Source organism: Lethenteron reissneri, chromosome 34 (genome assembly GCF_015708825.2).
Source record: "Lethenteron reissneri isolate LAM-NWPU_2019-01 chromosome 34, ASM1570882v1, whole genome shotgun sequence".
Lineage (NCBI taxonomy): Eukaryota > Metazoa > Chordata > Hyperoartia > Petromyzontiformes > Petromyzontidae > Lethenteron > Lethenteron reissneri.
Window position 1 is genome coordinate 2,081,625 of NC_083812.1, and position 72,089 is coordinate 2,153,713.

At 51.1% G+C, this 72,089-nt stretch overlaps 2 protein-coding genes across 2 annotated transcripts in view; both read right to left on the bottom strand.

Moving 5' to 3' along the window:
- Window positions 1–4,659: 4,659 nt before the first annotated feature.
- LOC133350475 (dorsal root ganglia homeobox protein-like) lies at window positions 4,660–39,443 on the bottom strand. The gene is made up of 7 exons (XM_061564813.1): window positions 39,303–39,443; window positions 34,060–34,146; window positions 21,444–21,538; window positions 20,501–20,602; window positions 8,933–9,123; window positions 8,258–8,382; window positions 4,660–6,687 (listed from the first exon to the last, which is right to left on the bottom strand). The coding sequence occupies exons 2-7, from the start codon at window positions 34,115–34,117 to the stop codon at window positions 5,912–5,914; spliced, it is 1,347 nt and encodes a 448-aa protein (XP_061420797.1). The 5' UTR covers window positions 34,118–34,146; window positions 39,303–39,443; the 3' UTR covers window positions 4,660–5,911.
- A 10,034-nt stretch (window positions 39,444–49,477) lies between these two features.
- LOC133350527 (DNA excision repair protein ERCC-6-like) overlaps window positions 49,478–72,089 on the bottom strand; it is a 24,597-nt gene continuing 1,985 nt past the window's right edge. The window contains 24 exon segments of the mRNA XM_061564900.1: window positions 49,478–51,871; window positions 52,055–52,360; window positions 53,087–53,159; window positions 53,369–53,543; window positions 53,919–54,117; window positions 54,119–54,762; window positions 55,569–55,714; window positions 56,272–56,366; window positions 57,730–57,849; window positions 58,320–58,430; window positions 58,767–59,045; window positions 59,303–59,398; window positions 59,722–59,838; window positions 60,555–60,731; window positions 61,121–61,291; window positions 63,755–63,893; window positions 64,371–64,529; window positions 65,128–65,265; window positions 65,867–66,010; window positions 66,380–66,560; window positions 67,096–67,632; window positions 68,395–68,506; window positions 68,938–69,064; window positions 69,230–70,141. Coding sequence (XP_061420884.1) covers window positions 51,629–51,871; window positions 52,055–52,360; window positions 53,087–53,159; window positions 53,369–53,543; window positions 53,919–54,117; window positions 54,119–54,762; window positions 55,569–55,714; window positions 56,272–56,366; window positions 57,730–57,849; window positions 58,320–58,430; window positions 58,767–59,045; window positions 59,303–59,398; window positions 59,722–59,838; window positions 60,555–60,731; window positions 61,121–61,291; window positions 63,755–63,893; window positions 64,371–64,529; window positions 65,128–65,265; window positions 65,867–66,010; window positions 66,380–66,560; window positions 67,096–67,632; window positions 68,395–68,506; window positions 68,938–69,064; window positions 69,230–70,137 — 5,397 coding nt within the window. The 5' untranslated portion in view covers window positions 70,138–70,141 and the 3' untranslated portion in view covers window positions 49,478–51,628.

The window sequence follows — 72,089 nt, forward strand, 5'->3', positions numbered from 1 at the left end:
GCTCGTGACGCCGCACACGACACAAGCGGCGCGCATCAACGCTGCGTGAAGACGCGTACGCGTCAAGCGAGTGTCGCACGTGGCGTTGAATTCGTCAACGCAATGCACAATCGAGCGCTAACACGAGGCAGCAATGCGCCATCCACATCGGTATTTGTCTGTAGTTGTCTAAATAAATCACTTGAGTCGCGGCCCTTCGTCAATCTACTGCTGGATGGAGGAACGCCCCCTCCACATCGTAGGGAGTTTCACCAGAACCTCTTCACGCTGGTCAGTGCGAGTTGGTGAAGTGTGCGCCACTGTTCCATCCACGCAGATAACATTCGCCCGGTCGATAATAAGCTCGAGGCAACATCTCATTCGTCGATAAATGGGCGACGAGTAACTTTTGTCACCGTGGCTGCACACGCCGGGAAGGCGAGTCGAGTCAAAGATGCAATGAATGGGGAACGAGAAAGGATCGGGAAAGGGAAAGAGGAGACTTTTTGACTTTTTAACAACTTTTATTGCCGCCAGCAGCAAAATCACTGGAGGCGATTTCAATATGAAATACACAAAGTCACCAGCAAACAAATGAAAATAAACGCTACAATACAAAAGAAAAGTCACGTGGTTGTGGTGTCATCGCGCACGCCACGGTGACGAGCGAGCGTTTCAGAAGGTGAACACGAGGGTGCCGTCCACGCTGGTAAAGAGGGCTTTTACGGCTCCCCAGCGTTCGAAGAAGACGTGCACATCACCAACATGATGAGAGAAGAGGAGAGAGGGGAGTGGGGAATGAAAGGAGGAAACGAGATGGGAAAGGAACGGAGGAAAGGAAGAAGAGGTTCAGTAAAGATGAGGACGAGGGAGGAAGAGGCTTGACACGAGCCTCGACGTTGCTGGGCGGAGCAGCGTCTGTTTTCACATGGGGCGGGGCGAAGCGAGATACTCAGAGTGGGTGTGGTCCCACAGCCAAGTCACGTGATTTACGAGATCCTTGAGGCTGATTTAGATAGCTGTAGGCAGCATTTGTAGCTGACAAGTAACATTTTAGGACCTGAAAAGTCTGTATTTGTTTCGTAACTTACAGATGCACAGCATTAACTGGCAGCGTGGTGCAGTGGTAACACTCGTGCCTCGCATCAAGAATCCCCTGGGATCGATTACCGACTCGAGCGCCTTAATGCGTCGACTTTGTTTGTCCTCATCATGTCCTGAGTGGGTTTCCTCTGGCTTCTCCGGTTTTCCTCCCGTGGTTTAAACAAAACCGTGCAACGTGACATCCCCCGATGCTGATACAAGTTCATTGAAAATGACTCCATTGGGATTTCACAGCGGCAACATTGGCCGCCGACTGTGAACACGTGGCAGGACCCTCCTGAAAATAAAAACATAGCGACGAGTCTTAAGACGCATTGAAGCTTTCCTCGGTAAACAGACGGAAAAAATAAACGATTAAATGCATTCCCCGTGCCGTGTAGGCTTTGCGCGAGCTAATTATTCGGCTCATGAACACATTCAACAAATACGGTTACTTCTTCAATATCACAACACTAACGACAAACTTCTTAATGCTTACCCCGTCGTGTCTGATTAGTCGGCGTGCAATGATTAACGTACTGTAATCATCGATCAATATTGATTCTTTTGGCTCGTGATGCGATTCCGTTCACGTAAGTGATATGCAAACGACTCCCTAATGCCAGACGCGTGCTGATGGCGAGGGACAGAGCGAGTCCCGTCTCCTGCACGTGCTATAGAAACAAACCAAACTCAGGAGACACACTACTAATGAGAATGCATGAACGAAACAAAAACAATCCATCGATTATTTTTATTAGCAACGAGACAATGCATGGAATTGCCGGGGGAGATGAGTGAAGGTATTGACATGGCAGCTTCTACGTGTTCATCTCTGTGGCTTCGTGGCAACGCGCGCTCACGGAGATGAACACGGAGATGAACACGCGAGATGAACACACGAGTTCGCAATTTAATTACAGACAGCAGTGATTAGCGCGCTAATGGGTACGGGTTTACTTTCTGCTGTGTTGCGCCACCGCGCCGTTCTTACCTCGGCCACAACGAAGCCACCAACTTAACACGAATCCACCGCGATTCGCCTCCAGTTTCCGGCGGTGGAGGAAGCGTTGGGTGGGGTCCTTGCGTGTGTGGGATGAGTAGTCTGTGGTGTTGTGTGGCATGTGTATGCCGTATTTTTCTGTGTTAAATACTGTCTCTCTCTCTCTGGCTGTCTCTGGGTGACTCTATGTGCGCAACGTGGAGTGACGAATCAGTGGTTTTGCGCACTGCGCTCTCAACTCGACCACAAGCCCGCGTCCCGGTCAACAGCGATCACCATGTGCAACATATCACACGCACCTCGTGTCGACAGACTCGGCCTCACGCGAGCTCCACGCGTTGCGTGTGCTCGTCGCGGATGTTGACCGTGAGCGGGAATCGAACTCGGGTCACCGAGGTTCGTAGCGCAACGCGCTAACCACGACACTTCCGCCCCCCCCCCTCTTCTCCACACATTTCAATTAGCCAAACACGAGGCAGGGCTGAATATACAGTCAGTTATACGTTTTATTTAAAGTCTCGCGTATACTTTAATACAAGGGTACGACGTCAACAATCGCAGTGGAATCTCCGTGAAGCAACGCCACGGTTAACTGAGCCACCACGTGATTGTGGGCGCCACGGTGGCTAGGAGATGTTAAATACCTCGCCTGGTGTGCAGGAGGTCGTGGGTTCGATCCCGACCCTGACGCCTGCTGCTGTATATTTGGAGTTTGCGTGTCTCTCTCTCTCTCATCATAACCACGGTGGCTAGGAGATATTAACTACCTCGCCTGGTATGCAGGAGTTCGTGGGTTCGATCCCGACCCTGACGCCTGCTGCTGTATATTTGGAGTTTGCGTGTGTCTCTCTCTCTCATCATAACCACGGTGGCTAGAAGATGTTAACTACCTCGCCTCGTATGCAGGAGGTCGTGGGTTCGATCCCGACCCTGACGCCTGCTGCTGTATATTTGGAGTTTGCGTGTCTCTCTCTCTCATCATAACCACGGTGGCTAGGAGATGTTAACTACCTCGCCTGGTATGCAGGAGGTCGTAGGTTCGATCCCGACCCTGACGCCTGCTGCTGCATATTTAGAGTTTGCGTGTCTCTCTCTCCCTCATCATAACCACGGTGGCTAGGAGATGTTAACTACCTCGCCTGGTATGCAGAAGATCATGGGTTCGATCCCGACCCTGACGCCTGCTGCTACTGCTGTATATTTGGAGTTTGCGTGCGTCTCTCTCCCCGTGGTCGCGTGGATTTTTCTCCGGGTCTTCCGATGTTCCCCTCCACATTTAGAATTGAACATCATGCGTTTAGAGTATTTGGCCGCGATACATTTCCACATGACGATAAGCCACTTCGTTGAGCTATCATTTGTGGCCAGGTCGCTTCTGAAAAAAGAAGAGCTATATAGTTCAGTGGGCCTTACCTGGCCAAAATAAAACAGTCAAATAGCTTAAGTTGTATCAGTTGCTGGCAACGATTACCAACAACCAACGTGGGTCCCGCACATCGCGTGCCGATTCAAGTGACAGAGAAACCCAACGCATTCGTCAAATAACACCGCCGTAACAAAATACTGGGTGCTTCAAAAAAATGTTAACACTGACATGGGACTATCGATTTTAGCGGAAAAAGAACGGATACTACACTGTAACATGATAACAAATGTGATGTTAGTAGCTTCCAAAAGTCTCCACTTTTTCGCCATCGTTGTCAAAGCGTGTCTGGAACCTTCTCGAGTCCGTCTCCAGAGCCCGGAAGCACATTTCTTGTGGCGTTGTTGCTAATTCTCAGAAGTGTTAAACACATTCGAAGCACCAGTATATTAGGCGACGTTTTGAGCCATGGTCCTTGGTCATAGCACATACACGAATGGCCCCTTCTTTGTATTACCTGCCGTATTTTGCTATGAAGAGGGGCCGTGGCATGAAACGTCGCCTATTATACACCCCTTTCTCCCCATTGAAGGCAACCCGTGTGATCGAATGTGTCGAGTTGATTGTAATGTTCTTCTCGGTGCACCACTGCTAAAGCAGCAGCAGCAGCATCGCCGCCAAATCGTTTGAGTCCAGTAAAGCGCAGAGGGGTCTCGTGCACGTCAGAAGCAGCAGGTTGCAAACAAATAACAACACCAACAACAACAAAAACAACCTTGCCTGCTCTATCCGGCGCAACTCCTCCAATCCGCGACAGAAATATCCAGGCAGACCCTCGCTTAGCGGAAACCCCTCGTAGAATGCCCGTGTCGTTATTAGCGCTCACTGAACGCATCTTGAGCGCTAAGCGAGGTCTAGCCTGTGCGTTCTTGTCTGCTGCAGCCAGAATCGATTTGCTACATTCCCCCCCCCTCCGACCCCTGTCACCCCCGATTATCTGCGACCTTCTCGCGGATTAGAGGGAGCCACACTTAAATTTCGATTTAAAGCTTTCGTGACTGCAGGGATTCATCTTCTTGGTTCTTTCGGTAAAGTCACGTAGAAGGGAAGCAATAAAATAATAAAAAATAAAATATAATAAAATATAATTCTCACCACTGTATTTTATTATGTTTTATTTGTATTTGTATTTTATTATTATTATTGTATTATTATTATTATTTATTTCCCTTTTACGTGGCTTTACCGAAAGAACCAAGAAGATGGAGCCACACTTGTTAGTGGCGGCACATCAATCCTATTATCCGCGATCAAGATGCGCGAGTTGACATCTCCGCGGGATAGAGATCGCTCTTTTGGTGGACATTTGAATACACGACCTCGACAATCGTCGTGCGGGTTGGAGAGTGCAACGCGTTCGGTGGCGGTAGCGTCGTGCTTACATTTGCTTTGGACGCGTATTTTCCAAACATTTGGAGACCACCGTGACCCTCTTATGAACTGCGTTGCGAATTAATTCACGACGGGGCAAAAAAACAAACAGTTACCCTCTTCAGGATCAATAAACAACAGCACCCAGATATTCTGATCAAAAAAATAAACGACGGTGGAGACATACTCTTTTGTTCTTTCGGGAGTCACGTAGGTATAAAATAAAACTAGATTAAATCACGACGTTTCGATCGCAACACAAGCAATCATCATCAGGTGGGAAAACCCACAGCAAGACATTTTTTTTCTAAAGTGGAATTTAAATTATTGTATTTTATACCTACGTGACTTTACCCAAATAACCAAAGAGTATGGATCCCTGCAGTCACGAAAACTTCAAATCTAGTGGAGACATATTTCGTCACGCCAATCACCTGCACAACAAAATCCCAAACGCGAAGGAGATTGATGATTATAATGGGCGGCATCGATGCTCGCCGCAGCCACCAGCTGCTACGAAGGGATCTTTGTTGTGGACGCGATCCTGGTGGAACGCGACGGGTCCCGTAAGACGTTGATCGACGCCTGCAGTGGGTTGTGGAGTTAAGGGGGGCGGGCGATCAGGGCAGCCGTCCAGAGCGCAAAGCTGTGGAGGGGGTGACGGGCACTGACATTGTCCGTGGGGGTGCCAACAAATACATCTCAGACGGTGAGTGAGAGATAAGACATTGCGGAGAGACAAACGCAGAGAGACAGATATACGGAGACAGATAGACAGACAGACAGGCACAAGCAACACAGATTGGTGTGGAATAGTACAATCGTAGAGACTCGTAGAGAGACAGACAGAGCGATAGAGAAAGACACACCAGGGAAATATACAGAGACAGACAGTGAAACGTAGAGAGACGCACGTGGACACGGGGAACATAACGACACAGAGACAGCGATCATCAGCCCCCCCCGGTCAGATGTGTCCAGAGTTGGGCAAATATTATTTTTTATTTCAATTTTTTTTAATGCACTCTCAATGAACGAGGCTTGGTGTGCGATCACAGTTCATGGTCGCTACCGCTGCTGCTGCTGCTGCTGTCTCTGGCTTGCAAGCTCCTTGCGTTCTCACCAGGAGCCGGACGGTCAGAGGAGGCCACTGCCGTCACCAGCGTCGGAGTGCAGTTTGGATCCATCAATCCCGCAATGCCGCTGCCGATGCTGCCAGACGCCAGCTCCTGGTGGATGCTCGATGGGGCCATTGGGTGCAAGATGCTGCGGAGAGCTGGCGGCTTCAGAGGCTGTCGCAATAGCAGGGCAGTTTGCTGCATGTGCTGCTGCATCTGCTGCTGCATGTGCTGCTGCATCTGCGCGCTACCTTCACCGCTGCCCACGTGATTACGCGTGGAGGACAGGTGAACTCCAGAATCTACGAGTCCCGGTGGCGACGACGATGATGATGATGTTGTTGTTGCTGATGATGATGACGATAATGACACTGCTGCTGCTACTGCTGCTGATGCTGCGGACGTGGCAGGAGGTGCGTGCCGAGGAGGAGGAGGGAGACCAAACGAAGGGCCCAGGTTCAGGTTTAAGTTGAGCCCGAGGCTCTGTGCGCGGAGCATCGACACGTGCGCTCCGGCCGAGTGAGCGGGGTCAGCCGAGGGCATCAGGCGGGCAGTGTGCTGCAGAAGGGCAGCCGCGTGCTCCCGGGCGCGCAGGCGAAGGGCAGCGACGCTGGCGTTGCGCTGCGGGGCCGGGCAGCCGTAGGGCAGCATCGGGGGCAGCGGTCCGGCCAAAGGGTCGGCCACGCAGCACGGGCAGAAGACACCGCCTCCTGCTCGCGAGCGCGGGGAGAAGCATGGCGAGAGGAGGAGTTGCTGCTGTAAAATGGGTCACGCGCGCGGACGCGGTCGCATCTCCGCTGGGTTAACGCGCCCGGTCGCATTGGATCTGTGGTGCTAAGCAAAGCCTGGTCAGTGGGGTATTTGCATGGGTGGAGTGGTGACCCTCTCCTTTAGCAGCCTGCACTGACCGGCGTGGTAAAGTATGGTCACAACTGCACCCCCCCCCCCATCCCCTCCAGCCTCTACCGGTGATCAACCTGGCTTGGGGAGTCGTTAGTCCATTGACGGATTGAGAATGGTTGGAATGGAGTATTGGATGTGAGATTGCTTGGGGGTGCCAGGTGTTGTAAGTATGGGATGCAACTGGGCCAGGTAAACGGGCAGTTAAAGTCAGCAATGGATTCTTGAATCTATCTGTGCAGATATTCGAGTGTCCATGCAGCCAACGTGTCGCACTGCCATCTCCTGGTCACCTCGCAGTCCAGCAAGTTTTGAATGTTCAACAAACGTCTGCGTGACCCACCAACCCTTCACTCAAAGTGCAGGGTCACAGGCGCGCGCTTTGTGTTACCGGTGTGGTGTGTGGCATTGTGAAGTTGTCAGTCCTCTGTTGTCAGGTGGTGCATGCGTGACTGCCTTGTGTCTCCACGTGCCTGAACCGTTTGTCTCAACTGGGTGATCGAATGGTTTATTGACTGAAAAAAAAGGACCGACTGACCAAGTGACTGTTAGATTGACTCGCCTGTTGATTGATCGTCCCACCGACCAATTGAATGCTTCATTAATATACCGACGTGTCCATTGTCGAGAAAATCTACCGACTGTTGAGCTGACTCTGTGGTTGATTGGACATCCTTTCATCAGACTGACCGACTGTCCAGACAACGGATCCAATAACTGCCCGAGTATGAAGCAGACTGATTTTTTTTATTAACGACCGACTGACTGACCGACTGACCGACTATTTAATCGACTGACTAAATCGATTTCCTGATTGACTTTAATTCACCTTATAGTTCACCGACTTATTGAATAACCGACTGACTGGGCAACTGGTTAACTGACCGGGAAAATCCCCGTAATTGACCGATTGACCAAGTATTTGAGCGACCACTTGACCGACCGACTTTGACTGGCCAAGTGGATTTGTCCGACTATTTACGCATCTCTGTTGACCGATCCACTGTCAGCCTTCTGTATACCTCGCCTGGTATACAGAAGGTCGTGGCTTTTATCCCGTCGCCCACACCTGCTGTATATCTGGAGTTTGCCTGCCCCTCTCTCCCGAGGTCGCGTGGGTTTTTTCTCCGGGTCCTCCGATTGTCCCCTCCACATTTAGTATCAACATCACGCGTTTAGAGCATTTGGCCGCCGCTCTAACATTTCCACGTGACAAGCCACTCGGTTGAGCTATCGTTGGCGATGGCCAGGTCGCTTCTGAAAAAGAGCTGCGCAGCTCAAAGCCCCTTAACCCGGTGATCTAAAACGCGTCGACATGTGTTGGTAGTTTATAGCGGCGACTGGTCGACTGAGCGATGGTCAAATGGCGAGAGCTCGCACCTTTGCCGGGCGGGGGGCCGGGCTGAGCGAGGGCGCGCGCGTACGACGCCGTGCTCAGCGCCAGCATCGCCGGGAAGCACGCGGGCGGCGGGAACGGAGACGGCCCCACGCTCACTCGACCCCCGCTGCAGTGGGGATGGAGGGGAGGGGGCAGGGAGGCAGGGGGGCAGGGGAGCGGGGTCGAACCGTGAGTAACAAGGTCGAGGGAGGCATAACCAGGAAGGGGTGGGGGGTTAGAGAAGTTATCGCGATGGCAGAATTTGATTCGGGCTTTAAAAAAGTGTATTGTTAGGGGGCAATGTCATTACAAAGACAAAGATCATCGTATAGTCTTCAATATAATCTTGGGGCAAGTGCCGCTATGAAGGCCAGGACCACTCCCGACCGCCTTCGTCTCCCCAGTACTGATGTTTTTAACACATCGCACCAGGTACTCATTTAAGGCCAAGTCGACCTAGGGGAGACCCAAGACCGGCTCGGACAATCGTTACTGATGTTGGCCGTGAGCGGGAATCAAACTCGGGTCGCCGGGTTCGTAGACGCAGCGCGCTAACCGCTACATTATCGCTCCCCACCACACACACAGACACACACAAACACAGACAGACACAGACAGACACACATACACACAGACACACACAGTCATAGACACACACACACAGAGACATATCTCACCTGGGCTGGTTGGGGTTCGCCTCCCTGCGATGCCGCGGGGGCTCAGGGCTGGAGGCTCGAGCCTTGGGCGCCCCCGCCGCTGCCCCCGCTGCCCCCGCCGCCTCCCCCCCAGGGCTCTCCCGGTCCCCGTCAGTGTCTCCGCTGCCCCGCTCCGTCTTGCGCCACTTGGCGCGCCGGTTCTGGAACCAAACCTTGTGGCGGAGCCGGGGGGCGGATGGGTGAGCGAGTGAGTCGGTGGGTGAGCGCACGTGAGTTGTTGGTGAGTGGTGAGTGGGTGAGTCGGTAAATGAGTGGTCGGTGTGCGTGGATTCGTGAATGGGCGAGTGAGTCGATGGGTGGTTAAAGGTGTGGGTAAGCGAGTTGGTGAGTGAGTGAGTGAGTAGATGAGTGAACAGGTGGGTGGTGAGTGTGGGGAGTGAGAGAGCGAGGGGTGGGTGCGAGCGAGCGAGTGACGTTGGGATTGTGGGAAGGATGATGATGACGATGAGTGAATATTTCCGTGGGTGAGCACGCAGCATAGCGAGGGACGTGACGGTGTGATGGAGAGCGAGGATGCGAGCGAGCGAGCGAGATTCGGGGTCCGTTTGCGTGAGAGGAGCGTGGCGCGAGTGTGGGATTGCGAGACGTCACATTGGACGCATCAATTCCAACAAACCCCGACCGCTTTTTCAGACGCGTGGATGTTTTGTGACTGCGCGTGAATCATCACGGCATCTCACGCGCGGCTCGACGAGGCAACCCACCGGCTAATCCGTCGCGCCTCGAGCCAATCGATGCGTCAGAGTTACACACGCAGAGTTACACACACATCGAGTTACACACACGCAGAGTTACACACAGAGTCACACACACAGGGTTACACACACACAGAGTTACACACACACACACACAGTTACACACACGCAGAGTCACACACACAGAGTTATACACACATCGAGTTACACACACGCAGAGTTACACACAGAGTCACACACACAGGGTTACACACACACAGAGTTACACACACACAGTTACACACACGCAGAGTCACACACACAGAGTTACACACACAAAGTTACACATACGCAGAGTTACACACACGGAGTTACACGCACAAAGTTACACACACAGAGTTACACACGCAGAGTTACACACACAAAGTTACACACACAGAGTTACACACGCAGAGTTACACACGCAGAGTTACACACACAAAGTTACACACACAGAGTTACACACGCAGAGTTACACACGCAGAGTTACACACACAAAGTTACACACGCAGAGTTACACACGCAGAGTAACACACATTCAGTTACAACAACAACCGCCATTCGCCACCAAGTGGCGGTGACGTCACCACGACACTTGTGCCAGGCTATGTGCACGTTGAGGCCACGTGAAGTTTCGAACGCCCGCTGACACGAGGTCACGGGACAGACCCAGGTGCCACGGGTAAACTGACTGAGATGACTGGTTGATGCACCACCTGTGCCCCCTACTGTGAAAACTTGCAGTGCTTTAGCCACCCGGCGCTCCGCTCGTTGTTGTGAGCGTCGCTCCGCCGCCTTTCGTTGTTGTTGGAGGGTGACTGCCTCAAACTGCCCAGTAGCGTCCTTCACGAGCCTCCTCCACAGAGGCCGATCTTGACACCGCTGGTACCAGTCATCGGCAAGTCCACTCAGCTGCACATCCTCCTGTACAACATTACTCCATCTCTTCTCTAGCCCGTGCCGCGCCCGTTTAGCCCCCTCGATCCGGCCAAACAAAAGCTGTTTAAGCATGCGGTGGCTGGGCATGCGGCTAGTTATCCAGCCAACGCAGCCTTGCCTGCCGAAGGAGCTCACCGATGGGACTTTGTCCAGATCTTTCAAGGATTTGTGAGCTCCTCACGCAATCCAGCCTGGTTAAACCCAGGATAGATCGTAGGCAGGCCAGCCTAAATGTTTTTAACCAAAGAAGATGTTCCATTAGGGGGTCCACGTTTCGCAAGCGTAGAGAAGGGAAGGAATGACCGTGGCCGAGAAGACCTGAAGCTTCGTGCGGAGCGACAGACCAGGTAGCTTCCACAGAGCGTTATGCAACCGATGAAAAGATAATGCCGCTCGACTGATTCGGAGTGAGACCTCAGCTGTAAAACCGGAGCCAGTCATGAGCACACTGCCCAGGTATGGGAAACTGTCCACTCTCTCCACAACTTCCCTATCACCAATTGGGAGTTGTGGGGGTGGAATGCCCGATGGTACAACATACCAAGGCAGGTGCTTAGTTTTGGTGGGGCTGATGATAAGGCCCCAACCTATTAGTGGCAGGCTCCAGGTTCAGCAGCAGCGCCTCCAACTCCTTCTTAGAGTTACACACACACAGAGTTTCACACACACAGAGTCACACACAGAATTACACACACACAGAGTCACACACAGAATTGCACACACACAGAGTCACACACACAGAGAGTCACACACAGAATTACACACACACAGAGTTACACACATAGAGTTACACACGCACAATGTTACACATGCACAAAGTTACACACACAGTAACACACACAGAGTTACACACACACAAAACACACACACAGAACACACACACAGAGTCACACGCACACAGATTTACACACACACAGTCACACTCACGCATAGCGCCTATGACAGAATCACCCGGAACGAAGGCGATCTCGTCGGATCTGTCCACGCGAGTGTTATTAGGTTAGCGACTTATGTTTAATTTAAGCTCGATAATGGCTGGTCTTGGGGGAGAGAAAGAGAGTGACAGAGCGGTGGGGCAGTGGTGTGCGCACTGCACTATGAACGACGTCATCGGTCCGATCTTCCGGCGCGGCAGTCGAAATAAATAATTGTGTGAGTGTCTTAACCCCTCCCCCCCACCATTCACCCCACCTCTGTCCACCCAGCCGTATACAGCACATGGGTAACACCATAGCTGGTCCCGTCACGCAGGTCGCGTGCCCTGGGGTACAATTGTGAGTAACTTCCACCAATTCCGAGACGTTTGGCCATCGTGTCACGTGGTGACACCGCCCATAACTGGACCATCTGTGAGAGAGAATAAAAATAAAAGCTTCGTGACTTATCTGATTCCTCCTACAGTCTCAATCAAGATGCTGATCGTTACGATGCCCTCTCCTCTCCAGGAGAAACTCGGCAAAGCTCCCTCCGGAGTGAGGCTCTTCCGTCAGCGGCGGATTGAGCGACAACATTGCAGGGATGCCCCTTTAGCCTCTCACCCACTTCCCCGCTTATCCCCGGTGCAAGCTCCCTCTCGAGTCGGCGGTAATGGTATCGCTCCCCACTCCGCGTAACTTCCCTGCCACGAGCTGGGGCATCTAATTCAATAAACGATCCTCTCCTCCCCACTCTCCCTCTCTCTCTCTCTCTCTCTCCTGGCTTCTTTTCTTGCTGTATATATTACATTTCAATATTCAAGGCTATTAATGCGAGCAATTTTCTTCCATTACGTTTGCGTTTATGACATTTTAATGACGTTCGGGCATAGTCTGCAAGTACGGTGGGGTAAGAGACGTCGAGAGGGGGGCGGAGGAGGGCGGGAGGGGGGGGAAGGAGGGAGATGGGAAGGAATGGTGAGAGGGGGAAGGAAGGAGATGGGAAGGAATGGTGGGAGGGGAAGAGGGGGGATGAGGGTGGGGGGCAAAATGCAAACATGTCTGCTGAGATTGATGGAGGCGTTTAATCGCTGGGCAGGCGTCAGAGACAATTAGTGCCAGCGAACGGCTCGGCATTTATCAATATCTCGAAAGCGCGGCGCTGGGAAATGATCATGCATCACTCATTAGCGCGCCTTAGTTATTCATTATCGCTTTGCTTGGCCTCTAATTATTCGCTTCTTGTTAATATTGGGAGCGTTTGTTCAGCCTCCCCCCCCCACTGATTTCTCTCCATAGACCCCCCCCCCCCCCGCTACTAATATGCGAGCGATGTTTACTCTGAGAGCGCGCGAGCAAGGAGCATCTGTCACCAGTCACGCGACACGCGTGGTTGGTGTGCGCGCGCATTCCATGGACGTCAACTTCACCGCTAGGGAGACAAAGGCGGTCCGGGCGCACGCGGGTATGTGGTTGACCGCAAGGCTGCCAACAACAATAACAACAACGATCGCAACAACAGTCGCCTTTCGACACTAAAGCGGTGATTATGTCACGACGGCGGCTTGGTGCCAGGCTAGGTTCACTTTGAAGCCACCACCACCACCTTTACTATCACTACCACAACCGACCACTCCCCTTCGTGTGCCGTGCCTCCCTCTGATGAGGAAGAGTTCCCTAACTGCACTGAAAGTCGGCAGTTTTAAGGCTTGTTTTTTGTATAAATGTTGATAGAGAAAAAAAAAATCACTCCCCCATGTTCACTTTACAAATTGCGGGCGGAGCGGTGGCGACATGGTTAGCGCACTGCACTTACGAACAAAGACGACCTCAGTTCGATTCCGCGCCACGGCTAATTCCCGAGCGATATCCAACCGGTTGTGGGCTCCTTCCCTCCCCCACCCGTCACCGACCCACGCCGAGCAGCGTGGTGAAATATGGTCAAACAGTCCCCCAAGATCGACACGACATAGCGATACCTTCATCCAGCAGTCGATTGACAAAAGTTAGATTTTTATTATTACGACTCATCTAACTGCGGCATGCAGCCATAAAGTTAATACACGCGTGGAGTCGACGGTTTGTTGTAATTCATCATCACCATCATGACCTATGATCAATGCACAGCTGGATGACTGCACAGCGAATATGCACGGTGCCTACAACAGCTGTTGTAAGGCGCCCAGCAATCACACCGATGACAGTCGGAGTGCTTTGCGAAACTAAATTGGATCATAATACAAAAAAGTTGTATCGATTGTTTCATAGCGACCACAAAAACAAAACAGCGACAGGAGAATCCATTTGGATCTGTCGCAGAGAGCAGTGGAGCACTCAAAGAACGGCCCGCTGAAGCGGATTTCACAGAGCCACGCGCGAGAACATTTAAAGCGACATCTGATCGGCACCGCGCCGAGAGAGGGCCACAACTTTGTCCAGCCGCTGTGCCGCACCAGCAGCAGTGTCCGTCGCGTGGCAGTCCAACCGATATTTGCAATTCCTCAGAAGCTCGGATTTAGGCAAAATTCAGTTTCAGACGCAAATTAATGGGATGGGAGGTTTTTCTGTGGAGAAGAGGGGAGGGCTGGCTGGGGTGGGGGGAGCAGTAATTATTATATTTTTATATCGATGTTTTTATATCGCATGGTGGACTTTGCGATGTCCAAAAAAACTATTAAATACGGGATATTTCGCTTACAGTTGTTCCCGACCTCCTCAATAAAGGCGAGTGTAGAGTAATGCGATAAAATACAACACAAACCCGATAAGGCGAAATCAAATCACGCGCAGAAATATTCGGCGCGCACACACACACACACGCGCGCACGATATGAGAAAAATATATATATACAACACTGCACGGTACATTCCCCTATATTTAAACAATATATAAAATAACAAAGTAAAATAAATAACACTGAAATGAAATCAGCTGTGCGAGCAGAGGGAGGTGGAGGTTGAATGTGCGGGCAGAGTGTAACGCGGTTTGAGCGACACTGTGACATGGAGAGTGTGAGGAGGAGGATGGGAGGGAGGGGGGGTGGTGATGTGCGGTGTAGGGGATGTGTGGGTGGTAATGTGATGTGGAGATTGGTGATGTGGGGGTGGTGTATGGTTTGATATGTGTGTTGGGGGGGGGGGGGGTATATGAAGGGTAGGTTGACGTTTCGGGCAATAGTCCCCCTTTAGAGTATAGAAAGTGCAGAGTGATTGCCTCAATATCTGGAGATCGCATGTTTTGAAGTCTCTGTAAATATCTCCCCTTCTCCCTCGACTCCGAAGAAGGGCCACTGCCAGAAACGTCAATTTATTATACACGTATCTATAAAGAATTTGGGTTAATTAGGAATGTGTCACGACCATCGTAACTTCTTGTTAAAATGCACTTTCATACTCGCAGCCACTCATACAAAAACTCACGTCCTTTAATGTTTATCTGATTTAAACACCCATATTGTACATATGTACAAAGTATACAGTATTTACATGTCATATATGTATACTGTATTTAATGCAGGGTAGGTGGAGCGGTGGGACAGCCGTCGGCACACTCAGCTACACCCAGGGTCCCCTGAGTTCGATTCCCAGCCACGGTTAATAGCTGTGCCAAGCGCTGGGCAGGTAAACATCTACCTCGAGTCTAATTTTGACACTTCCGTCAATGAATTGACGCTTAAATCACTTAAAACGCCGTGTTCCACTTCTTCCTAAGATTGGTAAACTACCACACACACGCTGACATGCGACAGACAAATAAATAATGTATTCGCACACATACATAATTATCGAACACTAATCAATAGGTTCGTTTAAAAATAATTAAAATGTTTTTTTTTTACTGCCATTAAGAGCAAGGAAAGACATCGACGTTTCGTGCGACTCGCCTTTATCAGTTAATCAAATAATTCGCCTACCATGGAGTGTGACGGTGAGGCCGATAAAAAGCGGCTTACAACTGCTTCCGTATACAAGCATCATGATAATCACAGTGCCGACACATCCACCGTCGCTATCAGGGAATGGCATTTGCCGTGAAATATTTGTTGGAGCCCCATCAACAACAGAGCAGGGGGCTGGGGAAAAAAATATCTTCTTCAGGAGCTCAACCCTGGACAGCTCCGATTGAAATCGAGCCCTGACGTCTACCACCGCCGCCCCAAAACTTCCACAAACCGCGCGCCTGCACAATTTTTCAATTCTTCTTTAAAACCCAATCGAGGTTTTTTTTTTTTGCGCTCTACAATTCTATTAGAGTAACCTTGTTAAGCCATCTCAACGCCTTGGGTCATTATCAGGCGATTTCCTGACACGCTCCCGAATTGAGTTAGGTCTTAATACGCGATTCTCGCGTCGGGCGCGGCCCCTGCGCCCCAAAGCAGTTTTGTGGCGGATAACAGTGAGGCCGTTTCGCTGTCTAACGCTGTTAGCCAGCGCGTAACCGAGTTAGCGGAGCCGCGAAAATTGCGTTAGCAGTTTATCATTCACCCTCTCCTCCCTCTCCAACCTCCCTCTACCCCCCCACTCCTGCACCCACCCCCCCACCTCCCTCGCTCTTCTCGTCCCACACTCCAACACCGCGTCTCAAACGCGTGTCTCCCCGTGTCCACCTTCCCCGTGTCCACCTTATCTCGCCGCTTGCCGCCTTCCATTCCTAACCTCAGCTCCCCACGGCCCTGGTCTCCCCCCCCCCCCCCCACGCGTGTGACCAATATCTTGTTTGGTCTTGCTCGCGTCTCCGCGCGCCTCCAACTGTCTCTCCCTTATCTAACTCACCTAATCGCCTCTTCTTCTGCCTATAGTTTTATTGTTGTATTCTCTTCTCCCCATTGCTGCCTCTCCGTGTCTTGCTGTGGGTTCCCCCGTCTCCCCATGACGGCCCCGCCTCCCCCAATGGTTCCGTGTCTCTCAGCGTCTGTTCGTCCATCCGCTGCCTCGTGCCTGCACGTGCACATAAATTCGCCTGCACGGTTGTGCGTGTCTCGGTGGTGCAGAGGCAATGATTGTATTGTGTCAATGAAAAGGCACAACTTTAAAATATCACGAATGTAAAGAGGTGACGGGGGGGGGGGGGGTACAAACAATCAGCCACTCCCATTTGAGTTCTTGGGTTCGAATCCAGCTTTCAATTGCCCTGGATTTAAAAAATAAAGTTATCAAGTGTAGCGAGTTGAATGACAATCATATTCATATCATTCAATGTAACTGCATTCAATTTATTTTAATTTGATTATCACCGAACGCGCAATATTCCAACTCCGAAAATAAAAAAAGTGTCTTTGATTGGCAAGCGATGGACTTTATTTGAGGGGTATTTAAAAGTAGTGCACTAACGGTGTAAAAAAATCATTGTTTTGCAGAAGCAACTTCAAACATGCTTGTGCAGGTCATTCTCCAACAGCTGCATAGTTTTCCGTGAAAAACGATCTCGTACCAAGTCGTTGAGAGTCTAATTATAATAGGATCATGGAAATAAACAAATGCAAACGCAACGATGTGAAATTCAATTCAATTAGCAAACGGACTTGTCTCCCGAAGTTCCGGCGATAAACTCCGCCACGCGTGCGAGGGCCTTGCACTTGCAAGTGTCTGCGCAGACGGTTTCATGAACCCATTGTTGTTCCACTATTGCGAGGAACATTCCGTCCGTGCTGCAATATAAAACTATGTTTAAAATGTACATTTAAAACAACATATTGTAATAAATCACGCAAGACCATTTAGTTTCAACATGTAAAGGGGTTTAGTGCTTGGTTGATCGACAACCATGCATAACAGGTGTTATAGGCTTTTAAAAAAATACACAACACAACTGAGACGAATTCCGACTATTAACGGCGAAAACGAATAATCGGATCGCTGGAGTGGGGGTGGTGAACCGGCATCCGCACATCCGAAATCCATCCCCACTTATGTGAATATCGATTACATTAAAAAGACTCATCAATGACGGTGATTATATGCGTCTGGACGGCGTACTGGTAAAAGAACTCAACTCGCAATCGTAAGGTCTTGTTAGCAACATCATTAATGGTCTATTCATTGCTGAATGAAGATCTCCCATAATAGTTTATTGCTCGGTGAACACTTCCAATCATCATCATCATCACCCGCTGTAATGTTCACACGATCAGCCATGGTCTATCCACCATGAAGGTCTCCCATAATCATCGATTGCGAGGCGAACACTTCCAATCCTCATCTGCTACATTATTGACACCATCAGCCATGGTCGATCTGCTGCTGGATGAATGCCCTCACCATACCACTGCGATGCCACAGTCCGTTGGAATCCTGAACGAAGCGAGTTCCCGAACCAGCGTATGCAACCAAGTACCGAGTGACTTCTTGTAGTGACTGAGACATCCGTAGCCAATGAAGGGATACATTACGCACACGAATAATATAACAGGCAGCAGCAGCAGGAGCAGCAGCGTCGGCAAGGGTGGGTCCAGGCAGCGTCTGTCTGTTGAGAAAACTCTCAATGGGACAACGCGAAGCCTCCCATTCGCCTCCCTTAATTATGAATGAGCGATTAATCAGCCTAATCTAATATTCCACATTAGTGGCCGGCGATATTAAAGCAAAGGCTGTGGGAGTGGTGGTGGGGGGTTGGATAGGGGGGGGGGGATGATGGGGAGGGGGATAGAGGCGACTCGGCTCCACGCCAGAGATGTTCGCATGCCCGGGAACACGGCCCCTTCATTCCCGGAACACGGCGCTGATTCATGCGTGGCGCTCACCCTCTCGGCCCCTTAATGGAGAGTGGTTGGTGGTGCTGGGGGGCGGGTGTGGAGGTACTGGTGGATGAGGGGGATGGAGGTGGGGTGCGTAGAGGGAGGGTGGTGGGAGGACGGGGTGGGCGGTGGGGGGAGGGAGTTGGGAGCGCGTGGGGGGCTAGGAGGAGCGAGGCACACAGCCGGTCCGCGACTTCGTCTCTCACCACCCGCGGCCACATGAGCCCCAACCGTTTGGAAGCGGTGCGCTAACGATACTCATCAGTCACCACCAACGCACGTTAGCCGAGCCAATCGAGTACTAGAGGGGGATGTGACCCGGCCAAGGTGTGCTCAGCCCCTCGGTAACAACAACGGCTTACCGCGCCCCTGGACAATGAACGTGTGATTGTCGCGATTCGATGAACGTGTGATTGTCAAGATTCGAGGAATGTGTGATTGTTGCGAGTCGAGGCAATGATCGATTCGACATTTTTGAGTCTTCCCGTCTCGTTTTTACAGTTCGATTCGCTTTATTAGCCTAAATGTACCTACAATGCGCAAATAGGTTGCATAAAAATGCATAAAATGTCAATAATCTATTAATGCTCTCGATTCGATGCGTGTATCGTGTGCCTATGAACCGATTGTAAAAACGCTATTGCTACATCGTTAAAATGTTAAAGTGAGTTATTGCCAAAATGAGGATTGAGGCTGTGCACAGCTGCTATGTACAGCCCTGAGTCAATGGTGGACATTTCACATTACCACGACTGGGGCGAGGCTACCGGTAGGACAACCACCGGTGACAAAGTGGTACAAATTTTATCGACCCCGGTGAAAATGATGGTTCGAGTCAATACCCCCCTGCTCCCCACCGGCAATCAGGATGTCAACTCGCAACCTTCTGATTGCGAGGCATTCGCTCGTGGCGAGTCACATCGTCCGAATGACTACCGGACAACAACAACAACAACAACCGTGGCCTTAAAGGGTAAACAAAAAATATCACAGACGACGTTTCGGGCAATTACCCTTCTCCATAGCACATGTTATTTTGCGAACGTTGTTGAGTTGATTGTTTCGATTTAAAGCTTTCGTGACTGCAGAGATTCATCTTCTTGGTTCTTTCGATAAAGTCACGTAGAAGGGAAATAATAAAAATAAAACATAATAAAATACAATTCTCACGACGTTTCGGCCACAACGCAAGCAGCCGTCCTCAGGTGAAGAACAGGTCTGTCGGAAAGACAGACCTGTTCTTCACCTGAGGACGGCTGCTCACGAAACGTCGTGAGAATTGTATTTTATTATGTAAAATGTGTATTATTTTATTATTTCCCTTCTACGTGACTTTACCGAAAGAACCAAGAAGATGAGTTGATCGTTGTTTGTGCTTTCGCAACACTGCCAAACGCAGCAGCAAAATCACCAAGTAATAATAATAATGTTGTCGACTCAAGAGATCGCTGGCGATGGACAGCGGGAGTCGGGGACGCCAGCAGGAATAAAAGGGTGGGATCCATTTTTCTCTCATAAATTGTCGGTAGCGTGTGCCATTAGCTATGCGGGCTAAATGACTCCACTTATAGAACATTTTAGAAATATATTTATCATTCTTATTTTTTTATATGCACTGCTCTTTCCTAAAACGCATTAATTCCAAGTAGAATATCAGCAGGCTGTGTGCGTATTTATCCCGGTCTTCAATGCAAAGAATGCGTCACTTTTATGTCTGCCAAGGATCTCAATTTTTTGTGTATTCGTCCAATCAATTTCCACAAACTGTTATATACTCGAATCACCAAAACGCTTTTCCTGACTGAATAAGCAAACGCCAGTGCTAGTTGGTAATAGCTCTCAAAATACATCTCAGTGCCGTGGCCGGCATATCGAGCGAGATACGAATCCACATGCACACGTGTATGGCAGGTCAGAGCATGTATGCAAGTGAGGAGCGGTGGCGCAGTGATTAGCGCGCTGCGCTACGAACCTGGCGACCCGAGTTCGATTCCCGCTCACCGCTAACACCAATGAGGATTATTTGAACCGGTCCTGGGCCTTCCTTAGGTCGACTCGTCCTCAAATGAGTACCAGGCGAAAAGGCAGGTGGCCGGGCGTGGTGCCCGGCCACCCACCCCCTCGTGTGCAGTGCCAACCTTCAGCACTTGAGTCCCAACAGTTTGTTACAGGCTATACGGAGTGGGTGAGGGGGGTGTATTTGTCTTGACAGAGTAAAGGTGTGGTTACCTGGACTCGTGCCTCGGTGAGGTTGATTTTCATGGCAAGTTCCTCCCGCGTGAACACGTCTGGGTAGTGCGTCTGAGCAAAGACCGACTCCAGCTCCTCCAGCTGTCAATATGTGGGAAGAACGTCACGCGCGTGTCAAGTTGTGTCTGTGTGCGTGCGTGTGCGTGCATGCGCGTACTACGGGGAGTTGTGTCTGTGTGCGTGCGTGTGCGTGCATGTGCGTACTACGGGGAGCGGTGGTGTAGTTTGATTCCCGCTCACGGCCAGCACTGGTGACGATTATCCGAACCGGTCCTGGGCCTTCCCGAGGAGGTAAAATCGGCCGGGCATCTGATGACAATATTGCCACTGATGATAACACAGATTGATGATGATACTCTTGTTGCTAACGATACTATTGTTCATAATACTGCAAGATGATGCCTATGCTGCTAGTGGCTGATGATGGTTTAGTTCTTTTAAATGTCCGCGTAATAAACCACTTTGTTAAGCCATCCATTTGTAACCAGGTCCCTTCTGAAAAAATAGCTCAGTTTGGCTTTACCTGGTAAAAATATAAGACAGCGTCTGAATGTCTTTCCGACAGCCCTGTTCTTCACCTGAGGACGGCTGCTTGCGTTGTGGCCGAAACGTAGTGAGAATTGTATTTTATTATGTTTTATTTTTATTATTTCCCTTCTACGTGACTTTACCGAAAAAACCAAGAAGATGAATCCCTGCAGTCACGAAAGCTTTAAATCGACATCTAATCATGTGCTATGAAGAAGGGCCATTGCCCGAAACGTTACCAATTATATTCATGTCAGGCAGAGAGGTACGTAAGAACTCTGAATTGTTGTTGTTTTTTGCGCTTGTCCTATATCTGTGCAGCGCTGCCAACGCGACACCACAAAGTTGGATGCGATTTGAGTGAAATGCTGCGGAGTCTCCAGGAGGCGCCCACCTGCTGCAGGGTGAACGTGGTGCGGTTGCGTCTCTGCTTGCGTCGGAAGAAGCCCTCTTCGAAGTCGGCCGATGACGGAAGTTCCCCGGCTCCCACTGGAAGATGTTCCACAGCGAGAAGGGGTGCGCCCCACCCCCCAAGATCAAGCGACCGGGAAAACACAAATATTAGCCCAGCTTCGTTCCGTGTCTTCACGTACAAATATGGACATGGCCTCGTCCATTAGCCGCGTGGCATCGCAGACCGATGATACCGTGCGGTATTAGTTTAACCGTAGCAAACTCTGCACCGCTTTCGACATTTTGGATCTCATCAGCAGTGTCCTTCGAATTTTGGAGCTTCCTGACACCAGACCGTCGCCAGCTTCCAAACTCGCGCCGTGCTACGCACGTGGTGGACCCGAGACTTGGCAGTACAGCAAGTGGGATCGTGCACTCATCTGTGAGCCCAGTTGTTGCGTTATCCCCTCGTGTGTGAGACGGGTTTCGTCAGGTACTCAAATTTGTTATTATTATTATAAAAAAATATATATTGGCCAAACATCCAAATATCGCAGCGTCCTCCTGCAACAAATGTCTTCGAGACCCGGCGAGGATTTTCTGGACACATTAACAACATCAATACCACATGCGTGCGCCCAAACTCGTCACATCTTGGAAGCCAAGCGGGGTTGAGCCTGGTTAGTACCTAGATGGGCGACCCGTGCATAACAGGTGTTATACAAATAGAACAGCACAAGGCAGTCGAGGATTTTTATTTATTTATTGTACGGTTCTTCTACGCTCAAACGTATTGTATTCCGTGAACACCAACCCTCACTCGACCAGCGTGGTGAAGTATAGTCAAACAATCCCCTTTCTTCGCACGAAGTAACGAGGCACTCATCCAGCAGTGGATTTACAAAGAGCTGTTGGTGATGAAAGGGCTGTTGGTGATTAACAGTGTGACGGTGGTTAATAGTTTGCTGGACGGTTTGACTTCTATGTACAGCAATTCTGGAGTGGCAAACTGAAACGAAAATCGGGTGTACTTCTACCGTAGGCTGACTCGGACAAAAATGAGTATTTGTTACGATGAGACAAAGGCAGGCCGGGCGTGGTTAGCTCTAATCGTGGGGGGGGGGGGGGGCAAACACTGTTCATCATCATCATCATGATCCATGTCTTGTGCCAATATTCTCAAGTCGTGTCACATCACTCTGGCACCAATCTCTTAGGTCGTCGTTAGGTCTTCCTCTCTCTCCGTTTACAACAATAACAACACACTTTTAAATGCTCCTGTTTCCCATCCTACAATGCGTCCAAGCACTACTGACGAGCACATATTGCTACTGGCGGCAGGCAGACGCATACGCAACGCGAGCATGTCATCAAACTGCACGTGCAGAGGGAGATGGGAGCGCGGAGAGAGTGCGTGTCCATCTGCCACTATTGCCTCTTATCCCCAGCGGAGATTCAAATCCCTTTAGTAGGAAATTGAAACGCTATTAATGCATTCCCAGCCGACGCCCTGCTCCCCCCCACCCCGCCCGTTACCCCCCCCCCCCCATCAGCCCTGCCCCCCACTCTCCCTCTCTTTGCTCCATCTCTTTCCCGATGGACCCCACCACCTCCCGCCCCCCTCCACTAGACAACGAACCCCTCCCCCCGCCCCCCATCTATGGCAGTAGACGGCCATGCCCTGGTCTCATCCTCGCTGCAGTGGTGGTGGCGGCACTCGCGTTGCGCTTGGTGGCGTAGCCCGCCCGGAGCGGCGCTTGGGAGGCGTAGGCAGGATGAGGAGGTTGTGATGGGTGCTACATCGTGTGCGGGGTAAACTCAAACTAGTTTTGTATTTTAACCAGGGCCCGCTGAGCTATGTAGCTCTTTTCCGGCAGCGACCCGCCCGAAAATGATGGCTCAAACTTAGTGGCGTATCGTCACGTGGAAATTTATCGCGGCCAAATAGTCTGAACGCGTGATGTCGATTCTAAATGTGGATGGGAAAAACCAGGAGGACCCGGAGAAAAATCCACTTCGACCACGGGGAGGAAGACCATACAAACTCAGAATATACAGCAGGCGTCAGGGTCGGATTCGAACACACGACCTCCTGTATACCAGGCGAGGTAGTTAAGATGACCGGTGATGAGGATGGAAGGCAGGTAACAGAGTGGTTCCCAGGGGGTAGACGATCAATGAGAAGATCTCACGCCGGATTGGAGGTGATGGTGGCTCACGGTGGTGATGATGATGATTAGACTGGTTGTTGATTGACATATCAACTGCGCAACAGATAGGAAAACATAACGTCATATGATGAGTATAGCGAGTAGACAGAATATAATAACCAAGTACTGTACACTCACAGCCAAATACCTAAATGCGGATAGTGAGAATTATTCTTTCACACGGTGGGAAGTTGATCAACGACGTTGATGACACGTCCATGTGGGAGTTGGCGAGCGACGGGCTCGGGAGGAGCCGCGTGGCGATTGTCTGAAATGCTGCCGGCAAATGACGGACGAGGCCAAGTGGCGTTGTGGTGTGGTCTATGGTGCGACGCTGGTGACCGCACTCACACTGTGGGGCTATGCTGAATTCATGATGGTGGTGATGGTGGTGATGGTGGTGATGGTGGTGGTGTTGATGAAACTCTACGGGTGGAACTTTGAGATCGGGTGTCAACTTTGTAACAACTTTGGGAACTCGCAGAAAGAAGCAGGCGACTGTGAGATGTGGTGGCCGGGCTTGACCACTCGACTTGATGTGACCTTCTGAACTCGACATATATATCTTTATAGGGACCAATACGTTTGCCACAGTGCCAGTTAGCAAGGAAATGACAGTTGGAGTCCCCATGATAGCAGTTCAGTAATTTCTGCAAGCAATTAGGCGATTGTTCGCGTGAAATGGATGTCAAAAGGCAGCGCAACGCGATCCCAAAGTGTCAACAGCAAATTATGAAATTAACTGCACGTGAAATCTCGAGAAGAAAAAAAAACCCCACCATCAATCATTGTTCTATATTAATACTTGTCCCGAAGCAATTAATGGGTCGCAATGGTTCCTTGCGAGAAGGGATCTAATTTCGTAAAGCACATCCTCGTCATTATTGTAATTATCAATGACCTATCCACTGCTAGGTGAAGGTTCCCCCCCCCCTCCCAAACCGTCGCCACCTCTCACGATCCTACAATGTGATCATCCACCTAGCACCTGCATACGAGCCGATTTCATCGCTCCGTCTCCTCCATTTCAGTGTATTCTTAGTGTTACTTTAGACGTCGTAAGTTAAAATAAAAAAATATATAAATGATATATGTTACAGCCCTTGGTCAATCCACTGCTGGATGAAGGCCTCCACTGGCCGTTGTCGGTCGTTGGACCTTTTTTCTGAGCATACTTCACCACTCTGGTCGGACATCACTCGCCACGTGTTAGCCGTGACCGGGGATCGAACTTACGTTGGCCGGAGGTTCGTTGTGCAATGCACACACTCATGCACGCCTACCACTCCTATCCCATCGTGTACGTGAAATAGCTGTAGCTCAATTCATCGTCAATCTACGGCTTCAATTGTTGCACTTTCATCAGCTAAACATATACATCCGCGCGTATGTGTAAAAGTATAAGTTACCTTTTGTAAACGTAGGACTAATAGAATTTTCTCAGAGCTACCATATCGACGTTTGTGCTGTAATTGCTTTATTAAAGTCATAATCGATTGCCCGGAAATTGACAAGTAACGCACACATTATAAGCGTGCATTTTTAATGTCTTGATCATAACTGTTTAATGCCTTATTCCGACTCCGAATAATGAATTATTGTTAATGTTGATAATTAACTCGCTACTGCTGACGATGGTGATAACGATGGAGACAACGACGACATACTGCTTTTGATGAAGATTATGTTCATGATGATGCTGATGAAGATTATGTTCATGATGATGCTGATGAAGATCATGTTCATGATAATTCCGATGAAAATTATGTTGATTGATGCAGCTGATTATTGCTAATGTTGCTATTGATGATGATAATTGTGATAGCCACGATGCAGCTGCTGATTAGGATGATGATGATTATGTTGTTGTTACTGCCCATGATGATAGCGTTGCTGTAGTTCATGAATGGTGATTGGAAAACGCTAAATGATCTTGTTACTGCTGCTGCTACCGATGATGGATACTGCTGCTGCTTTTCCTGATGCTTCTGCAGCTGCTGATGGCATTGTTAGCGATGCTATTGCTACCACTGATAATAGCGATAACGACACAGGCGATGATGATGATTTAAAAAATTAAAATTACACAAACATAAAACCGCATTACGATGATATGTATCGTACTTCTCGGAGTACAAGAGAGCCAATGCCTCCTGTATTTGAGCAAATGCAGAGGTGCGCCTTATAATCCGTTAGATGTGTGCGAGATCAGATCTGTAGAACTTGATTGACACCGGTATACGTTTGGGGTGCGTCTTACTTCCCAGCACGTCGTATAATAATACAGAGAACACGACGGTGATGCTGTTCTTCACGAGATGCCGTTCAGAGTCGTGGGCAAAATCCAAGAGAAGCAGAACTCACGAGCAGTTTCGCCATTCTCGTTGTCATCGCTAGAATCACATCGTGCTGCCTGGAGCACTGATGAGACCCATAAGGCCGAAACCGGTCCAGAGTTTTCTTCCTGAAACAAACACCACTTGGTAACGTTGGTCTGACAAGCCAATGGGCTGATGGACTACAACGTGACTTTGTTTACATTTTGTATAAATAAGAATGCCAGAGATGGCTATGTTGTGGAGTAAGTGGAAGAGACCTCGCAAGAAATGAGGGCGTGAGTCGACGTGTGACTGTGGCATCATCATCATCATCAGCAGCAGCAGGGAGGAGAACGCTGAGCGAGGATAGACCGAGCACCAGAAGGTGGGAAGACTCGGCTGGAAGGAGAGGAAGTTGAGACCGTGAGAGCCGAGAGCAAAGACAAAGACGGAGGGGTACCAGAGGACCCAAGAGGAGATCGCGAGAAGTTCTCAACGGGGAAGGGCGTGGAGGCCATGTGGGGTGTCCGTGGAGATGGGGAGAGATCGCAGGCGGTGGAGAGGGAGGAGAGGAGAGAGCAACTCGGACAGTAGACAACATCTCTCCGTGTGTGTGTGTGGGGAGCGGTCGCGGGCCGCACAACGAACACGGCGACCCGAGTTCGATTCCGGCTTCACGGCCAACGCCCGTGACGAATAACTGAACCGGTCCTGGGTCTCCCCTAGGTCGACTCAGACTCAAATGAGTACCCGGTGCAGTGTGTTAACATCGCCGCTGGAGAGACAAAGGCGGTCGGGCGTGGTTCAGGCCACTTACTCCCTCGTGCACCGTTCCGGCCTTCATAGGTGCTGCTCGCTAACAGCACCGTCCCCAACAGTCTGTTCAGGCTACACGTGGGAGGGGATCTTGGTCTCTGTGTGTGTTCATCTGCTAATGAGAGCGCCGTTAAATACCCCGCCTGGCCGCCACGTGTAATTCTGCGCGGGGGGGAGGGGTCACCGCGGCTCGTAACCCCTTTTTTCTAGGAGCCCCCCTCGGTAAGGAACGCGTGCGCGCGGCCTAATGCTCAATCAATGAGCAATCGACAAGTCGCCAACTCCTGCCATCAATTATGCATGGCGAGCAACAGGGAAAGGGGGTGGGGAGGTAGTGGTGGGGGGGGGGTGGAGGACGGCGATGTAGGAGGGAGAGCCCGGCAGAGGATACACGTGTACGGAGGAATACCACAGACGAACGGATGGACGGAGACACACACGGCGGACAGGACGGACAGACGGACGGACGCACAGTCGCACAGCGCGGTCGGGCAAACTAAGGGACACGAAATTTCGGAGAAACAGCGGGTTGTTGGAAGTAATAGGGAAGTCGGTGGGTGATGGTTGACGATGTTGCTACTGTGGGGTTAGGGGGAGGACGCGGTGTTTAGATTGTGTTGGTGGGTGGTGGTGGTGTGATGGTGCTAAGAGAGTGGTGGTGGTGGTGGTGGTGATGAGTTGAGGATGGTGATGAGTTGAGGATGGTGATGGTGATGAGTTGAGGATGATGATTCTCATGGTGGTGGTGGTGGGGGAGGAGTGATGATGGTGGTGGTGAGAATGGTGATAGGGAATGGGGTGGTGGTGATGGGGAGGGGGGGGGGTCGTGATGGTGGCGGGGGAGGGGGGTAGTGGTGGTGGTAGTGGTGGTGGTGGTTGAGTCTGGCCAGTACCCCCATCTGTGTACGGGTCAGCCTCGCGGTCATGTCGGCGCATAACGCAAACCCCAAATATTTTGACAGAGCACTTGGGCACAAACAAACACACGGTTCGATACGGGATCATGATCCCTCGCCCACCCCGGGAGGACGAAGCGACACGCGATACGGGACGCGCTGATGCGTCTGGGTGTGCGTGTGTGTGTACGCCTGTGTGGGTGAGTGTTAGGCGTACGCCTGTGTGTGTGTATGGGATGGGGAGCGGTGGCGCAGTGGTTTGAGCGCTGCACTTACAAACCAGGCGACACGAGTTCGACTCCCGCTCACGGCCGATACCAGCGACGATTATCTGAACTGGCCTCCCCAAGGTTGGCTTGGCCTCAAAGGAGCACCTGGTTAGGTCTGTTCACGTTTTCACTCGGGAGACAAAGGCGGTCGGGCGTGGTGCTCGCCTACCCATCCCCTCGTAAAAGCACTTTCTCCAACAATCTACGTCGGCTGTACGGGCGTCTTTGTCTAAGTCGTAGTGTACGAGTGCGTTTCTGAGTGTGCGTGCGTTTGTGTGCGTTTCAATGGGCGTTCGTTCGCGGTTAGCGCTACGCTGCGCGACGAACCTGGCGATCCGAGTTCGCTTCCCACTCATGGCCAAAATCAGTGACGATTATCTGAACCAAGCTTGGGCCTCTCCTAGGTCGACTCAGCCTCAAATGAGTACCTGGGGCGGCGAGTAAACATCGCCACTGGGGAGACAAAGGCGGACCGGGCGTGGTGCTGGCCATCCACCCCTTCGTATGCCGTTCTGGCCTTCATAGGTGCTCGCTAACAACACTTGCCCCAACAGTTTGCAAAGGCTATACGGGAGATCTTTGTCTTTTTTTGTGCGTCTCAGTGGTTCTCGCGCCCAGCTACAAACTCAAATCTCCCGGTTCAATTCCTGGATTCGATGGTGCAACACCGCGCCAGTGACATTGAATATGTCATGGGATTCTCCTAGGTTGACTGAACATTAAGTGAGTAACCGGTTCTGTGCTGTTAATATTATCATAATTCGGAACACAATGAAGGTCATATAAATGGCGGTGATACAAGTTAAATAGGCGACGTTTAAGGCAATTGTCCTTCGTAGCAGATAAACTGTGATTAAGGGCCATTGCTAGAAACGCTGCCGATTATATTTCTAATTGTGAGAATAGGGTTTCCACCTTTTTTTCTGGCAACAAAACAGATGTTAAGATGTTAAACACCCAACTGAACCCCTTTACAAGGAATCATGTCTGCATTAACCACAATGCTTGGGGTCAGAATGCAAACAAAAACACGCTCCGATAAGAAATGCATTGTCTTTGAAACTGATTGGTCCACACCAGAGACAGCTTTGGTGTTTTAACATCTTAACACAACTGTTTTGTTGCCAGAACAAGGGGGGGAACCTATTCTCATATTTTGGTACTGGCAAAGGAGGTCCCATATAAATTTATAATTGTTTTTGAGTCTGTTGTTTATTGTGTAACACTGCCTCAAAATAATGACTTTTAACTTCAATAGGTGCTCTCAAACACAACTCTAAAGTATCACAGAGCGATGGTCTTCTTCGTGGGTGTTTGTTGTGGTGTAATCACGTGCCAGTAGCCGATGTAAATCTTTAACTGTGGCCTCGATCGGCTCGGGAGATGAAACGTTGCACAAACACGGTCGAGGTTGTGCTTTATTTTCTCGAGAGCTGCCATAACGGACAATAATCCTCAAAAACAAATAAATTGTCTTAAAGGTTCCAACATGGGTCCGAAAAAACATACGATCTGCCGGTTGGTTGGTTTCACTCGGAGGGCAAGCGTCAGCCTAAAGTTGCACGTTGCTTTAGATTTAAGTCTCGTGCTAAACAATTACAATTATAACATTCCCATCATCACCGAAATAAGTCATTCTCCTCCCGTGGAGTGTGACGCTAAAAGCCGACAGAAGGCGAACGAAACCTGCTTACCCGTTCCACAGTAATACTATAATTACATTTGTAATCGAAAAACGGCTTGCATAATTACTAAACCAAGCAAATGACTAAACTAAACTATACATGAATACAGCGGGTGTTATAAAGGCTATTGCCTATAGAGAGAACAAAATTGCTGCTTTATACTCCCCGCCTTCAGTGACCAGAGTGGTGAAGTATGGTCAAACAACTCCCCCACCACCCTTCACGACCGGCACGGCTTGGAGGAGACCCTCATCCAGCAGTGGATTGACCCACACATCGTCTCTACTACGAGGACAATGCCTGAACACCCGCGTGTTGACCGACGTTCCGGCTGAACCCACTTCACAACGGCCCCCCCTCCGTCTTGCACAAAGTAATGATGAATAATTGAAGAGGCGCTTTGCCTGATAACACCTGCCAGCCATTAGCATCTGTTTCGCGGGACACGCATCCTGCTGATGATACTTAAGAAACGTCGAAACCGGCCCTGGGTTTGTCTTGGTTTTTGTGTTTTTGTATCAACGGTGGTCGTGACCAGACACTGAACATTACTCGGCCTGATCGCGGTAGAGCATTGACTGTTGTCTGCATATTAATTGTGATGTTACGTTCATATTCTAGCGTCTTTCGGTAAAGTCACGTAGATAGGTTGAAAGAAAAAAAAATGTTACGTTCGCTTACGTAAGCCCCACGACCTGTTATGTGGTCTATATTTTAAGAAAGATAGAAACGTAACTTGTATTGTAATGAATGGGACCATCTTTATTATGATGATAATTATGATGGTAATTAGATGATAATTCTGATGATAATTATGATGTTTTCACCGTCCTGCAAGTTTTTTTGGTTCCAATAATTGGGTATCTTTTACACATGTGCATTTTGCCTAATTTTATTTTTTGTCTTCGGTCTTAACAACAACAACAACATCTATTTCATTATGCCAAATAAGACCAAAATGTATCGCCTTTGAAAATAACAATTATGCATATATTTGCATTACATGGAGACTACATTAACATTTAAATGTTTTATCAAAACGTCACACGGTGTGTGTACAGTATATGTATATAATTGACAAGGATTGTACAGGTTTCCCTCGCTCTATGCGGGCTCGCTTTGTGCGATTTCGCGCTGGAGATGCGGCCAAACGATTTCTACCAAAAATTGTCTCTTGTGTGGCCTAACATCACTCGCATGCGGCTATGCGCTCGGACGTGGGACACGAATGTGCGTGTACTGTGTGCGTGTACTGTGTGTACTGTGTACATTGTGTGTGTACTGTGTGTGTACTGTGTACATTGTGTGTGTACTGTGTGTGTACTGTGTGTGTGTACTGTGTGTGTACGGTGTACATTGTGTGTGTACTGTGTGTGTACATTGTGTGTGTGCTGTGTGTGTGTACTGTGTGTGTACGGTGTACATTGTGTGTGTACTGTGTGTGTACTGTGTATTGTGTGTGTACATTGTGTGTGTACTGTGTGTATGTACTCTGTACATTGTGTGTGTACTGTGTGTGTACGGTGTACATTGTGTGTGTGTACTGTTTGTGTACTGTGTATGTACTGTGTGTGTACTGTGTGTACTGTGTACATTGTGTGTGTACTGTGTGTGTACTGTGTACATTGTGTGTGTACTGTGTGTGTGTACTGTGTGTGTGTACTGTGTTCGTACTGGGTGTGTACTGTGTACATTGTGTGTGTACATTGTGTGTGTACTGTGTGTGTACTGTGTGTACTGTGTACATTGTGTGTGTGCTGTGTGTGTACTATGTCCGCTGCTCGACAGCCATCTGTCCCGTGCAGTTTCACTTCCTGCGCACTTTTTTTGCAACGCATCTACCACACAAAGCGAGGGGAGCGGTGGCGCAGTGGTTAGCACGCTGCCGTCCGAGTCCGATTCCTGGCTGTAGCCAACATCAGTGGCGAGTGATATCGGAATCGATCCGAGGCTCCCTCGCTTCATAAACCCATTTGTGTCTGAGGGTGACAAATTGCTTGGATTATTAGTACGGTTGGCTACGTACGGTGCGAAAGAAGTTCACCATTGGGTTAGCGCAATTCATGAGATAACCCGAGTTCGAATTCCGCCCGTGGCTAACATCGCTGGCGAGTGATACCTGAACCAGTCCTGGCCCTCCCTTTGAGTCAGCCCACTTCGCCAGCCTGCACAGACCACCCTGCGTGACCGACAAGGCGTGGATCCAGCAGTGGATTGACACAAGGGCTCAGGACTATCGCCCCTTGTAAGTGCGCGAGACTTCAGCGACGACGCTGCTGCTGCTGCTGCTGCAGCGAGTGATGGGTGGTGGTCGTGACGACTCCAGCCTGTTGGGAGTCGGCGTCTCTCCGAGGACTTGGCGCGCACCGCCTGCCTAATGGACGCGGATAAAGCCTCCCCTGCGCAGGGCGCGCGCGTGCACGTGCGTGTGTGCGCGTGCACGCGTGTGTGCGCGTGCGTACGTGTGTGCGCGTGCGTGCGTGTGTGCGCGTGCACGTGCGTGTGTGCGCGTGCGTGTGTGCGCGTGCGTACGCTGCGCTACGAAACTGGCGACCCGGATTCGTTCCCCGCTGACGATTTTTCTGAACCGGTCCTGGGCCTCCCCTAGGTCGACTCAGCCTCGAATGAGACAAAGGCGGCCGGGCGTGGTTGGTGGTCACCCACCCACCCCCTCGTGTGCCGTGTCGCCCTTCATTGGGTCTCTTCACGCTACACAGGGTGTCGCTGTCTTGTATTTGTTTGAAAACGAGTGACCGTCTCTGTAGATCGAAGTGCGCGTACCAGAGCGAGTGTACGTGTGGGTGTGCGCGAAAATCAACCCTAAGGCGAACCATCTGCGTGGCGCGCGCGCACAGACGCACAAAGACAAAGGTCCCCCTTGTAGCCTTAACAAACTGTTGGGGAAATCGCTGTTAGCGAGGCCCCTATGAAGGTTGGCACGGCACACGAGGGGGTGGGTGGCCAGCACCACGCCCGGCCGCCTTTGCGTCTCTAGTAGCGATGTTTACACACCACACCAGGTACTCATTTGAGACGGGAGGGCCCATGACCGGTTCAGATAATCGTCACCGGTGTTGCCCGTCAGCAGGAATCGAACTCGGGCCGCTGGGTTCGTAGCGCCGCGCGCTCACCACTGCGCCACCGCTCCCCACTACAAGGCCAAGCCGAGCTGTAGACGTATGGCAAACGAGGTGGAAAACGAAACAGAGGTCAAGAATGTGATGGGCGAAAGAAAAAATGTTGCATTTAAATGCAGTATACACAATACCGTTACGTCGTTTAATGTGTACGTTAAACACACCGGAATGCTGTAATGCAGTATATAATGTGTATTGCATGCGCGGGGGCACGGCGTGGAATCTATAATGTATATCCACAATAATTGTAAAACTGCGAAGCACAAACGCCGCTCCATGCAGAAGCGTAGAAGCGCAGATCCAAGTCTCATCTCTCCCGTTTCTTCTTTCCTTATTCATCATTTTCCTCTTACTTCCCATTCATTCTCGTTCCCGTTCCTCTTCCTATTCAACACTTCACCGACTCGACTCCACTGCCCGTGGTGTGCCGCGCGTTGGTACAACACTCCTGTCGCCGTGCAAACCCAACTATGGACTCCCCACACAGTGAACCCACCGTGGTCTACGTTTCTTCAACGAAGGAGGAGGATTATAGCAAAACGACACGAACTCTCTCTACGTGCTGAAGCCCTCTCGTCGTGAACAGCAGCAGACATCGACATTTATATCCTGAACATACTGCAGCCATGCTCAAGAATACAATTGTAACTTTAAATTCGTAGTTATTGCGTTTAATGATTTTTTTATACCGCCCCAAAACCAATAACTTCAGATATTGCTCCCAACTCCACGACTAATGTGTTGAACATTATTCGCGGAAACTTGTATAATGTCTGGACTAGAAATAGTATGAGTTGTATATGAACACAGACGTGTGTGTGTGTGCGTACACCTCGCTCGTTGTGCAATATTCCACAAGGACCCCGTGTGCTCGTTCTCTACGATATCGGTGCATTGTTGTTGTTGTTGTAGCTGCACTCACGCTGCCCCACGGATCTCGAGTGCAAAATAGCCGGGAAATCGTCCAAACGGGATCGTCATCCGTGCAAGACGTCACGTAAACTAAACACTCAAGTAGATAGTCATTTTACAACAGCTGATGCACACACACATTGCATTTGACACACACACACACACTTCCTCTGACACACATACACACTGCCTGTGACACATACTTCCTCTGACACACATACACACTGCCTGTGACACACACACACACTGCCCGTGACACACACTGCCTGTGACACACACACACACTTCCTCTGACACACACACACACACACTTCCTCTGACACACATACACACTGCCTGTGACACACACAGACACACGCGGCGCGTAAACTCACGTGTGTTGGCCTCATAGCAGTCGCTGTCCAGCGCCTGAGGTACGTGGTAGTAAAACATCGCGACAGGGCGCGCTCAGCCTCGACTGCCTGCAGGAGCGAGATCAGAGACCAACAGATTAATCATTCACTCACCAACAACACCATCCACTCACTCACCAACAACATCATTCACTCACTCGCGAACAGCATAATTCAATAATCAACAGCACCATTCACTCGTCAACAGCATCATTCACTCACTCACGAACAGCATCATCATCATCATCATCCACTCATCATCAACAACATCATTCACGAACCAACAGCACCATCCACTCACTCACCAACAACATCATTCACTCACTCGCGAACAGCATAATTCAATAATCAACAGCACTCGTCAACAGCATCATTCATTCACTCACTCATCAACAGCATCATCATTAACTCACTCACCAATAGCATCATCATCATCATCATCATCATCCACTCATCAACAACATCATTCACGAACCAACAGCACCATTCACTCGCACTCCTCAACGCCAGGCTCTGCAAACAAGAGGTCGTCGAGTCCGACACTCGTGGACCAGCACCGTGGCGCTGGACCCGCGAGCGTCATCACGCGGGACCATCGCTCAAGCAGCGATTTTTCCTGCGACTAAACCACCACGAGTGTTCCCGACCTCACCGTACACCAGAAGCCAAGCAGGTGTGGAGACCCTTTCGTCCCTTGACGAGCGACTGCCTGGGAATGACCAGGTGGTGTAGGGCTTGGGATGCGTTGCGAACACGCGATAGCGGTGCGGACATTGATTCTTAGATCTATCTGTGCGGAGTTACGAGTGTGCTCCGCATACGCATGGTGGGGGTTTTTCCCCCACGCGTTATCCTTCCACGTAAAACCATCCAAGGAGTTTGGGAATTGGCCAAATATACCAATGTGGCGGAATACCGGTGGCGAGATGTTAACTACCTCGCCTGGTATACAGGAAGTCGTAGGTTCGATTCCCACCGTGACGCCTGCTGCTGTATATTTGGAGTTTGCGTGTTTTTTCCCGGCTCCTCCGGTTTATTACCTCCACATTTAGAATCAACATCACGCGTTAAGAGGATTTGGCTGCGATACATTTCCAAGCAATAAGCCACGTGGGTTGAGCTATTATTTGGGGTCAGGTCGCTTCTGAAAAAGAGCCACATAGCTCAGTTGGCTTCACCTGGTTAAACAAAAAAAGAGTTGAATCATATTTTACCGCCTTCAAATGATTTTTGAGACTCGGTCAGACTTTCCTTGAAATATAGTTTTACAATGTCCACTTTTCCTTGTTTAGACACATTGTCCGAGGGAACACACACAATCCAACACGATGGCCGTGACGTGGCTGTTACCCGATAACTAAATTGAGTATCGATTCGACGATATCGAATTGGATATTGGATACAACGCAAATCGTCTCCGAGCATTTCACTGTCTCTGAAAACGAGCTATATAGCTCAGTGGGCCTTACCTGTTAAAATAGAAATAGTTTAGTTTAGTCCCCAAGCGGGACTCGGCCTTAAAATAAGCACCAGGTGCGATGTGTAAGGATCAGTATTGGGGAGACAAAGGCGGCCGGGCGTGGTGTTATGGTCACTCAACCAGCTCGTGTGCCGTGCCGGCCCGCATTGGGTGGTCGCTAGCAGCATTTGCCCCAACAGCCTGGATCAGACGACCCGGGGGATCTTTGTTCCTGTGTGTTCGACCGGTCTCGTTTGCGAACGCATTTCTTTGCAGTCAAATTGACAAATTTCATGAGTAACCCTAGCCTTGTGAACCCCCATTGGAGTAGGGTACAACACAAACAACCAATTTAAAAAAGCAACAATCCTCTAAAAGACGCGATGTCTACAACAGCAAGAAACAAGTTGTATAAAACGGAGAGTTATTTGTAGATAAAGCTGCAACTCGACGGTGAACGCAGGAATATTTCAGCAGAGAGATTTCCGCGCTCAACAATGATCACCCGAGGCAATGCTAAAAGTCGAGGGCTCTCACGTTACTGCCTCAATCGATGTGAAAATGACTTCGGTCATCTTGGGGGAATCGCACAGTTTGAGTTGGCGGTTTGCTGATCGTCAATCGATGTCGGCAGGAAAAACCTCGGTGACCTGGGAACCGAAGCGCGTTTCCCTTACACCGCACGCGGCAAATCCCGCACCTGCTGCACAACACAATCACAACAGCGACAGCAAAGATCGTCCGGTGCTCGACCATACTTCATCCACGGGTGTTGGCCACGCTCAACCCTGCTACCGATTTCCTAGATCCGACTTGGCCCGAGGGATGAGCCTTTGGTGGAGCGGTGGCACCGCGATGAGCCGTCACTGCACGAGCTGCAATCAACTTTGGTGACCCGAGTTTGTAAACTATATTTTTATTTTATTTTACCAGGTAAGGTCCATTAAGCTCTACATAGCGCTATTCAGTAGCGACCTGGCCATAAATGATAGCCAAATTAAGTGGCTTATCACGTGGACATTAATAGCAGCCAAATATTCGAAACGTATTTTTCTAACTTTAGAGGGGGAAACGGGAGGACCCGAAGAACAATCCACGCGACCACGGGCAGAGAGAGACATCGCAAACTCCAATATACAGCAGGCGTCAGGGTCGGGGTCGAATCGACGACCTCCTGCACACCAGGCGAGGTTGTGAACATCTCGCTACCTTGGCGTCGAGTTTGATTCTGGGCCACGGCTAACATCAGTGGCGAGTGATGTCAGAACCGGTCTTGTCCTCCCCTCCACCACCCAGTTCCCACCACCCCACCCGGCCCCCTTCGCCAACCCGCGCTGACGAGCGTGGTGAAGTATGGTCACAGCATTGCCTGCGTGCGACTGACACACAGCTCAGACAGGCAGGCCGTCATCCAGCAGTGGATTGGTAAAAGGGCTCGTAAGTTGTAATAACTACTGCCTGTTTACGTTGTGAAACTTCGCTACAGAAGCATTTACAATTCCAGGTAGGTCGCCCCGCAGTGCAACGCGGCACACACGCGAACGTTACTCTGACGCCTGTTTTTTTTGTATTAACTCTGTCATTAAATAAAAGTCTTTACTCTCGTTTCGGACAACCTGGTGTAACACAGCTCAGGTGTGTAGCGACAAGATCGGAGCCGTTCGCTTTAAAGGAAGCCGCCAGGTGACCTGCTGATATTCCCGGGAGATAGGTACGGCGTGGAAGAAGTTCAACATACACGCATATACCCTGTACATATTACGTGTGTGTGCGTGTCCATCTGCCTGTCCGTGTGTCCTTCCATCTGCGTGTATGTCCTATCCGGTCCATGGTGTGTCCGTCCTCAAGTTGGTCCGTCTAAGTGTCATCGATTCGTCCGCCTACCCGGCCCCTTGTCCCTTCGTCTTAAGACTCTGCTCACGTCCTGACGAAAACTACAAAATCCCTTAAACCAGCTCACCAATCAGCTCACCAACACAATACAAAACTCACCACTCAGCTCACCAACACAATACAAAACTCACCACTCAGCTCACCAACACAATACAAAACTCCCCGCTCAGCTCACTAACACAATACAAAACTCATCGCTCAGCTCACCAACACAATATAAAACTCACCGCTCAGCTCACCAACACAATACAAAACTCATCACTCAGCTCACCAACACAATACAAAACTCACCACTCAGCTCACCAACACAATACAAAACTCACCGCTCAGCTCACCACCACAATACAAAACTCACCACTCAGCTCACCAACACAATACAAAACTCACCACTCAGCTCACCAACACAATACAAAACTCACCGTTCAGCTCACCAACACAATACAAAACTCACCGCTCAGCTCACCACCAACACAATACAAAATCACCACTCAGCTCACCAACACAATACAAAACTCACCACTCAGCACACCAACACAATACAAAACTCACCGCTCAGCTCACCAACACAATACAAAACTCACCACTCAGCTCACCAACACAATACAAAACTCACTGCTCAGCTCACCAACACAATACAAAACGCATCACTCAGCTCACCAACACAATACAAAACTCACCACTCAGCTCACCAACACAATACAAAACTCACTGCTCAGCTCACCAACACAATACAAAACTCATCACTCAGCTCACCAACACAATACAAAACTCACCACTCAGCTCACCAACACAATACAAAACTCATCACTCAGTTCACCAACACAATACAAAACTCATCACTCAGCTCACCAACAACCAAATACAAAACTCACCACTCAGCTCACCAACACAATACAAACTCACCACTCAGCTCACCAACACAATACAAAACTCACCGCCAGCTCACCAACACAATACAAAACTCACCACTCAGCTCACCAACACAATACAAAACTCATCACTCAGCTCACAAACAACCAAATACAAAACTCACTGCTCAGCTCACCAACACTCAAGTCAGCACACGACTCTCGACGCCGGTCGGGTCGTGAAGTGGGGGGGGGGGGGTTATTTGACCATACTTCACCACTCTGACCAGCGCGCGTTGGTGACGGCGCGGAGCATAGACGCGCGAGCATAGAAAACACAGTACAACAAACCACGAGGCTGCGGTCTGCTACCAAACCACGTGGCCCCGAAGTGGCCGATAACAACCCGTTATGCATGGCGGCCTCCCATCAAAACTTGACGCAGGCTCAGCCCCGCTTAGCTTTGCGAGGTCTGCCGAGATCGGGCGCGTTCCCCTGCGAGTGCTGCTCTCAACTAAAACATCTCCCCGCGAGGTGGCCTCTGCCTAGACATCAACCGAACACCACCTGCCTGGCCACAGCAACGTCTAAAGCAAGCCCCCCCTGCCCCCCCTGCCCCCTCTGCCCCCCCTGCCCCCCCTGCCCCCCATTCCCTCGCGACAACCCCCCCCCACGACTTCCCCACGCCCCCCACTGCTACAACCGCACGGCGCTCACTCAATTCAATTACCGGCTCACCGCCACTATCTGCGACGATAAGGGAACGATCCTAATGTATACAGCCGACTTCCGACAGAGATAAGCGAAGCCCGCAGCGACGACGAAGACGAAGATAATTCATAAAGCCGCGGCCACGGGGCACTTTAAACAACGCCGCAGAGAAATCCCCGCGCGCGATCCGAGTGGCGAGGGGTCGTGCGGTTGGTTGGTTGGTTGCGCGGTGTGGGAAGTTGTGAGAACTCTGTCCGAGTAACTGCGAGCTGCAGCCGGGTGTGGACCGAGGCGTTTCGTCGTTTGGTACTCACAGAGACAGATGCTGCTGCTGCTGCCCGCTGCTGCTGCTGCTGCCCGCTGCTGCTGCCCGCTGCTGTGTCAGCTGCTTCCTGCTCGTCCTGCCCGGTCGCTCCCTCCCTCGCTCGCTCGCTCTCCTGTCGCACTCACGCCGCGTTCCGATTCTTGACTCAAATTCATCAGCTCGCTCTCTGGCTTTATAATGTAATCCCTCAACCCTCCCCTGCCAACTCCACCCACCTCCCCCCACCCCTCCCCTCCCACCATGCTGCACCTTCACCCTCCCAGCAGTCTCCCTCCCCACCACCCACCCCCCCCCCCCAATTTTGCTCACTCTTAATGGACTTTTGCAACCAATAATAATCGTATTATTCCCACCACCTCGTTGTTCAGCGGGGAATATATGCAATATACAGCCCTTACCCCTCCCACACCACCACCATCATCACATCACCCCTCGTCTCTCACCACCAGACCCCCGCCTCAATTCTCTACCTCCGGCATTGGCACGCGAGTTTGTCGAAGAAGACCTATCGATGAGGGTTTGTGCAGTGCTGTTCCATCTCTGCCTGTGTGCGTGGTGCGTGGTGCTTGCGTTGTAAGGGAGTGGAGTTCTCAGCGGCGGCAGAGCGAGCGCCTCGCGATCGGAAGGTCGACTTAGCACCATCATCCTGTCCGGACCAATAAAAGGAGAATCAATGTTGTGAAGTCAACAGCGGAGTTTCGCATGGATATACTAATCCCCGCCATAGGAATGTGGATTGTTCACCTCTGGCTTAGGGCTGTAAAAATGACATGAGCACCACCTCGATGATCTTAAGAGCAATAAGTCTCGTGTGTGATTAGCGCGTGTGTGTATGCTCATTGTGTATGTGTGTTGACTGTGGTGTGTGTGTAGCGATTAGCGCGCTGCGATATGAACCTCGAGACCCGAGTTCGATTCCCGCTCACGGCCAACGCCAGTGACGATTATTTGCACCGGTCCTGGGCCTCCCCCAGGTCGGCTCAACCTCAAATGAGTACCTAGTGCCATTAGGGAGACAAAGGCGGCCGGGCGTGGTGCTGGCCACCCACCCCCTTGTGTGCCGTGCCGGCCTTCATAGGTGCTCGCTAACAGCACTTTCCCCAACAGTCTGTTAAGGCTACACGGGGGCATCTTTGTACTTGTTTTTTTTGTCCGCGTTTAATGGGTTTTGTGTGTCGTTGTGCGTAGTGGTCACGTGGCGGTGTGTGTATGTGTGCGCATCTCACGCGTGCGGGTAATTATCATTGTCATTATAGCCTGCTGATAATATAGTTATGATCCACTGATTGACTTCATCGCAATGACCATCATCATCCTCATTGCCATCATCACTGGCGATTAATCATCATCTGTTAATTGAATCGTTATCATTACAAAGTATGAATTCAGTTATTGTCAGCTAATGTAATCCCGTCCTAATCGATTATTAAGTCAAATAGCCCACACAATTGCTTACTTCGCCAATTTTCAATTTTCCAACATCCTGTCCCGGGGTTGTCGCCCCTCCGATTCCCCGCACCTCCGATGGGCACGGTTGGTCACGTACGGTGCGAAGGAAGTTCAACACGCGCACACCCCCCGCATGAGAGAAGAGTTTCCGTCCTGCAGAAGCGGATGTCACAGAGCCATCTCTTCAATTGCTGGGTGACAGTAGAATCGACATTAAAAACATGTTTTACAGCTGGAATATAGGCGATTAAGTGCAGAGCCATATGTTCACCTATGCAGTGATTGGTGACCAAGCTTAATTACGGGGGAGGTGAAAACCGGAATTGAACCCAGAATCTCAGCGTTTAATTCAACCACAATCATCAGCATCATCATCCTTATGATCTATTGCTCATGTAATCAGCATCCTCCACGTTGGTTCGGGGTGTCAAGTATTGTTCTGGTCAGTGTGAGAGTTATCATGTGGGAAGAGGTTCGTGGGATCTGAGTTGAGTGTCTTCACACACAAGCACAACAACAAGTGGCGGTGACGTCACTACAGCGCTTGTGCCAGGGTAGGTGCACCTTGAGGTCATGTGAAGTTTCCAAGGCTCGCTGACAGGTCACGGGACAAACCCAGGTGGTTTGAGTTGACTGACTGAAATTATTGGCAGATGCATCACCCTGTGCCCCCTGCTGTGTCAACTTTATGCGTTTTTCTTCCCCGGCGCTCCGCTCGTTGTTGTTGGAGGGCGACTGCCTCTAACTGCCCAGTGGCGTCCTTCACGAGCCTCCTCCACAGAGGCCGATCTTGACACCGCGGGTACCGATCATCGGCAAGTCCACTCAGCTACACATCCTCCTGTACCACATCACTCCATCTCTTCTCTAGCCCGTGCCGTGCCCGTTCAGCCCACTTTATCTTCCCAAACAGAAGCTGCTTGGGCATGCGGTGGCTGGGCATGCGGGAGACAACGCAGCCTCGCCTGCCGATGGAGCTCACTGATGGAGCTGTGTCCCCATCTTTCAAGAATCTGCGAGCACACACGCACTGACACATGCACACAAGAAAATATTCAAACACATACATAAAAAAACCTGAGACAAAGCAGATCGCCCTTATAGCCTTACCAGACTGTTGGGACAAGTGCTGATAGCGAGGAACTATGAAGGTCGGAACGGCACACAGGGGGTGGGTTGGCCAGCAACCCGTCCGGCCGCCTTTGTCTCCCTAGTGGCGATGTTTTTACGAACCGCACCAGGTACTCATTTCAGGCTGAGTCGACCTAAAGGAGGCCCAGGACGGGTTCAGATCATCGTCACCGGTGTTGGCCGTGAGTGGGAATCAAACTCGTGCCGCTCGGTTCGTAACGCTAACCGCTACACTGCCGCTCCCCACACAGGCACACACAGAGGCAAGCCTACACACACACTCACACACGGGCGATAAACTAACTACTGCTCATGAACATTAAAACAACAATTAAGCGCAATTCTCATTATTGCATTACAGTAATAGCCATGCGCGTTATTTGTTTAGCGATAATTATCCTCTATTGTATAATTCAGTGCCTGTGCGCACAGCGCACCAACTGTGTGCGCTCAGAGGCCCCGCTCCCCGCGCCGCAGCTTTGTGGGCGAGCGACCGAGCGAGCGCTCTGCCAAAGGAAACCCCCTCAATGTTCTCGATGGGAAATTCAAGATGCGAGCCGCAGAGACACAGAGGCCCGTAGAGATACATAGAGACACATAGAGATACATAAAGATGCATAGAGGCCCATAGAGACACATTGAAGACAAGTTACAGTCGTGCCATTGTGGCCATGAAAATCAAACTATGGACCATATAATAGACACATAGAGAAATATAGACACATTGAGACTCATAGAGATACATACAGACACGTAGAGACACGTAGAGATATAAAGCGACATGTAAATACATAGAGACGCATAGAGACTCATAGAGATGCATAGAGATACATAGAGATACATGAAGACACGTAGAGACACATAGAGATTCATAGACATACATAAAGACACGTGGAGACACATCGAGATATAGAGCGACATGTAAATACATAAAGACGCATAGAGACACATAGAGACTCATAGAGACTCATAGAGATACATAGAGACACATAGAGATGCATTAACGACAACCCGTAGTCGTCCAATAGTGGGCATTCAACCTTCTTCAGCGGAGGAGGAGCAGCAGCACCACATGAAGTCTCTCTCTCTCTCTGCTGAAGCCTTCTCGTCGTGACCTGCAGCAGACCTCGATGCTGACATTTAGCTCCTGAACGCATTGACATCCATTCGCCAGAATATAATATAATGTCGAAAACATTCGTGAAGCAACTGTAATGTAATCGAGGACGCAGACCGTGAGCTCTGTCTCTCTACACTCGAGCGCCCAGTTGAATCGCGCTATCGGTGTCATGGAACGAGGATGAAGAGTCCATTCGGAACTCTTTTGCAGAGCATTGGAACCACCTCTGTGGAAGGGATTCTAAATTTAATATTTATTATTTTGTTGTGGTTATTTTCCGCACGAGCAAAAATGCGGCCGCAGCCGTATGCACGTATGTGTCTCGAACTTCTTTTGCACCGTACGCAGCCAACCGTGATAATCGCCGATTCACTCCGTGCTGGAAGTCAATCGCCTTCTCGTCACCCTTCTACCGCTACGACTATTACTACTGCCATGGTTCCCGTTCTCGTGAACTAGCGAAGGTCACGCAGCCGCTAGAGGCCGCTAAATCCACCAGTATGAAAACAAATATTCCATTCTTCAATCTAATCCTCGCAAGCGTTGAAAGAAATCAAACAGATCTAGCGACGCGATATAACGCATGCACGTGGAAAGGTCTGTTTGTGAGCACCTATTGCGGTCGGTAACCGATGTGGCTGAATTGGCCTTTACCAGGAATTATATCAGCTGAGGAATTGACCAAAGTCTCAGTGCAGCGTGATGGTCCTATCGAGGAGTCGTGACCTCATAACGTGAGCCGGGCGCCGAGGCGTTCGTATGTGACTCGGCTCCATGAAGACGATATTTGCTGATTGCGCACAGATTTAGAAAGCTCCCTCGCCCCGCTGGGCTACAAGGGTGGTCAGGAGATGGCAGCACGGCAAGTAGGTTCGTGAACTCGTCTGTATAGCAGGCGGGTGGATGTTATAGCCCTCGTATGTGTGGCGAGATGTCTCCGGGTACTTTCGTTTGCATCCCGTGGGAAGCCAAACACACGAACGGCTGGCATTGGTCAATGCCATCCCAATGTAGCACGACCCTCCTGACAATTAATCTCCAGGCTCGATTAGGCTTTCTTGGATGAATCAATGAATTACACTGTGCCTGACGGTCCTAACAGCGGCATCAAAACGATAACTAAACTATATTTTATTTTACCAGGTCAGGCTCACTGAGCTATTGAGCTCTTTTTTCAGAAGCGACCTGGCCAAAAATGATAGTCCAATGAAGTGGCTTATCGTCTGGAAATGTATAGCAGCCAAAAACTCGAAACGCGTGTTTCTAAATGGGGAGAGAAAAACCGGAGGACCTGGAGAAAAATCCACGCATCCACGGGGAGAGACGCAAACTACAAATATACGGCAGGCGTCAGGGCTGGCATCAAACCCACGACCGCCTGTATACCAGTCGAGGTAGTAAAGTGTATTAGGCACTCCTAATACACTTTACTATGCAGGGTGTCCATCCAAATAGCTGAGCCCATGAACACTGGACACACACACTTATACACACTTACACACACACTTACACACATTCACACTTACACACACTTACACTTACACACTTACATACTTACACACTTACACACACTCACACACACTCACACACACTTACACACACTCACACACACTCACACACACTTACACACTTACACACACTCACACTTACACACACTCACACTTACACACACTTACACACACTTACACACACTCACACACACTCACACATGAGCACTGAAACACCAGCAGTGACTGCCATCTGTTGGCCGCTTGTGCAAGGTGCGTCCGGAGGTGGGGGGAAGTGCTGTTAGCGAGCTTCTATTAAGGTCGTCGTGGTTAATCTGTGCGTGGACAGTGGTGGTGGTGGCGGCGGTGGTGGCTGTGGTGGTGGTGGTGTCAGCTTTGAAACTAGAGTATTGGATCAGGGCAGTTTGTTTTCTTGCCTATTATAATTCATTGCACTAATTTGGTCTCCTCGTTTCAGACTGAGCCGACCTAGGCGAGGATAAATGTGACACAAGCTCCCCGGTGAACTAAAATTAAATGCGCTTATTTTAATGAATTATAATCGCTGGCGTGGCCGGGTGGCTCAGAGGTGAGATCTCGTTTCGCCAGCACCCCTGAGAGCCTGGGTTCGTATCCAGGTCGGAGCCGCCAGTGTTTGAAAGCAGCTTTTCAAGCGTAGCCAGTTGATGTTCTCAAGCCTCGCTCGCCAAATAACTGCACAATCATTTTGGTTCAGCACCGGATTTGGCAGCAATTATTATCGGTTGGTTGCCACGAGACGAAAGTTGATTTCGGTGGCAGGATGGATGGGCAGGTGCTGCCTCCTACTGTGGCTTTATCAGACTGACATTCGCCAAATAAGAACTATCCTTAACATGAACAAAATATGTATTAGGCGACGTTTCGGGCAATGGCCCTGCTTCATAGCAGAGGTAACTTGACTTGAACCTCAGAAGTACTTCTGTGAAATCCGCTTCCGTGGGTCGTTCTCACAACACGGGATGACAGTGGCTTCGACGCGAGAAGATTGAGACCAGATGGCACAATCGGCGTGAATTTCGTGCGAATTTTTTTTTTATTTTAAACGAACGAATTGAAACAAACGAACGTCGCCACCAAGAGTCGTCTGGATTCATGGCGTCCGTGGCTAATAATGACATCGCTGTTAATCTCGAGCGTAATTACTCAGACGCGATATCGACTTTCTCGACTTCGCCAGGGCGCGTCGTTAATGTTTAATATTTGTCCGCCCCTAATTAATGCAATTGCCGTAAGAAGCAATTACGCGGGGAACAATTCACACTGATTGCTTAATTAGGGCGCCCGGGCGAGTTGCGGGCCGCAGTCGATTCGTCAGAGTCGGACCGAGGTTGCGTCAACACAATTGAGTTGTCCGTGTGTCATCGCTGTCAACCCCTTATCAGCTCTGCCCTACCTTATTACAGACCAATTCAGATCTTATTGGTCACCCCGTGCCGCTTATAAATCGTAACGTTCATCCTACAAAGTCCCATCACAAGAGAGAAACACAAACAAATAGACGATTATCTGAGTCTCCGCTAGGTCTACTCAGCCTCAAATGAGTACATGGTGCGGTGTGTAAACATCGCCACGAGGGAGACAAAGGCGATCGGGCGTGGCGCAGGCCACTCACCCCCTCGTGTGCCGTGCCGGTCTTCATATGTGCTGCTCGCTAACAGCACTTGCCCCAACAGTCTGTTAAGGCTATACGGCGGATCTTTGTTTGTTTGTAGCTGTTAGCGCGCTGGTTGCGAACCCGGCCACCCGAGTTCGATTCCCGCTCACGGCCAACACCGGTGACGATTATCTGAACCGGTCCTGGGCCTCCCCCTAGGTCGACTCAGCCTCAAATGAGTTACCTGTTCAGGTGTGCGCCACACGAGGCAGCGTTACGGGTGAGGCTCTATCACGCAGGCCTCTTAGCCGCACTCATCGTGCACTCGAGGGGGGCAACATGTCGACGTGACAACGCGGAGTTTCCAACTTCGTCTAACTCTGCCACTTCCGCCGCTCATACGAGGACCTCTTTGTCACTCGGCCGACACGCACGGCGATGTTTCGCGTTGCCAATTGTATGACGCCGAGGCGTTCGTGTTACCGCGTGTGAGTGTTTTTTTAAAAGTCCTATTCGGTCCTCGGTAAGGTAAGGATTCCCCACATTTGCCCCACGTCGGCTAAGCAAGGCAAGGTGGGGGGGGGGGGGCCTGGGGGATTGAAGGGCGGGGAGGGGCGAAGGGTCGCCTGCTCGCTTGTCCTCAAGAGCAAGGGCCGCCCAGAGGTGTTTACGTGGAGGCTCGAGGCAGAATGTCGCGTGGGTCTCCTTATTCCGCCATCCTCGGGGCCGTTACGGGGACCTCTTGTGTGCGAAGCCCCGGGGCAAGTTGCCACCCTTTGCGCTCCCAACCCCCCACCACACCTCCTCTGGGCGGCCCCGCTCAGAGGCACGCGCAGCTGAGCCCCGTGATGCCTTCGTCTCGTCCGAGCACCGTTCTCCCCGTCCGTCTCGTAGTAGGGGGCGCACATCGGAGCTAACGCGTCCGCTACGCAGCACGGCGACTGCGCGGGACCCGCGCTCGTCCCGTGGAGTCGCAGGTGGAGACGGCAGCCCGAGCCGCCGCCTTCGGGGAAACGCGCACGGCGCACGGCACCGGCACCGCGCACGGCACCGGCACCGCGCACGGCACCGGCCCCGCGCACGGCACCGGCGCCGCGCACGGCACCGGCCCCGCGCACGGCACCGGCACCGCGCACGGCACCGGCCCCGCGCACGGCACCGGCCCCGAGCACGGCACCGGCGCCGCGCACGGCACCGGCGCCACGCACGGCACCGGCCCCGCGCACGGCACCGGCCCCGAGCACGGCACCGGCCCCGCGCACGGCACCGGCGCCGCGCACGGCACCGGCGCCACGCACGACCGCGTGGTTGGTTGGGCGGTGCGGCCCCGGCTGGCAGGGAGAGGCGCAAAGCCCCGTGGCACCGCGTGGCGCTGTAGCCGCGGGGAGCGACGATCTCAGTCGCTCCAGCCGAGCTCTTCCAAGTCCACGGAGAACGGCGGAGGGCGAGGACACGGGGGCGATGGAGGAGCTGCTGGTGGTGGATGTGGTGGTGGTAGTAGTGGTTGTAGTGGTGGTTGTAGTGGTGGTTGTAGTGGTAGTGGTGGTGGTGGATGTGCTGGTTGGAGGGAGCGAGGGTGGCGAGAGGGAGTCACGTTGAGACGAGCCAAGTGGGGTCCTGGGTCACATCGTCGTGATTGATCATCGACTATTATCGATCCACTGGTGCAGTGGTTCTTCACCTTTACCTGCAGCATTGCAACCTTTTCGTTCTCAATCGTAAAAACGAAGTATAGCGTTAATACACACATAGGTTTAATGAAACAAAGTAGCTGTAATTACGTGTCCTTGCTTAATTTGTTGCGACGATTTACCTTCTAAAAAATCTAACCATGTCACGCATCCCCAGGGGGGTGCGCTCACCCCAGGTGAAGAACGACTGCACGAGAGGATTCATCAGAACGATGCCAAGTTGTAACGCGTCGCCGCTGCACAGAGTTCGATCTCTCTCTCGTCTCTTTCTCGAGATAAAGACGGACTTAAAAGCGCGCAGAAGAGCCGCAGACGATAGGGGAAGGCCGCAGCAGCAGCAGCCACGCGCCGAGCCAGCGCCAAATTTCCCTTAAAGCTTTGCGGTCCTCTATATATTAAGGTGTTATCGCGACATTAATGAGCGTTTAAAACGTGGGTGGTAACTGGGGCAACCGGAGAACACCCGCGCGTGCGGGGGGTGCAACATCACCAATTGCAGACGGAACGGTTGGAAGGCCACATTTGCCCTAACGCCTTCTCCTGTGGCAAGCCAGGGTACGTGGCACATCCTCCATGTCCACGGAGCAGGAAGAGAGGAGTCTCGCAACATGAAGTCCTTCCCAAGCCGTCGCCACCCATCACCGGTCCAGTTCCAGTTGCTGCTACGATCCACGCGAGCTCATGGTCTAAGCTCGACTCTGAGCGCGGGTGATTGTCCGGCACGCGTTACGTCACCACCAGTTTGTGGGTCCTGCTCCCAAGCCCCTTGACCTGAATGTTGAATAAGTGATTCATTCATTCCTAGATTTCTTGTTCAATCATTGTACTTGCACTGCCTGCTTAAGCGTGCGACCCATTTGTTCGTCGTTTCGTCAGTTTCATTCATTATTCCATTTATTTATTCGTTGTCAAGCACGTATTGATGAATTCGTTCTTGCATCAGTTCATGGTTCCATTCATTGCCTAAATTCACGTTTCATTCATTTTCCTCGTACTTCCAGTAATTCATTTACCCATCGTGTTATCCATTATTTGCTCACTCACTGTTGCACTCGCGAATTTCATTTAATAATTCGTTTCATTCACTTTAAGCCATTCGATGAAATATTTTTTTAACTAATTAATTACGTGTTTTCATTCGTGGTTTAATGCATTTATTTATTCAAAACATCATTCATTAATTGTTCGTTTCATTCAATGAAAGGTTCATTCATTGAATGTTTTTTCCAGGAGTGTCTTCAATAATTAATCTTTTTTTATTGATTCATTGCAAGTTTAATAACAGCAATGGCAAGGTCAAAAGGTCATCGCCGCCGATGCTGTTGAGACCATCACACATCTACGCCATTGCTCTTTCTTCTGCCAGATCCCACTGCTGTTTAAAAGTCGGCACCATCCTTCACAGTCCACTCTTTAACCGACTCATCATCAATCCAGCAGTGGATCGATCACTGGCTGGTGATGGACGTGATCAGCGACACCGGGGGGAGCGGGTAGCTTGGGAAGGACACGAGGGAGGGTTGTGTCGTGAATGTGCGCAAATGTGCCGGCGTGGCTGAACGAATGGAACGAGACGTTTTGCGTCGATTTTCGTTCGTCATCATCGTCGCAGTACCTGTACATTGTTACATACGAGAAGTGACGTAATGCAATGATCCATTATACTTTATTTTTTCTTTAAATACACACAAACCACAACATCCAGAAAACATTTCCGCATTTTTTGGCAAAGCCAATACTGTCAGAGCAAGATAGCCACCGATGGCCGTGTAAAATGTTTACCGCCTCGTATATAAATGTCTCGTATAAAATGACACCCGTAATAAAAAAAAACTCTAGTAAGACATCAAGTGTTCGTAACATTTCGCTTCACAATTGGACAAGCACTGAGACCACCAATGATCAATAATGCGATCAAATTCATGTTGACAGATCTTTACGAGTGAAAGGATATCGGGTTAGGATGGAACAACTTCATGAGACTAGCAGATTTACGGCTCCATAATAGCACCAACGGTGGAGCAGTGGCACAGTGGTTGGCGCACTGCACTATGAACTCGGCAACTTGATTTCAATTCCCAGCCACGGTTAACATCAGCGGCGAGTGACGTCTGAACCAGTCATGGGTCACTCTCTCCCATTCACCGTGTACTGTTGAAGTACGGCACGGTTAGCCCGCATGACTGAATGTTTCCTAGGGAGGCCTTCATCCAGCGGTGGATTGCCAAAGGATTGTAAAATACTATTAGCACCAAGCGCACGCAATGTTTGCTCCAAATTCTACACGCAACCATATTCCCTGCAAATAAATTACTGGAGAGGAAAACTCAAGTAATGCAACGGTTCTTTTAGCGACACCTGTGATTAGCAGTCATTGGCCATCAGCTGGCTACAGGTCACAGCAATGGTGACGAACAGACAGATTGATACGATTCATCGTTTAAAAATCGGTTCTTAATGCTCATGATAAAAGGTGATAAGAAAAAGTTCGGCCCTGCGATTGCTTGCTGCCTCCACAGCTGGCAGGACGGCCTCAACCAGAGTGAGCTCTAGAGAGCCCCTCGAGAGGGTGTTTTGGCCTACTCTTCCACATTGGCCAGAGGTCTTGGAAGCGATGGAAGTACCCACAATTTAGTCCATCGCACGCGAACTGCGACTAAGTGTGGTCTACCCATTCCTATGATACACCCATCTACTCAGATGTGTAAGAGTATATAAAGTACAATTCATACAAATTGTATGCAACCGGTGCATATTACACACACACAGGATAACGAAGCAAATGAGACATGCAAATAACGGAAGGAGACATGTAAAAAAAACGAGACGAGCAAAATAATTGATTCCTCAACCAAACCGCGACCCCCAAATTGCAACGAATCGCAAGGAATCGTGGGAAGCGGAGGAGGGTTGGTGAATGAGGATGTGCCCTTGGTGAGTTAGTGTTACAGTAAACGTGTTCAGGCGAGACAATTAAACTACAAACACACAAACAATGAACTACAAACACACAATGTGTCGTCAGGGCCATTGCCGTTTGACGGCACGATGCAAGATGGCACCATCGGAATTAATTTGGTGAAAAAGACCTTTTAAAAAAGTTTAATTTTTCTAACGGATGCACGCTTCATAATCTTGACATAATAATATTCCTTAACGCACAACGACACAGGCCAGCGTCCCCACACAAACTTGAAAACCAACATGCTCGTTCAACGCGAGCGCGACGTGCAACACGACAGCACGCAATCGTGAAGACGGAAAGACGGCGGATTGGTAAACGTAGCGTCCATCCCACACTCATCATGAACGCGGGAAACCCGCCCGACGAGTCACGGCCAGCATGACGCGGCTGGTGATGCTGATGACGTCATCGAGCCCCACCCTCCATATGCCTCCAGTTCAGTGGCACGCCCTCCGATTAGCACTGTCGGCTAGGTGCGGTGCGAAAGAAGTTCATCGTAGAACTGAGAGTGAGTGGAGTCATGTAACTAAGAATGGAATACTTAAACAGCGTCGCGATGACAACAAAGTCGCCACGGGTTGCCAGTTCGATAACTCGACTAATCGGACGGCACATGAAACACAGTTGGGAAAATAAGCCTCACCACTGTTCCCACGTGTGCCGCTGGACAGGAAGTGATGGGCGGGGTTTGGTGACGTCATCGGCATGATCAGCCGCGTCACGCTTGGGCACGGCCGGCCAGTCGGGCGGTTTTCCCCGGCATTTCTGAAAGCGCGCTTTGACCCCCACCACCCCCAACCCCCCGTGACGTACGAACAGACACACGGGCAGACGTGCTAGCGGTAGTCGGCGCGAAGTTGCCACATCCCCAGGCCCGTGGAGTCGCGCTCGAACGTGCACAGGCTGCGCAGGAGCTCGCGGAAGACGGGCGAGTGCTCGGGCGGCACGCGCTGCTCGAACGTGTGCAGCAGCTCCTGGGTGCTCGCCCGGCCGTCCTCGGCGCCGCCAAATGCCACGAACGTGCGCAGGTCCGACAGCAGCTCGGAGAACTCACTCGGTGGCAGAGAGGAGGAGGGCACCTGCGGCAGATGAGCGGGGTAAGAGGAAGGGGGGTGGATCGGGTGATACGGGCGGTTGACAATCGTAATTTGTGCAATGTGCAACGGTCTCAATCGAACTTAACCCAGTACAGAAATAAACCTGGGGAGACCCGGACGTAAGGGTGCTGCGAGCGATATAAACGAGCGGCAAACATTCGTCACCTGGCTCTGCTCATCCTCTCCGTCCTCCGTGGACTCGAGTGCCCGCGCCAGCAGCAGATGGTTCCGCGTGCGCATGCGAGCCAGCACTGTCGTGGACACGGGGTGCAGGGTGGACTCCAGGTTGCCCAGGCTGCTGGGGGCATCACTCGCGTTGCTCCAGCCAATGATGCCACCGCTACTACTGCTGGTGCCGCCACCGCTACCGCTTGCAGCTCCTTCATCCTTTGTTCGTTCCGGCTTCTTGCCGAACCGTGGAGTCTGCGAGCTCGTGGGCACCGGGGAGTCCTTGGGTACAGCTTGCACATCCTGGTAGTTCACGTGCATGATAAAGGAATAACAAGTCATCCGAGCAAGCCCGCGCAAGATGGTTCTCCCATTTAATTCTTGCTTTATTGCGACTTCACGAGTCCTGAACTGCGATTCCGCCATCTCAAGATCCGGCTCCTAGGCGTAAGCTGCCCAGCGTGCTAACGAGAGAGAGAGCTACGGCTCTGGTAGGCCTCTACGATGATTGTAACCTCTAACCTTCCGATTTGGAAGTTGTGAACCGACGCTTTAACACGCCACACAAATGGGCCACCAAAATAAACTTGACTCCATTGAAACTGCCGTGTGGGTAGACGCGACTGTACGACTGTAGATGAAGAAGCAAGGGAGTGGCAATCGTTCGGCCCAGGAAATCAATCTCGCAAGATAGGACTGTGTAAACTATAGGGTTATGTAGCCCAGCAAACAGCCGATGACACCTGTTATTATTCCTGATAATCGCCTACCCAAGCACTACCACAGCTCACCCGTGCTTAGATTCCAGAGAACTGACAGGATTTCAGATTGTTAGCGGGGGGGGGGGGGGGGGGGGTAGTGTGGCAAAAAGCATTGTTGTACAGTATGACTATGCTCCAACGTCTACGCTTACCACCTTCACCGCGCTGCTCATGCCCGGCGTAAAGAGGCGCCCTCATCCTGACAAAAGGGGCCGAGCGCAAGTACCAAGTGTGGCGATAGGGGCAACTTCACGCAAGAGCCACTCACCCTGCACTTCTGTGATTGTGGTTTAGCGGCCTGGGCTGCCACCAACGGCAGGGGCTTCTTCCTCTGCCCAAACCTTGAGATGTGATAACAAAACAAACACCGATGTCAATAACCGGCCGAGCAACATCCGCACGACACAACAATGCGCCGAGCGCCGACGGGAAGCCGTTCAACAGTTGCCGAGGTCACCCAGGACTCCGATGACTTCCGCCGATTAAACATCGTGTGGGTCAGGGCAAGTTGGCGCGCGAAGCCACTGGGGGCGGCGTGTCGTTGACCGACCTCGCTTGGGGCCGCGGCGGCGGCGGCGCCGCGCTTGCCGATCGGTAGTGCCGGCGCGACTGGCGGAGCGCATGCATCGCATCGCGAGCCACCCGCGTCGCCTCCGCCTCCACCAGCGCGAAGTCCGGCCGTGACGAGTTCATGATCGCGTCGTGCTGCATCGCGCTGTGGATTCCTGCGCAGGGGGGGGGGCGGGGGGGCGGGGGGGGCGGGGGGGCGGGGGGGCGGGGGGGCGGGGGTACGACCGGGCACGAGCGTCAAGACTCGACGCTCCCAGGTGGCCGGGCGGCTCGGTGGTCAGGCAGACCGCGCTGGCGTTGCTAAGATCCTGGGGGCTCAAATCCGAGGTTTCAGCTGCCCAACCGCGTTTAAACCGGGTTCTTAAATGAAACGAGTTACGAGGAGCGCATCTTCGACACGCCCAGCGCAAACAGTGTTCGTCGCACGCGCAGTACCAGTGCACACGCGTGGCAACCAAAACACGTGGAGAAAAGGCGACGGTGCGAGTTCTAACTTCGTGGAGAAAGACGCGGGCGTGTGGCGTCCATACCCGACTTCTTGAAGAGCTTCTCCAGAACGTAGTCGTCGGTCTTCCTGCGGTCCTCTCGCTCCTCCTTGTCTCCGCCTGCTGCCGAGGCCCCCTTGAACTCCGCATGCCTCACCAGGTGAGGAATTCGCTCCCCCTCAAAGCGAACGCCCTTCCGCTTCTTCTTCGACCTCCCGTCGCCCTCGTCCCCGTGCGCGTGTCGCCCGCGCTCCGCTTTCCGCGCCCTCCACGTGCTTCTGCTTCTCCCTGCGCTTGCGGTGAGCGGTGACGTCACCGCCAGCGCCGCTACCGCCACCGCCGCCAGCCGTGGAGTCGCTACCGCCGGAAGCAAGGCGCGCCGCCAATCGTCGCGCCATTTCCCGCCATGCCTTCATCTTGTCCTCCGACACCACCGAGGAATCTTCTTTGGCATCTCCTCCCGGAGGCGTCTCGCTCGTCGTTGCATCGCCGCGCTCAGTGGTTCTCCCTTCCGGCGCTAGCTGCACCGCACCCGCGGGACCGGCCTCTCCACCCCCGCCGTCTCCGCCTCCGTTCATAGACGGCAAAGGAGTCTCCCCCAATCCCGGGCTCGGCTTCGCTCGGTCGGCTTTGTCGGAATCTTTGAGGCCAACGCCGTTTGTCGCGTCCGCGTCGATGACGAGGTCTCGGGGAGGGGGCGCCGCCTCGCGAGGGTTCGATCGCCGGGGAGCGGCGGAGGCTGACGAGGAGGAACCTGGAGGACGCCGCTGGGCGGAGCGGTGCGGTTTGTCCGGTCTGGGCACGGCGGCGTGTGGGCCGTGACGCTCGCCGGAGGAAGCGTGCGGCGGGCGATGCGGTTTGATCGGGACTCGCACGTCCGAGCCAGTGCCTGCGGCGCAGAAACAGAACAGGACGTCGCGGCGCCAGCTTGGCTGTCCACAGCACACACAGCGACGTGCACAGCACGCCGGGTTGGTGGCGCATTGCGTGCATGACCCAATTTGTTTTTGTAACTGTGAGTAACATTTAATTTCAACTTGTGATAATGGGCACGGCGTACTTTGCCGAACGACTTAAGTTCACATCGCAGAACAAACAAGTGAGGCTGAATCTCGGCGGCCTGGTGGCGCAGAGGTCACAGCGCTAAGCTGGTACCTGTTGAGAGCCTGGGTTTTAAATCCAGGCAACTGCCTCGTGATTAAACTGGGTTATCAAGTGTAGTGAGTTGCTGATGGTTTAATCCCGGTTTACCAATGACAGCTAAACTATTCAAATTAAAAAAACATCGAGTTTACTGTCATACTATAAATGCTATTTTGTAGCAGCAGGGCAGATGTGAAAGTTCTGCCCCCACTGCGGATCAGAGATCACTTGAAGAGAACTTGGAGGTATCTCTGTGATATTTGTTTCCGCAGGCCGTTACATAACATGAGGGGTTGCACTGTTCTTCGAGAACAACATGACATTGAATTACAACTGGGAAATACAAACAAAAACCACAATCATTATACTTAACTAATTGAACCACGATGGCAAAAGTCATCACGATGCACTTAATCCCGAGGGAAGCGTTACGCAGCCTAATCACCGCCTCTATCCAAACGCGGAACGACGATCACATTGCTCACGCGGGCGATGACAACAACCCATCGCTAAACGACGAGGATGGCTCTTGTCGTCGTCGTCGTCACGGACCTGCAAAGAGGGCACTGGTCTCGGTGCTCTGCGACGAGTCGGGGTCGGTGAGAGCGAAGAGCTCGAAGAGGTCATTGGCTTTGAAGAATCGCTGCTGCCTGGGGTCCTTCAGCACGCGGTTCGTCAAGAACTGCTTGAAGATTTGCCTGATGGTCATCGGGAGCAAAAAAAACACAAAGCGTGCGTGTTGAGCGTGGGGGTGTATGTTTGCATGTGCATCCCGTGTGCGTGTGACCGAGTGTGCGGTGACAACCATTCCCTCGTACGCTATCCCAGCCTTAATGGGTGCTCGTTAAGAGCACTTGACCCAGCAGTCTGTTGTAGGCTATGCAGGCGACCTTTGTCTTGTTTGCATATGCTCATGTGTATTTTTTGCCTTCGTATATGCTTTTGCATGTGTATGTGTGTGTTCTCTGCACTCGCACACATTGTGCGCGTCAACAATTGCATTATCATAATACAATTCTCCATAGATTCAACAGTCCACTTGCTGTACTGGCATCTCCTGATCATATTTCAGCCCGGCAAGTGCGGGAATTTACAAATCCATACGTGATCTACCGACCTTTGCATCCAAAACAATGGATTGCAGGCGTGGACGACCAACTGAAGGGGACTTGAGCTGACGAACTCGCAAAGATGAGTTCAATACTGGACCGAGTTAGCGACCAGGAAATGATCACGTGACTGCTAGCGGCTGCACCTGTGGTAGATCTTTTCCTCGATGGTGCCAGCCGACACGAGGCGGTAGATGGTGACCTGGCGCAACTGCCCGATGCGCCAGGCTCTCTCGCGGGCCTGCAGATAAACAACAAAGACAAAGATCCCCCCTTAAGCCTTAACAGACTTTTTGGGCAAGTGCTGTTAGCAAGCACCTATGAAAGCCGGCACGGCTCATGAAGGGGACCAGTTCAGATAATTGTAACTGGTGTCGGTAGTGAGCGGGAATCAAACTCGGTCCGCCGAGTTTGTCGCGCAGTGCGCTAACCGTTGCACCACCGCTCCCAACTGCACGTAAACAACACACGCACACACACAAAGACAAACCCCCATATAGACCGATGGGATATTGCTGCCCACCAGCACCCAAGTGCAGATGTTTACACATCACACGACTGGGCTCATCTCAGGCTTCGTCAACTCAGAGGAGATACCACTTGCCAAATATGTTACCCATGGATGGGAATTTAACTCGGGTCAATATGTTTCAGACCAAGGGGGTCAGCAGAGGAGAAAAAAACAACCTCCACGCACACACTCAGCCTCTAACGCCCACGGTCTCATCTCGGCACCTTCCTGCAGCAGATACATCCTACACAGTATTGGTAATATAAGGGAGAAGCATGGGTTAGATTAAATCGGCAGTAGTTTCACATTGCGGTTGTTTACCCAGGAAACCCACGAAAATCTTTTTTTTAAGTTGGGTAAAAGCAGGCGATGGGTGCTGCGTAGATTCCAATCGAATGATTTGCAGGGCGATTCTTTTAAATGTGGAATATTTTTCATTCATGACGCCGGGAAACACACCATTCCACTGTGAGGCCCATAGCACGCATGGTGATGGTTATTACACGGCCACAGCAGTAATCGGAGCGGCCGCTGGATTCCGAAACGTGAGCCTTCCCCACACCATGATAATAGGTTTTTCCCCTTTTTTCTGGCAACAAAACAGGTGCTAAGATTTTAAACACCAAACTGAAACCTTTTACAAGGAATCATGTCTGCATTAACCACAATGCTTGTGGTCAGAATGCAAAATAAAAACACACTCTGATAATATATGCATTGTCCTTGAAACTGATTGGTCCACACCAGAGACGGCTTTCTTTTGAGCCTCGTCTCAAACGGTGTTAGACCAGAGGACGCCAAAAGGCGTGCTCTGGTCTAACGCACACACCAGTAGTATAAATAAAACACAAGTTTAAGTATGAATACAATCTTACATGCTCTTATAAAATATTAAGTTTGTTTGATTTTAAACCTGTAATTGTGGAATGCTTTGATCTCGTCTGCCCGCCGATTTGCCCCTTGTAAACGAGCTTCTTAGCTCAATGGGCTTTACTCAGGAAGTAAACTTGAGAATCCGACCAAGGAGCAGCAGCAGCGTGGCTAAAGAGTGGATGGGGCAGGGGGGGTTGTGGTGACGAGGGAGCGCACGTACCTGAGTGTCGGTGCTTGGGTTCCAGTCGGGGTCGAAGATGATGACGCGGTTCGCCCCCGTCAGGTTCACGCCGATGCCCCCGACGTGCGTCGTCAGCAGGAACATGAACATTGACTCGTCCTGCAAGATTCAATAAAAAAAAAATATATGTGTCACATGAAATGCGTTTTTTTTTAAACGCTTTCCCAAACAAAACTTTGTTTTAGAAATTATTCAATCTTTCATTTAGCAGCATGGAAGGCGGCAATCAACGTTGCCTGGTTTTCTTTCGGGAATAAGGACTTTATTGTAACGCAACTCCGTATTCAAATTGCGATCGTAAGGGATCATCTTATCAGAGTTAATGTCCCCCGCTCCCCATTAGGCACAGACAGATAACGTGAATGCATAATCGCCTTAGAACCTGAGGAAACGTTCAAACCCCGTGAAACAAAAGGAACACACATGTACACGCGTGAGCTAAAAAACGCAAACATGAAGCAAATCGCAAAAGACCAAGCATGGTCCCGAGGCCCAAACGCAGGCTTGAGCGTCAAACGCGGGGGCGTGATGCTTCGACGGAAGGCTGGAAGGTGCGACGGTGACGGCACCTTGTTGAACTTGTCGATGAGCGGCTGGCGAGTGGCGATGCTCGTGGTGCCATCCATTTTCATGTAGGAGTAGCCTTCGCCCTGCACAAACTTCTCCAGGATGTCCAGCATCTGTCAGTCGGGGACGGTGACAACAGTGATCGTTTCACGACGTGTACACGTATGTATGTTGAACTTCTTTCGCGCCGTACGTAGCCAACCGTGATAATCGGAGGTGCGAGGGAAAGGACAACTAAAAACAAAACGCAGTTCTGTATGTACGGAGAACTTGACACACAAATGGCACAATCTACATGGCGCAAGCTAAGTTATTACCCGACAACGGCTACAACAGAATTTGTAACCTGGGGGTTCCAAATATCATAGAGTATTCTGACACTTGGGTGCAAAAATGCTACGGGGCTCTCACACCGGCTCCAAACCGGCCCACGGCGCTGCCGCCGGTACCTGCCGACTCTGCGTGAAGAGCAGCACGCGGTGGCCCTGCCGGCGCCACATCCGCAGCAGAGCCTCCACCACGAGCAGCTTCCCCGAGCGTCGCCAGTAGCCGAATCCAGCGCCGCGCGTGACGGCGGAGGCAGAGGAGGTGGGGTCCGCACCTCCTCCGCCGACGCTGGCGATGGTCGCGACGGAGGGCGCCAGCTCGTCGTCCTCCGCGTTCAGGCCGCCTGTCAGCAGGTCCGGATGGTTGCAGATCTTGCGCAGCGTTATGAGCGCCGAGAAGACCTGGAGAGGGGTGGTGGAGAGGTAAGTGGGGGTCGACGCTCATGGAAGGCTTTAACGGGTACGCGCGTAGGAATGCAGGCACGTACACGCCACATGTGTGATGATTTGCACACCGAATCCTGGGCGATTTTTGTGATCGTTGGATGTATGGGCGGTGTGGCGAGGCGAGGGAACGGGTTGACTCAAGTGTAGTATGGTGCCGTGCAGTGCAGTGCAGTGCGGTGCAGTGTGGTGCAGTGCGTTGCAGAGTGCCACACCTGTCTCTCCCTGCTAAGGACCTGCTGGACTTCGCGCGAGTCCAGGAATTTCTGGTAAACGGCGCGCTGCTCGTCCGTCAGCCGGCAGAATAAAACCTGGAAAACAACAACAGCAGCAGTGGTGAACAATTATACAACAGCTCGCTCATACACACACAGGCTGCTCTAGATACACATGTGCACTCTGCTCTTTGGGCCATTCTACATATAAATACAATTACAAAACAAGGGGAGCATGCCCCAGAGGATGTTCACCACGGAGGTAGTGGTGACATCAGCTAAGCATTACACCATTCAGGTTAAAGCTGTTGTGATATTACATTACCATGGGAATGAGCGAAGTGCACAGAGGCATTTACATAGCAGTGGATAGTTCATAGCTGTGACCGCTGATAATGATATTTTAAGAGAGCCTTCACCTGCTCGTTCTTATCAGGAAGCGCCAGGTTGACTTTCACGTCGGCCTTCATACGGCGGAGGAGGAAGGGCTTGATGGTGTCTCTCAGCACACAGGCACACTTGTACGCTGTCTGCACCTGACAGGCGGACACAGAAAACTCTCACTGTAAATCGCGACTGTCACGAACCCGGACGATATGAGAGCAATAATAATACATGGGTAGAATCACAACAACAACAATTTACAGCACTTTCGTCATTCCACTCCTGCCACTGTGTGCACCAGCCCCATCATCGCCCAGTGCCGATCTGTGGGTGGGGCAGCTGAACGCCACTGTCTGCCAGGTTGGTGGGGGGGGGTGTGGAAGGGGGGCAAGCGGGTGGGTGACAATTTCCCCTGGCACCCCCCCTCCCCTACAAGGTGGTGAGCAAGCTTCTCCCTACCAAACGGAACTTTCAAACAAGTTTGTTCCGCAGTTTAGACGCACAACCGCCTCGCTCGCTTCTGTTACTGCAGGAGGCCCTTGCCGAGTGACAGAAGTGACGGAGCGTTGTTCCTGGGTGGAATATATTCCCGTCCAGTACCCGATCGTTGCGGACAAGAAGCATGCAGCGAAGAACACGAATCATCTGCGGGCCGTTTTGAAGAGGTAAACCTCGCGTGGCCACGGGCCGTATGAAATGAAGTCACAGAGCATATGTGGCCCACGGGCCGTAGGTTCCGTACCTCGACGAAGGTGGGACAAGAGCGGACAATTGTCGATACGCACGCCGTTGGGAGAGGGGCGGGGGAGGTGCGCAACCAGGGGGTAGGGGCAGGGGAGGTGCGTGACCCGGGGCGCGTGGGACGAACCTGCACGTCGGAGGCGTTGGAGTAGCCGCCCTGTGTGATGGGCACCGAGAACTGCTCCATGAACACGGGCAGCGTGCCCAGCTTCCCCGGGAAGACAAAGTCGAAGAGCGACCACAGCTCCTTCAGGTTGTTCTGCACCGGGGAGCCCGACAGGATGATGCGGTGCGGCGTGCGGAACTGCGCAAGAAATAATAACGCAGTATTATTATCATCGGATGTGTTGGACGCGTGGGTTATTTCCTGATACTTGACCACGTTGGTCAGTGCGGGTTGGTGAATTAGGGCCCCGGACCATTTCAAATTTCACTCGCCACAGAGTTTTTCCATACCGCCGGTTTCTTCGTGCAGTTTGCGAACCCCTGCACTGCCCAACTAAGCAGAAAAAATTCTCCCTCCCAGCGTTGCGGCGAAATATCACAAATCTGGATCGCAAGTCAAAAAAAACACGATTCTTTCTTTTCTGGTTTTCATCATCTCATTTTTGTTCCTTCTACATTTTCGTTGTCGCCTTGTTTGTACGAGCGGGGCGGCCCGACAACGGGGGTGGGGGGGCGGAACACCCCCACCTGTTTGCACGCGACGGTGACGGCGGCGTCCGGGTTGCGGATCTTGTGCCCCTCGTCGAGGATGACGTAGTGCCACGGGTGAGCGCCCAGCGTGTCCTGCATGAGTCGCACGCACGAGTACGACGTGACGAGGACTCCGCCGCCACTCGCGAGGTCGTTCACCAGACGCTCCTGTCGCAAACACGTCACCGGGGGACACGCGTCAAGGCTCGGAGACAGCGGCGGAGCGGTGTATGGCGCGGGGCCCCGAGAAAATAATTAAATCTCTCTTCTTCTTGTCGTATGGCTAACGTAGATGCAGAACAACGATGACAAATTCTCATTCAGGTGGTCAGGCCAGATAACCGCGTCAGGAGCAGCGAAGCGTATCGCAGTGATTTCTCCTTCGTATTTGTGGTTCGGGCATTTCGTCGTTAAGTTGTTCTGCTGTCTGTTCTGGATGACCACAAACGCACACTGCAGAGAATAATTAAACAGGGCCCCCTAATCAACACCAACCCCACCCCCCACTCGTCTTCATAGCCTGGTGCCTGGTCCCCCTCTGGCCGGTAGACCGGACGCAGTTGTTTCATTGGCACTCAACGAACAATCTTTGCAGGGTACAGAGAACATTTCGCAACTAGTTACGTATCGACATCTCCTGGGGTCTGTATGTAACACAATGAACTTGCGAAAGAAACTTTCATTGCGGTCTGACCAAGTCAGTCAAGTCAATATGAATGAAGACGAACAAAAAACGCAATCGCCACCGAGAAGTGGCGACGCCAATTAATCGTGTCGACCTTCCGACACGAGGTAGTCCACCGTAATTCACGTGCAGATTCTAAGAGCTCGGTGGGCAACTGCGGTCACTCGTATGGAATGTGACGAGTGACGGCACTGGTGAAATGACACTAACAAACAGGCAAAAATATATATATACGGACTCTCGTAGGCACACGCGCATATACGCACGCACCAACTATTATACATGTCAAACTAATCTCATTCTGCCTACTGGAAAAAATTTTTATCTGCATTTCTGCACGGGTGCCAAAAAAAATCCCACTTGCGTTTAATGTCATACTTAAGGATCATTACCAGATGTTTAATTACAGGAACTAATTTGCGCTCATTCCGCAGGTTGTTAAAACAAAACACGATAACTCTGCGCATATAATAAAATCCACATTCAAATGCATGTTGTGTTTTTTTATATCCACCCCCCCTCACCCCCCACCGCGTAAGTCATTTAACGATGGATTGATACAACAAATGCGGCGGTAATCCTTGTTCTTGTTTATCTACAAACTGCAGGGTCAATGGCGGGTGGCCGTTCTTTTTGCCGCGGAAGACCGACGGAGTTCGTTAAGCCGTGGCGGCGCTCCGCACGCTGGGGCTAATTCGACCGCGCCGCTAACCCGTCAGATAACGGGCATCAATTCCCGACCAAAATTCATTTCTCCTCCGGCAAAATTAGATTCTCCTTAAAAGTAGGAAAAATAATAACGACGACGATAATAATAATAATGGCAATCTAACCGCATTTACATGCCTTCCCATTGTCGGGCGCAGGAAAAGTCTTGCGGCTTATCCTCCAAACGCGGCTTAGCCCGCACTCATTTATAAACTGACGAATGTCATTATTTCCGCTAATAGGGCTGCCAATAAGCCAGCACCTCTGCCCAAAGAATTAATTTTTGTTCCTGCCCGAGCAGATTATTGAGCCATTGTAAAAACAGGATGCAGCCCCAAAATAGGGGGGTGAGGAGCGAGGGGGCGGGGGTTATTTAAATAACCTAATAATCTTGGCCGAGTGCCGTTTCCTCCGCACTTGCAGCGGCCGCTGGAAGTTTAACGAGGCCCACGGAGCCCTCGCCCACAATGGGAGCCCCTAATTTGGAATGCGTTTTTACATCCCCGCTCACGTGAGCAGCGCGACATGGACAAGTCCATTAAGAGCACAATGGCGATGATTAGTATTCGCGTGAATTGGCGGCAGCGAGATGTTGTTTGCGAGGCTTGGTAAACAAAATAAAAAATTGCCACCGCGTAGCGCATGAAGTTCAGGTGCGCGTACTGCCATTTTGTCATTGCACTGCTGGATTGAAGTCTCCCTGCACGCCGTGGGGATATTTGACCATACTTCACCACGCCGGTCAGTGAGTGAGTGTTGGTGAAGGCAGGAAACACGGACGTGGAAGCGGAACAACATAATATACATATTATGCATGCCGCGCGCAACACCGGGGGTGGCCGTTTCCAAAGGAGTGCCCGAGTAAATCGAATAACTAAGGGCGCCACGGTGGCGAGATGTTAACCACCTCGCCTGGTAAACAGGAGGTCGCGAGTTCCACCCCAACCCCAACGCCTGCTGTATATTTGAAAATTTGCACGTCTCTCTCCCCGTGGTCGCGTGGATTTTTCTCCGGGTCCTCCGGTTTTTGCCTTCACATTTAGAAACATGCGTTTAGAGTATTTGGCTGCTATACATTTGCACAAGATAAGCCATTTAGTTGAGCTATCATTTGTGGCCGGGTCACTTCTGAAAAAGAGCTATATAGCTCAGTGGGACCTAATTTAGTAAAATAGTTTAAAAACTAACCACGAAAGAAAAGCAGTCACTCCATCGACTAAAAATCCGGCCCTCCTCACCTTCTTCTTCCCCGAATAGGAGCCGGACTCGTGCAGCACGGCCACGCGGAACTGCGGCCACCACGTGTGGAACTCGCGCACCCACTGCTGCATCACCGTGGTGGGACACACCACCAGCGACGGGCCCAGCCCCTCGTACCTACACGCAGGGCAGGGCGGCGGCAGGGGAACACGCGCAACGTTGGCACGCACTCACGGCATTAAAGCTACGCGAGTTGCATATGACATTTATATTTAATGCAAAATAGTGCACACGGTTTGAAATAAACGCGCACGTTAAGAGCCGTACAATCTGTGCGCGTGCGCGCATGCTGCTTAGAATCGTCGTGATTAGCATGCTGCGCTACATTTACGGCCACGGCAGACACCAGTGGGGACTGGTATCATAACGGGTACTGGGACTTGGGAGATATTAGTCTTTGTGTGTGTGCTTGTGTGTGTGCTTGTGTGTGTGTGTGCATGTGTGTTCGCATGCACGTTTGAACGTATGTGCGTGTGAGAAAACGCTCCAGGCTGTCCAGGCTAAACCAAACAAACGCTCCAGGCTGTGCAGTCTAAACCAGGGATCATTGTCGTTGCTCACGGCGCTCTTGAAACCCCACCCAGGCTGACTCACCGATACCCAAGACCCCGGGTTCTCAGTTTGCTGTGGCTGAGCCCGGCCAGGAAGGCGATGATCTGCACGGTTTTGCCGAGTCCCATCTCGTCCCCGAGAACACCGCCCGCCTGCTTCACGTGCAGCTCCCACAGCCACTGCACGCCCGTCTGCTGGTACCTGCGAGAGCACACGGGGTCGCGCGTCACTGAGCACTGCTCATGAGGGCCAGGGTCACGTCGGGCCAAGTCATGGTCAACCACGTTCAAGCGACCCGCGACCTCGACCATCCAACACCAGCACCGTTGTCTGTCGCACAGCAGCGGTTGGCGTCGGCAAAGGTTATTGGGACAAGAAGGCCTCCCTTAGATACCTTGCAAAGTGGACATGACGATTATTGTGGGCCTGATCACGTACGGGTATATCAGTGTCGCCACAATGTGGCAACCCTACCTCCCCCATGGGTGGGGAATTATGCATTCGTCTGATTGTGAAATGCGGTGAAGTCCAATCGTCACTCTCATCAGCGATCATTGCCCCACACGTGCAATCGGTATCTATCTGGCAACCCCAGACGCCATCAATGGGCTTCTCTAAACTGAACACGCTTTTCAAATTCCCTATGGAACAAGTAGAACAAAAAGAACAGCAAGAAAAACAACAACAAGAATCAAAAGAAGAATGAGAAAAGGTGACCGTACTGTTGACGAGTCCGGAATCGGCTATACAACACTGGGGAGGGTGGCGTCTCCGCATGGCACTCGGTGGCGATGCTCACTTGTACAGCTTCTGCCAGAGGCTTGCGGGCACCTTGAAGCCACCCTCAAACTCCACGTCACTCTCCTCAGACTCGGTCGCGGAAAGTCCCTCCTCGAGGCGCTTCTTCTTGGCGAGCAAGCGGCCACGGTGCCAGCGTCTGCCGAGAGAACGCACCGCGGACCACCGCAGTGACTGCACCGCATACCACAACGACGGCGACAAGCCCCACGCGGCAGTTGCTCTCGGCACGTACTCGTCGCGCAAGTCTCTTGAGGCTGTGGTCGCGATCAAAAAAGCGAGTCGTGACGAATTATACAGCCAAGTAGCGCAGTAGGAAAGACGCAAAGTAAAGTGTACGCACAGCCAGGCACGCCACTCAGTTGTTGTTCTCATCCCATTCCAGCGGAGTGTCCTGCCCCAGCCCCCTAAGGACATCCGCCGTGGAGATGGAAGGGTTCGTGTGCAGGATCTGGGTGGATTGTTGTACCCCATGTACTAGAGAACGGCCAACGGAAGCAGCTTTTCAGAACCACTTCTGTGGTGCCTTCGGGTAACTATGGGGGTCCCTTATCCAAGATGCCCCACCTACACAGAAATGTTTGTGACAAGGCAATGGATGATTATGACTTTGACGATTCATTGGGTGATGACGGTGGATAATAATTGATGCAACAGATCTAAATGATAGATAAATACTGATGATGCAATGGATGACGGATTGATGCAGATCAAATGAGCGCTACCCCTGCCCGCCTCACCGTACACGCTGCTTGTACTGTTCTATGTCGCCGTCGTCCGGGTGACGTTGGAAGCGCTTGCTCTGAAGCTTGGGGTACTTCTCGTCGTCGCTCTCGTCTGCCAGTGACCCGTGTCCAACTCGTCCCTTTTTTCCTCTGGGTCGTCTCACCAACACCACCGACGACAGAGCAAACGTAATTTTTTTGTTGTTGCTCATGACGCATGCATCAAATCACACGTGCAATATTCACAGTTTATGGATGTTGAATGAAAATTCTAAGTTCATGGTACATTTAAGTTAACGTTACTTGCAAGGTAATTGAGAGAAAACTGGACAAATTCCAGCCACAAGAACGAGACAAAACGTGTATGGAATTTTCGAGTAAAATCTCGACTCCAAATCACGACTCTGAATCATGACAATTCTATAAACCGCTTGGGGGGGGAGAGGGGGGTGATTCAGTGATGTGCCAGGTTGGTAATTCTAACCGTCACTTATGTGTCAGTGTGCAGCACTGCTGTTACGTCTTCACCTGCTCCTTTTCTTGGCCTTATTTTCAGACTGCAGAGAATCTTCCTCTTCTTCTTCCTCATCGTCATCATCATCGTCATCTTCCTCCCCAGCCAACCAGTCTGGATCCAACAAAGTGTCCTTGGTTGCAGAGACAGAAGCGTTGCTGTCCGAGTTTGCCCCACTCCCCTCAACACAATCTCCTGCAACCAGACCGACCATTTTCCATTGCTCTTCTGCTAGGGCAACGATTCACAAATGTATATGTTCACATTGTTTCAGATGCACAATATTGTTACAAGCCTTTGCCTTGCCGAGGACTGAGAAGGACTTTCAAGTACCTTTGGTGAGCAACCACGTGTTTATTTAACACATACACACACACCTTACCGTTCCTTATCCATTAATGGTAATGCGCAAAAATGATATGCATGCTGACCGAGTGTAAAGAGGCCCTTGCAGTGACAAGGTGAATGAGCACGCAACATTTTTTAAGATTAGTGCAGCCAAGTAAGATGCTTGCAGTGATGGCTAAACATAGTTTATGGGCCGTTTCAAAGTGGCAAGACTCAAGTGGTCATGGGCCACATGAAATCAATCTGCAGGCTGGGCTGTGGATTACCCAACCCTCTATGCAGCACACAATGTACAAAAAAAAGCATCATTGTGAACAATTTGATGCTCGTCAAATTTATGTAAAGAATCGCCGTCAACACTCGGGCCTGCAGCATGCCTCACCTGTGCCCAAGGCGCGTGCCGCGCCACCATTCTCCCCGGCCTCGAGCTGTCCCGACATCCTCCTCATCCTCCTCCTGATCCTCCGGCTCCTCCTCTCGTCGTCGTCATCCACACACCCATCTCCGCCTTCGGCCTTCCTCTTCACGCCCGGCTCACCGTCGCCAGCCGTCCGTCCGGCCCTCCCGCCGGCAGTCTTCCCAAGCGAGGGACCCGGGTCGTCGAGCGCTCGCGACGCTTTCCGCCGTCGCTTCCGCGCCTCCGCGACACGGCTCTTCCGCGTCTCCCGCAACTGGTCCTGCTCCGCCATGTAGGCCTCGAAGCCCGACATGGCGTCGCCGCTCAGCGCCAGCCTGCGCGGTTTGTCCGGCGGCGGAGGGGGTGCAGCTGCCGATGACGTCACCGCGCTCCCGTCGCTGTTCACCGCAGAGACGCGTGTGCCGAAGGGGGTCATCTGCCCCGTGCGCACCAGCATGTCCCACTCGCTCTCCTGCACGGGCATCAGGTGGCTGCCCAGGGATAATGGTGCCGAGGGTTCGTCTGTGCACGGGAGTGGGTGGATTGTTAAAGAGCGTTGGCGTTCGCTGGCGGTTTACAGGCAGCTTGCGGTGGTGAGAAACTGGAATATATTTGCGTCGATGAAACTAACATGCTCGTATATTTTTTACCACTGAAAGATATCACTGTTAAAGAAAAACTAAGCGCTATAAGAGTTGGATTAATAAAAGTAAGTGTGTTTGGGAAGGACACGAAAGCAAAAGGGATGAGGAAGGCCGATGAATGAGACTGACATTAAAATAGCCACTAATGGGAAAAATACGATGAAAAAAATGACCAATGTGGATATGAAAAATACGTGATATGAGGAACACTCTTGAAATTGAACATTAACCCAAGGCACAAGGCACAGGGATTCTGCGCTACACACCGCATCACTTTGTAGTTTTTACACTGGTTGGTAAATTTCAGTGTGCTTCATATATATAGTTTTAGGGGGGGAGGGTGGGCAGTGTCCAGAATAATAAATAAATCAGGGTGGGTTCCCATTTAGTTTGAGTTTCTTTGCTTTGCGACACAGATCATACCCCGTTCAGTCAGTTGCCTGGCTATTTTACAAGCGAGATCTGTGTTGCGGGAGCGCAGAGTAAAGAGCCCTTCAGGATTTTACCGCGTGTCATTTGGCCCGTTATCCAGCACAACGGGCGTTAAACATCGGACGGGACGCTGAACGATACGCGGCAAAAACTACATCGAGGAGTCAACTTGATAACAAGCGTGAATCAATCGCGCGCGAACACGAACCTTCTTCGACCTCCTCCATTCCAAGCTCGGCCTCCAATTGCCGAATGACGTCACTGCCCAGCATGGCCTGGAGCTTCTTCTGCTTGGCATTCAGCTTCTTGATTTGGTTCTCCTGTGAAGAACACCTCATCTCAACAAGTAGCTCCGCGCTGGCACGAGCGAAGCCAGGGGAAGGAACATTTCTATCCGTTGAGATTTTGGGAGGCCGGTATGGAGCGTGGTGTTGTATGCGGCAGGAAGCGTTGACTTTGGCGTCAAACGGGGAATATCAGTTGGTGGTAGCAAGACAAATTAGGAAGTTCTAGAGCAAGTTCAGGAGAAGTCAAATTAAAAAGATGCAGATGTATGTTGGGAAAGAGGCCAGGACACAGAAAAAAAGCTGCTGCTTGATGACTTAAATAAAAGGGTCACGTGCAGCTAAATGAAGCTGAAGATCAGACATGGTGAAGGTCGTTGAAGTTAAGGACCCACCAGTGGGTAGGACTTAAAGAGAGAGCTGAGCTTTGGTAAGGAGTCACGACCTGACAGAGACGGTGCCCTGACCTTGTTTTCCTTCTGCCGCTTGATCGAGTCGAGACGGCGCGTCAAGTCTTTGCTGGCATCCCCAGGAAAGCGAGGCTTCACTCGCGCCATCGCCTGGTCGATTTGCTTTAACGTGGAACAGCACGACCTTTAGGATAAAAAAAACACGCAGCAACGCTACTACTGACAGCCCAAACTATTAGAGGGAGGTGATGGATTGCACTTTCAAGCAGCCAAAAATTGGGCAACTGTTTAATTGCCCACTTACGCAGACAGCAGCCGCACTTCTTATGCCTTGTGCCAGTGGACTGACCTGAGGTCGTCGAGCACGGACTTGTATTCGTTGAGGGCGAGGGCCTCCTGCGCTCTCCTCTCGGCGCTCAGCTGCTGGTCCACCTGCTCCAGGACGGCGGCCTCGAGCGCATGCTGCTCATAGACGCTCACCCCCAGCCCCTGCAGCTCGCTCGGCTGAGACTGCACGGACAGCTTGGGAATGAGCTGCCGGTCGATGTGGATTCCGTGGCTCCGAGCTCCGCCGCTCTTGGGCCTCGTCGACGAATCCTCGGCCGCCTCCGCTGCTGCCGCCGCCACTGCCAAAGCCATGTCATCGGATGGCAGGAGTTCTACCGTAGGGTTCCGGGGTGGGTCTTTAAATGAGGCGCCATCGTCTGAAGGGACGAGTTGCCCATCGATGTGAATGTCCGGGCTGCAAACTCCACCGCTCTTAGGCCTCGTCGACGACTGCTCGGCCGCCTCCACTGCCACCGCCAAACTCACTGTATCCGGCGGCCAGAATTCTAGCGAAGGCTCCCCGTGCGGACCTTCGGACGAGACACCATCATCCCATGGCCCGCACGGGAGATGCCAATCGCCGACCAGGGCGGGGCGGTGTCGTGACGCCGCAGATGGGGCCAAGTTTGGAGCGGACGTGGAAACCGTGGGGTGCGGGGATGAGAGACGGCGGTGGAACCCGTCCGAGAAGAAACGCTCATTGTTTCCATCATCACCAAACTTGGCCACCAGAGCCGAGAGGCCACCGAGAAAAGCGGTGGCGTCGGTGCAGAGCGAGTCTGTCCGCAGCGGGGCGCCATTTCTGACGGGGCTGGAGTTACGCACGGAGCTCTCGACGGAACACGGCTCCGCAGGGGGTGGCGAGCGGGATTCGGTGTCCTGTGGGGATTCTACGTCTTCGGTTGGACTCTGGGACGAAGGTTCCAGCATTCTCCTGTCCTAATCGGATGCAGAAATTACTGGGGATGATGGAACCGGGACATCATCATCGCCTGACCACGCACAAGCCAAAGAGCGAGAATGTAGCATATTAACGATCAGTGCACTGAATGCAATTACAGTCGTAGTAATTATTGCTTAATACAAAGTCTAAATTCAATAATAAGCGAAACATGCTTCACAGCCATGCGACATGAGTTATAGAACATTAAAAAAGAATGGTTATAAAGTGTTTTTACATGGTTGAAATACATGAAACATAAATACTTCCAAATATTTTAACATTGACGAATGACGCGCTAATACTGTGAGATGTGTGGTTTTTTCACGACGTACTTTGGTTTCTCGAACGTTGCAAACGCTCAACAATGGGTAATGGCCAAACATCCGAATGCAGGATACTAATTAAAATGAGTTTATAAGTAAGCACTTGTTTTTTTTTCTAAAACATAATAAAGCCTTCAATGTTTTTTTTAATCTTCAAATAAGTATTCAGTATATAGTGTACACTATAGTTACAGTATAGTTAAACGCGTAGGCTTTCACGACCAATATTATTCATAATAAAAGTTTTTGGGTTTGATCGTGTAAGTATAGATGTGTCGTAACCCTCCACCACCCGACACAGCCAGTAAGGTTCGTCACGTAAACAGAACGCGCCAACTAGTTACTGTCTTAATTTGGAGCTTTCGTGACTGCAGGAATTACTCTTTGGTTCTTTCGGTAAAGTCACGTATAAAGATAAAAAAAAATATTATTTAATTTATTATTTTATCTTTATAGGTGACTTTACCGAAAGAACTGCTTCAGCTCACCGGCGTGGAGAGTAAATCCACAACATTGACAATTTTATAGTATACTTAGAACATCAGGCAGTACCAATTCACATTCAATATCTGCTCCAGTAAGTCAACGACCTACTTGCTGTACTTGCCTCAGCGTCTACCCTCGTGGTCCCCGTTAAGAGGGTGTGTCACAAAATCTCTGCGTGATCCACCACCCCTCCAAGTATTTGGTGTGACAGAGAGGGCCACCACCAAGTCCCAATATTCTGTGTGGCACTCCCCTGTACACGAAAAAGCTACGAAAGGCGCAAATGCATAAGGGGCCGTCCATAAATGACGTTACGCACCTGGGGGGGGGGGGGGGGTCAGACATTTGTGCCGATGTATGACGAGGGGGGGAGGGAGGGTTTGATGAGACGTCACATCAAAATGCGCAACTTTAAATACATATTTATTAAATAATAATTTTTATTTAAAGCTTTCGTGAATGCAGGGATTCATATTCTTGGTTCTTTCGGTAAAGTCACGTAAAAGGGAAATAATAAAATATAGTTTTTCTCCATGGGAGAATGGAGAAGCATAAATTGTGTAAATATGATTTTGGGGGGGGGGCAGAGCTTTGTGACGTCATATTTGAGGGGGGTCTAACTTTTTGTGACGCCATGTGACGAGGGGGGAGGGGGGTAAAAAATCGGCCAAAATAGCGTGACGTCATTCATGGACGGCCCCAAACGCTGCCAAGTGGCAGTGTGTCGCTTACGTAAATGTGACCGTATGACTCGCTCGTTTCAATACAATCGATAGACTTCGACACTGCGGGGTTATCGGGAGCTTGGCGACGTCTCAGCTCCCTCACCAAACCTCGCAGGATCATCCTCGTGGCACAAGCAGCTACACATGTAGCCACGGACTCCGCACTTTCAAGGGACCCCCGCGCTAAATGCTTTCAAGCTATCAATTTCGGTTCAGTGATTCTGCACTTGCTCTATTACTATAGTACTATACCGCCTTTAACCTGTATCAACGACTGGGTGTTTAACGTTAGCGATTTGTCCTATTATCTGGCTGTATATAAAATGAAAACAATACCATTACTTTCCTACCTTGCCCTGGGGTCTACAGGAAGGTCCTGGGTTCGATCCCGAACCCTGACGCTTG

Excerpts from the sequence above, each read along its gene's own strand:
- LOC133350475 (XM_061564813.1), bottom strand. The coding sequence starts at position 34,117 with ATGTTTTACTACCACGTACCTCAGGCGCTGGACAGCGACTGCTATGAG. Across the intron at positions 9,124-20,500 it reads TCACCGAGGCACGAGTCCAG|GTTTGGTTCCAGAACCGGCG; the intron begins GTAACCACACCT and ends CTCCGCCACAAG. Across the intron at positions 6,688-8,257 it reads CGGCCCCCCGCCCGGCAAAG|GAGGCGGTGTCTTCTGCCCG; the intron begins GTGCGAGCTCTC and ends GCTCGCGAGCAG.